At 36.0% G+C, this 72,089-nt stretch overlaps 1 protein-coding gene across 1 annotated transcript; it reads left to right on the forward strand.

Moving 5' to 3' along the window:
* Positions 1 to 22,826: 22,826 nt before the first annotated feature.
* Positions 22,827 to 32,648, forward strand: LOC122319350 (CMP-sialic acid transporter 3-like). Its single transcript, XM_043137379.1, has 16 exons — positions 22,827 to 23,189; positions 24,288 to 24,484; positions 24,789 to 24,905; positions 25,711 to 25,767; positions 26,778 to 26,855; positions 27,074 to 27,118; positions 27,550 to 27,609; positions 27,727 to 27,849; positions 28,663 to 28,740; positions 29,028 to 29,097; positions 29,619 to 29,726; positions 31,245 to 31,378; positions 31,455 to 31,534; positions 31,875 to 31,923; positions 32,045 to 32,096; positions 32,323 to 32,648. Exons 2-15 carry the CDS (start codon positions 24,317 to 24,319, stop codon positions 32,093 to 32,095), a joined length of 1,218 nt encoding a protein of 405 aa, XP_042993313.1. The 5' UTR covers positions 22,827 to 23,189; positions 24,288 to 24,316; the 3' UTR covers position 32,096; positions 32,323 to 32,648.
* Positions 32,649 to 72,089: the final 39,441 nt, after the last annotated feature.

A 72,089-nucleotide genomic window follows, 5' to 3' on the forward strand; every position in this document is an offset into this window, starting at 1 on the left:
TTTACTTAATAATTAAGAGGCCATACATCACTTATGTTGTGAATTTTCTAAGCCTATTTGTGACGCCCCCAAATTTCGTTTGGGATCGGACGGACATTTGAAGCGTCGAGACATGCAACACAAGATTACCTACCCCCGTTCATGACATATAAGATGCAACGTTCATAACATGCATCTAACATTATGCAATATTCACAGTGGATAATTTTTTTCTTTAGCAATACTATACACCAAATTGAAATATCCCAAATGCTTAAAACATATTTCATATATAAAGACCCATTGGATAACTAAGATCACAACACTGGTCCAAAATGGTTATGATCCAAAAAGTACTGGAGATGCAACTCCATCGTACAAGTAGTAATTTACGTTAACTACTATATTGACATTGACGTCGTACCGTCGCTCAATCAACTGTGTCTGGTTGGTCAGCTCCTGATTTTCCTTCAGGTCCTGTAACAAGATCTACCATTTGGGGGGAATGATAGTTGAGACTACCACAGTGAGATTTGATTACAAATCTCAGTAAGTTAACAAAAACTTCCATACAGGCTAATGATGCATAGATGACAGTAAAAGTATGAATGCATAATTAAATTCATAAGTAATTAAAGCATAACTTGACGTACAACATAGCATAATTGACATAATTTAAATTGAAACGTGAACTGAACTTGACTTGACATGAACTTGATCTGAAACTTAACTTAACATGAACTTGTTCTGAAACTTGAGTTAACATGAAAAATACATACTCCACAGTTGTTGTAGCCTCATGTATTCTACGTGTAAATACATACTCCACAGTTGTTGTGGCCCCATGTATTCTACATATCACAATGCAGTTAAATACATGCTCCACAGTTGTTGTGGCCCATATATTCTACGTGTCACAATACAGTTAAATACATACTCCACAGTTGTTGTGGCCTCATGTATTCTACGTGTCACAATTGCTATGACCCCATACTTCGTGTGCCACAGTTGTTGTGGACCCCACGAAACTGAATGTAAATCAAGATGAAACGTGACTGGAATACGAAAGGACTCAAGTTCTGACGTAACATAACGTGACTTGAACATAACTTGAAAAACATGACCAACTTGAGATAGAAATATTTCGTAACATGGTATAACATATAATATACAACATATTTAATATGACATACTTACAACAGTGAATATTACATGACTTGACATACATGTAATAGATGGCATACTTAGCATGACGTACTTGTAATGTACAGCAATACATGACAGAATATATTATGTAACAGATAAAAACTAATGACGGAATAAATTCTGTATAACAGACAATTACGTGATAACATGGCATGGCATGACATATATGATAACACACATACATACACTATAGTTCCTTTACTTAGCACACATACACAGTAGACTACTAGTAAGTTAAAAGCTAACTTACCTCGATCTTCACATTTCTTATAAAACCTCAAGCACGATCATGAGGAACTGTAATTAGTGATTTTAAAAGTTAGCACTAAGTCACTAATAATTTAAAATATGGAAAATACTAACTTAAAGAGTAAAATTTCCATTTTCTACATGTAGGAAAATGACCGTTTTACCCATAACTTATTTTGCATACTAACTCAAAAGTCACCAAAATTTGCATGTCTCATGTAAATTTTATCCTCAACTCAATTATCAATTTAGAAAAATTTAAAACTAATCACAACTATTAAAACTCCATAGGGTCGAAATTCCCATATGCTATTTCCATTGATTTTTGTTTCTAACTTGTTTTGATTAACCTTTTGATCTATGACTTATAAAGATGTGATCTTCAAACCAAACCATCACATGGTTTAAAAAGATATCCTAAAACATATATAAGCTTCTAATTCAAGATCACATGGTTAAAAATTAACCAAAACATAAATTTAGCCAAGAACATCCACACTTTGGCTTATCTGAATATCTCTTTGCATAAAATTTCATATCTTTGAAACTAACATCAAATATCTTCAAAATAATAATATAACATGTATATAAGATGTTTAGGAGCCTCCAATAAAATTATCAAAGTCATTGGAATAGGTTTAGACCACCAAAGAGTTAAACTTTCTCAAAACAGAAACTGTTTTTCCTCTTCCAGTTTCTAAGTTTCTAAATCTAAGAAAATATTTCATCAAAACCTTTAATCATGCAAAAATCCTCAATAAATAATCATATACACATGTTAACAATACTCCATAAAAATTTTGGACCAATATCTATCCATTAGCTTGGTCAAAAACTCCAAACTATAACATATTCTCCAGTTTATCTCTCAGAATGACCTTTTTATAGTTTATACAATATTTTACTGACCAAATGATCTTCAAATGGGACAAATAAGATATCCACGTAAACTAGACTAAAAAAAGAACAACTTATATGAAGGAGACTTTATGATAAAACACCTATAAAAGCTGCAAAATGGGTATGCAAAAGAACACCTAAAAGCTGTCCGAGAGAGAGTGTTTGGTATTCTTTCAATGGAAAGTGTAAATGAAGATAATTTCGTGGGGGGTGGCTGGAGATCTTTATGGACGAGATATGGAAGAGATGAGACTGGAGTGAGAGTTGAGTGTAGGTTTCTCTTACCCGAAGTGAGAGTTAACTGTATGTCTCTTCTACCCGAAGTGAGAGTTAAGTGTAGGACTCTCTTACCCAATAATATTTACAAAAATCAACTCAAGATATTTTTACCCAATAATATCCACGAAATTAGCTTAAAATATTTTTATCCAATAATATCCACAAAATTAGCTTAAGATATTTTTATCCAATAATATCCACAAAAATTAGTTCAAGATATTTTTATCCAATAATATCTACAGTTTTGCACAGATGTTTTGTCTGAAAATATAAAAAAGAGTTATTGCGCCATAAGATCTTAAATAACCCACCGAGTCTAATGGTACAAACCATAATACATTTAAACACTTCTAACTATCTCCAATAATCAAAAACACACTTCTGATACCATAATGAGTAATAATACTAACTATGTAGTTAGACTAAAACCTATATGATTAATGGATTCGTGAAAATTTATAGAGTTTTTACAAGGTTCCTAAAGTCAATAGAAATTCTACAATTAAATTTCTAACGGGCTGTTACACTATTTATAGACTAACGTTCATAAACTCATTTGCACTAAGCTTTTAGAGTTCTTAGATATCTCAAAGGTTTTATAGGCCATGGTATTTTCTTGTTATCAAGATCATCCCTACACTTAAAGGCATATAGTGACTTTGATTAGATTGCTTGCCCTAGACTAGGAGGTTTGTTATAGGTTTTTGCATATTCATTGGAAATTCATTAATAAGCTGGAAATCAAAGAAACAAGTAATAGTTTCTAGGTCTTTAGCTGAGGTAGAGTATAGGGCATTAGCTTCCACAAGTTGTGAAATCATGTGGCTTCTTGGTTTGTTAAAAGAATTGAACATCAACCATGCACAATCTACTCTCTTGTTTTGTTATAACCAAGTAGCCATCCACATCACAAGGAATCCTATCTTCCATGAAAGGACTAAGCATATAGAATTGGACTGCCATTTTGTTTGAGAAAAGGTCTTAGCTGAAGTCATCACTCCTGTCCACATAACCTCAAAGTTCCAATTGGCACACATCTTCACTAAGGCTTTATTAGTTTCTCTTTTTCAATTTCTATTGTCCAAGATGGGAAATCCTAAACATCTATGCCCATTTTGAAGAAGAGTCTCACAAAATAAAATATGATGAGAAGGATTACAAGCAAAAAGGACATGTGGACACTGAACAACAAAACTGTAGTACACAAGAAATACATGCAGTAGCAAAAGTAGATATAAAGCACACTACAGTACACAAGAAATACATGCAACAGCCAAAGTGGATATAAAACACACTGCAACACACAAGGAATAGAAGGCAGTAGCCAAAAGAAGAAAATCATTGGCACAATTCACGTAACCTCATGATTTCGTGCGCATCCGTTATACTAAAAATCATCACCATGACATCACAACAATTCATTTTCCTAAAACTAATAATTTTCTCATAGCATGCATATTTAAAAATCCTAATTTAATTCTAATTTTCCCTCTATAATTGTAACACTACTATTAGGGATGTGTTTCGCACCCTTGCTTTTGGCCTCAATCACCTACACCCAAGAGAGTTTGAGGACTCGGTATATTTGGGGACACCTCCAATGCCTAAGTCAGTGTCTCAAGCTTTATGGATATAAGGTAAATACAATGCTTAGAAAGGTTACCTCGAATCACCAGCTTCAGTTGTTTATATTGGCGATCATTTAGTTGATGAAGATCGTCTAACTGCTGGATCTGCTTCACCGATTTCATGAACATTGAATATTAGGTTTTTGAATGGATGCTAGGGGGTTTGTATATACCCATGGGGTTCATTCCCTAGATGCTAATATCTGTAGCTTTTGTTCACAATCTAGGTACTGAATTGCTTGCTTTGAAGCTCATTATTCTAACCCCATGGGGATGTTTGGTAATGCTTTTCATCTCATCCCATCTGATCTCATCTTATTTCCTTCCTAAATATCACTCAAACACAAACACTTTTAAACTAATCATTACAACCTTTCCATATTAATAATTACAACTTTTCTAAAATTTCAAACAAAATATAAAAAATAATTCAATTTTTTTCACTCAACAGAAGCTTATTGAAGGAGGAAGAGTGTGACAGGTCTGGGTGGCCAAGTCATAAATCATGATGAGGCTGGAGTTTTCTTGGTGCGATGGAGGATGAATATGTAGTGAGTCAATTTTCCATGGAGGTGTTGAACGTGGTTGAGCTTTACTGAGGTAGAAATCAGTCGTTCCTAACATGAGGCTTCAGTCATGATGGAGCTAGTCGATGTTTGAGAGGAGAGACCTATTCTCTGGCATATTCAGTGTTTGTTGGTAGCCTCCTTAGTGCAGCACATGGGCTGATCATGTGATGGTGGCTTGTGTAATTTGGAAGATGTGGAAGCAAAATGCGGCATTGCTATCCTAGTTTACGTGAAGGTGATTTTGGGTTACAATCGAGAAGGTGGAGGTGGGAGATCTTCTCGCATGACAGAGGGGAAACCAGAGTTGGTGTGTAATACCAGAGTCTTACTACGTGGGTCTTTATGTCATTTTATTTTATTTCTTAAGTTAAATATTTTTAAGATAAAGATTTTATTGTTTTATTATTTATTATTTTATTTTAAGATGGGAGTGTTTTTATTTTATGTGGATTATTAAAATAAGTTGAGAGCATGATTTTAATACCCACAATATATTTTCTCTTAGGTCCTGAACTTCAATTATTTATGAATTTGGCCCATTGATTTTACACCATTGGATTGAGGTAGGTGCAATGACTATCTCTTTATGCTTGATCCAAGCTATCCATTATTCACCAAATCAAGATGAGCTTTGACCGAATGCATCATTTCCCTTATGCTTCCATCGGTTATAGGCCAAGAAAGTTATAAGTTTCTTCGCACTTCCTCAAGCCGACGCCTACTTCCAATTCTCTCCTTCTTCCTTCATCTTTCAATTCAAGAGAAAACCAAAGTTTTCTTTCCATCATTCAAGCCGTCTAATCCCCAAAAGAAAGAAAAAAAAAAATTATTTTCCCCCAAACCATACCATACATATCTTTTCCATACCATTTTGAGGTTATTCATAGTTTGAGGTTTCCAAGTTGCTTTTATCTTCCAAGAAGTGAAGAAGTTGAGGGTAAGAGGTTCTTAACTCATTTCTTAGTATGGGTAATATATGGATTTCGAAATTCATAGCCTATCTTGTATATATATATATTCGGTTTTGAGGTATTGTTAAGACCAACCGAACCATGTGTGGTACTTGTGTTCAGTTTTGTTTTTATATCTCTTTATGTTGTGATTTGGTGTATATATATACATATATATATGTATGTGCCCTGTTTTGCTTAGCCAAGTATATATATATGGGGCTGTTTGTATGTTGTAGTTTCGTATATGCATATATATGCTCTGATTTGAGTGATTGAATACATATATGGGGTCGTTTTTATGTTGTAATTTCGTATATACATATATATGCTCTGTTTTGAGTGATTGACACATATAGGGGCTGTGTTATTGTGGTGACTTTCATATATATATATATATATATATATTTATGGACTGTTTGAGTAACAAAATATATAAGAAGATTGTGTCGATATTGTGCTTTTATGTATATTTGAAATAAAAGAAAGTTTTTAACAAATGAATTTATTTAAAATCTTAAATGATTCTTTGATTAAATTTGGTATTAGTATTTGTGTAGAGAGTTTATTTTGAAAGTGGTGTTATGTTTTCTTCCTTAGGTGATTAGAAATGTTAGATTATTTTGGCTATATGTAATCTTATAAACTTTTTTGTTTTAAAAAAGGGTGTTAAATGATTTAATTATAAACTTTGATGTTAAGGATTTGAATTACTTAATGGGCTATTCTAGTTATTTTCCATGTCATACTTAACTAAATAATATGTATTAACTAGGTTAATTATTTTCTTATGTTACTCTTATAAGGATTAGTCGAGAGGATAGTTATTCAAAGTAATGTTAAGGGTAGAAAACGACGTTAGATTTATAATATTTTAGTTTCTCATTAAAAGGAGGCCTAAAGGATGTTGGATGAGTATTAACACGCTTGTTATTTATTGGACTAGGATCTACTAACATTAAAGGGATTTAAGTAAATCGAGGTAAGTAGCTATGACCATGCTCCTACGCCAAGTTATCTTGTGAAAGAACATCTCTCTATCTCTTTTCAAACATTCCTCTAATTAAAGAATAAATGAACTTATATTATATACAAACCTTTTTTTATAGTCCCTATTAAGTACCCTATCGATTATAATTGTTTGTATGTGCATATATGGTAATGCATGCATGTAGATTCTAATTCATGGGATTTTCATACATGCTCCTTTAAATAATTAATGTTCCAATTATATGTAAGCATGACATGAAATGCTATTTTCCAAATAAATGCATATGCATTGGACTAAGAAAGATACTGAAAATGTTTGATTGCAAAGAAAGAAAATAAACGAACGAAAGTTAATGTATGAAAATATGTAATGGCCACATGAATGGAAAGGGTACCAAAGAAATGAGTAAATAGTACTGGTAGTGCACCCAGTGCTGCCCTCTGACGGAAAGGAGTTCCTAACCTGTGGCCACGGGTGGAATCCAAGTTCAAAAAGACTGCTAATCCCAACACACGGAACGTAATAGTGTACCAGCCAAAAGAAAGTAAAAGATGAAATTAAGCATATGCATGAAAGTATGATGTACATGTATGTATGAAATTAAGAAGTAAAGATTATGCATAAGAAAGTATGAAGTAAATATATGCATGATAGTAAGAAGTAAATGTATGCATGAAACTATGAAGAAAATGTATGCATGAAAGCCTGACTAACTTTTAACCTATTTATGCATGAAAGTGTTGTCAGAATTAATAATTGTTTTATGGATGCATGTTTTCAAAAGAAAACACTAGATGCTTATTAAGTTAACAGCATTGTATACTACTTACTGAGTATTATACTTACTTTGTGTTTATGTTTTTAAACATCTAAGTACATATAAAACTGTTGAGGAGCTGGGAAATGCTGAAGAGGGAGGGGCAGACGTTTAGTGGTCCCTGGGTAGTTTGGTTTGTTTTTGGTGATGGCATATGTTTTCTTATGTTGGTGGGGTGATGGAAACCCCTCATACTTTAAGTTTGTTTTCTTTTGTAAAGATTGTAGGGACTGAGTCCCTTTTTGTTTAAAATAGTTACATTAGATGAATGGATAACGGACTCTAAGAGTCCTTTATAAATGAAAATGAATGTAAATATATGTCTATCAGGTGTTTCTTTTAGTTTAGAAATCTAATGTTTATGCGTGATGCGTTCGAGTCCGTCACGTATTAATTTACCTTATAAAAAAAATATGGGCATTTATTAATAATAATATACAATTATAATAGGGAAAAGAACAAGTACGGGATGCAGTCTCGCTCTTGTTAGGGTGGGGTTGTGACATGGTGGTCCTTGTCTCAACAGCTTTGGTGTGCGACTAGTTGTTTGTTGTGAGGATGGCTCCATTTATGAGGCGTTGAAGGGACTAAGTTACACTTACAAAAGGCTGGGCTCATGGTGATGGTTGGCAAGGAAGTTTCACAGCATCATTGTAGTGGTGCTAGGTTATGGGGCGAGCTTAATGTTTCTAGCTAGAACAACCGAGAGGTGAGGAATGGAGGAGGCCCACTACAATGGGTGCAATTTGCCTCCAGTGGCTGGTCTTGATTGCAGGAGAAAGAAACAGGGGCTAGAAGGGAAAGGAAGGAACTTGGACAACCTTAATTGATAGAAGGGGTTGTTATACGTTAATGTATATAAGTATGAATGAAAAATTTTACTTATCATCTCGTACACCATATACTAATATGTAATTTGTTATTTTTATAATTTAATTTAAATAAACATATATGAAGGTGTAAATATGTATGTTTAAATAAAAAGATAAAAATAAAAAATTACATATTAATATATAATGTAGAGATGATAAATAACATTTCTCAAAAATAAAAATATATACAACTACCAAAACAAAAGTCCGTGCCTTCACGCGGAGATGAAAATGTGCATGGTGGCGGCGTATAAATAAGCAGGTACATGTGTTTTGCAGTTAATAAAGGTTATGGCCGCTAGCCAGGTCCTTTAATGGTTTCGATTCTAAGTACGAGGGTTGCCGATAACCTCAAAGGTTAATTATTTAATAAATTCTAATGGGCCTATCTTGAGCCCAAAATAAACTCCAACTCGTCCCATAAATATTTTTAGGAATAATATTTGGGGTCTAATATGGATTAACTGGGGGCTCACTTGGTCCATATATATATATATATATATATATATTAAATGAGCTATAATCTAATTATGGGTTCAATAAAAATCCCATAATCTATCATAATAAATCTTGGGCCCAAGGCTCATTTAAAATTATCCACTAAATCTCAATTAGACTTTTTAAAATATTTTTCAATTACTAACTAATTTAGGCCCAATAAAACCATCCATATTATCGGATAACCATCATTTGGATCCATGTATTCAATTTAACCATCAAAATCGCAAAATAATTCACTCCCTTAAAATATATATCCATATGACACCCAAAGATATCGTTTACCTAAATCACTAAATCCTCATAATCTTTATGTCCAAACATATAAATTCGCCCATGCAACTTGCATCGCCTATGCAAACATGTGATCTTCACCTATAAAATACACATATTAAAAGGGCATAATATCAAAATATGCCCTTAAACCAATATATTTCTCCTTGATTTTAAAAGAATAAAACCATGCAACATGAACCATATATGTTCACCAAAATCTACATCTCTTATGCATGTAACAAGTGACAAGTAGCCGTAACCATCATCACGCAATCTAATTAATTACGTGACACTCTTAGCCAATGTACTTGAACACTCCCTAGCTAACCGTAACTCTTAACTGTAATCATGCTAAAAATTCCAAAACGGCCTTACGCCACACCACATAGCACGATAACAAAACCCTCCATGCATTAGGATGCAATTGTGAGGGGGCCATACCGAAATAATTAAGGACGTCATGAACAGGATGGTAGAAAGTAAGCTACAATTCGTGTGAGAACATATTGACATATAGAGAAACTCTCTCTAAGAATCCCTCTGCATCGACGACCCTCATTAGGCTCTAGAAACATCTAAGACAACAGTGTTAGGGACCCTATAAATGTGATAACTTGCTCTTTCTTTATTTTTCAATTATAACTCTCGTTTTACGTATCGAGTCTAGATGGTATATTTTAAAAGATATTAAACAGATTTTAAAGCAAATCTATTATTTTAAAACTTACGAATATTTTAAATATTTTAGAAATATTTATATGAGATATTTATATTGTTATTGGATTAAACTTGTTTTTAAATAACACAATTATAATATTTTGATGAGCTTTAAAAATAATATAATTGTGAAAAAATATTTAAATTAAAATATTTGAGTTATTTAAAAATATTACGATATTTAACTTTACGTTGAAAACTCTAAATTAATTTAAATGATTTTATTCTCTTTGTGTAATTAATGAGACTTCATCATTTTAATTAATAATGAAAAAATATTATTTTATAAATTTTAGTTTATAAAATAATATTCTATCTTAATTCTTCTCAGTGTTGTATTTTAAATAAAACACTTACGTGTTTTTAAATCAGTATTTAAATTACTGATAGATCGTTTTGTAGATTCCAAAACGGAGGATTTGGATTAAATACCTAAGCCCCTACCTTTTTCTCCCTCATTTTTCCTTCCTCCCTCTCTCTCCTCTCTTCTCCCCAATGTACACGACAAGCTCGACATCCCTCTCTCTTCTCTTCTCCACCGTAGCCTTCATCTCTTCCAGCCGGTGCCACCATCGACCATCCAAATCTCACCTCCACCACTGGCAGCACCCTCTCCCACTAGCGAGTTCAACCACACTAGTGGTGAGATCCACGACAGCTTCCTCCTCCTCCCATGGCAGCTCAATGAAATGCGTTTCAAACCCATTTCTTCCTATCATCACCGTACACGGTCAAAATGGTCACCAACGGCTTCACCACCTCATGGACTTCCTCTCCATAGTCTTCTTTCACCATGACTCTCTCTCTCTCCATTGGGCCACCAAACACGCGCACACATGGGTTCTCCACCGTGCACAGCTACCCACACCGTCTTACCACCACCACCGTGATCCTCAGCCACCCACGACCTCGCCTAACTATTTTTATTTCCAACCGAACTCCCTAGCTCTCTCACTCTCTCCCACTCTCCAAGGCACATATTGCACCATTTATGGCCGATCCGCTGCCATGAGCTACTGTCCAGCCACCACCTCGCCACCACAACTCCACCATACCTCCCTTAAGCTCATTCACGCCCAGCCAAGCTCCTCTAGTTGTCCCTCTCCATTTCCATGCTTTGAGACCCAAAGCTTAAATCTCATCCACGGACCACCGTGCCTCCTTCGTGTGCCACATTGGCACCACCATAAGGCCACCACTCAAGGACCACGAACAAACCCTTCCCCACTCAAATCCACCCCTGTAGCCACTTTCAGTAGCCCAAACAGCCACTCTACAGGGTTTAATCACCATGTACGACGCTTCTGACACCTTTTGTTGTACCAGGCACCGAGCAACGCACTGGTTATGTACAACCTTGTGGTGGGTCCTTTTTAAAATGATTTTGATAAAAATCTACGGGAATTACCGTTTCTTTTAAAATTTCTTTCCCTTTCATGCTAGAATACAAAAGACTCAATGTTTATAATAAAATTCATTTTTCTTAATTAAAAAGCTTACAGCGAAAAATATCAATTTTATAATGAAAGCTTCTCATACAAAATATGTTACCTAGGCCTTCGTGCTCTTTCCCTTTGGTTGTGCCCGTCCTGACTTGTCATGCTCATGTTGTCCCTGGGAGGGCACACATAAAAACTAAAATGAGTCAATGACTCGTAAGCATTACTTTATATAGTTAAAATATAATAACATAGGTTTTCAGTCATGCAGCTATCATTCCATACATACATATCGTACATAGCATGCATCTTCTTTCAGTTCGTTTGAAAACGTTACGAGGTGGGGTTTTTCTTTAAAAACATGTTTTCTTCTTTAAAACAGTTCACCACGCATCGCTACCTTCACTTCTTAAAGAGTCTATTCATGCATACGTATTTTTACATACATTCATGCATACGTACATCCATGCATTCATCTTTTCTTACTTACATACATTCATGCATACAGTCAATTCATACATACATGCATTCTTTCTTAACATGCATCCGTTCTTTCATTCTTTTCACTTTTATTGGTCGTGTAGTACACTATTACGCCCCGTGTGCTAGAGTTAGCAGTCTTTTAGACCTGATTCAGCCCATGGCTACAGGTTGGGAATCCATTCTGTCAGGGTGCAGCACTAGGTGCACTACCAGTATTACTAACCTGACATTACAATTTGCCCAATCCAGTCCATTTGGTAACATTTCTATTTCATTCCATATAGCCGTTACGTATTTTCATACATCATGCATTCAGTTCATTCATTCATTTTCAGTCATTTTCTTTTCTTTATAGTCCTTTCAATCCTTTACAGTCCATCCGTTCATTTTAGTATTTACAGTTCTTACGACTTTTCAGTTAATCAGTTTCGTAAAGTCATTTTAAAAGAAAATGGTTTTCTTTCTTTTCATAAAAGTCGTCATAAAAGAAGTTTCTCTTTTCATAAGAGTCATTTTAAAAAAAGAATTTTTCTTTCTTTTCGTTTAAAAGCATATGTTCTTGCATCTTTTAAAGCTTCACTTCGTTTCCTTTCGTGAATATATATATAATATGTATTGCATATAACATCCATTTACATGTATACATGTACATACTTTGGGTGCGTGAAAAGGGGCTGCCAAGGAGGGCCGCTACATACTTATACTTGAAAACTTACGTCTATGTTGAGAAAAAGTTTCGTTTTCCTTTTAAAGAAAAGATTTCATTTTCTTCTTTGTTTATTTAGGAAAAAACTCTAGAAGAGTTTGAACGGAATACTTACCTGGACTTCATGCCATACTCAATCCATGTAGTCCACTCATGTGCGTGTCAGATGGCAACCTACATGCATACACATAACCTTACATCATCACCTATCTAATGCATAAGCAACTATACTAAAATAGAACTATGCCTCACTTGGAACACTTACCATCCATCCCTGGGCTTTTATGTGCCATTTACTATGCTAAAACCTTCGAGGTCTTATTCCTTAAAGTGAATCTCCCTGATTCATCTTAGGATTAAGACAATAACACCATCGTCTCATTCTTCTATTTCCACATTCCTACATTTGATTCGGACCGATAGAGTCATGCATTCCAACCTTAGATGATATACTCGTCACTACCTTCATGTATCCTAGCCTATACTAAATCTTTATTCCTAACCAGTTAGGCTACATGAATTCAAGCCAACCCTGGGGCTAAAATACCATGTAATTATACTGAGGACAAATTACCCCATTACATATGGTAAAGCTGTCTGGTACACGTGTTTCACCACAGACACTTGTATTTTATCCCCTTTTATCACCTAAGAACAACTTATAATTCTAATGAACACCCGCTTGTATAAACAAGCTCCATACTTCAATACCAACTTGCTCAAACCCAGTTGATAGGACTCTTCCTACTTCTCGGCCATGTACAAGTTCATCCCAACACTTGATAGGAGAGGACTGCACCACAAATGCACCTCTGTTACATCACGCAGCTCGAGACTAATCCCGAGTCACATCACGACGCCCATCATGCTTCCGTTGTACGCTCTGATACTTTTCCACCACTTCCATATACTATTAGCCATAGTCAACCACAAGGTGACACCCGTCACCTCAGACTACAAGCCATATCACTATTGATTCGGGACACTGTTACACAGTTCCTGCCACTTAACAAGAGGACTGTATCCAGAAATGTGCCTTTGTCACATTATGCAGCTCGAGACAAATTCTTGAATAACAACACGATGCCCATCACACTTCCGTTGCCCTCTCTGATACTTTTTCACTACTTCACACATACCTTCAACCACAAGTCAACCTCAAGGCAACACCCATTACCTTGGACTACAGCCACATCACCACTGTTTCGGGATACGGTTACACAGTTTCCCGATGCTACACTATACACTCCATGCTTCTCCGCTATGCCATCTAACCCTTTGTCACACGCCATCCGGTGTATCATGACATAGTACAGAGTACACTCATGTGAACTCTCTTCCATCCACATTACATCTCACATCACTACGATACATGCCTCAAGGTGCATCGGTATGCGACATGGAGTACGCGCCACGCATACTTCCTTCGCTACATCACTTATTATCACTACACGCATCACACGGTGCATCGCCATACAACACGGAGTACGCTCCACATGCACTTCCTTCATTCTTGGCCATACGTCACACGGTGCATCGCTGCAGTACACGGTGCATCGCTGCAGTACACGGAGTACACTCTATGCGTACTCCCTTTGCACTTCACACTGTATCACAACTACGGTGTTCATCTCATGCCCATACTCATAGCACAATCCACAATACTACACAGTCAAGTCCAACACTTCACAACTACGCAGTGAACTCCACAAATACTAACTACGCAGTCTACAGTCCGACCAAGCAACTACTTAAATATAAATAACTAAAGATAGAGGGTTATACTATCGACATGATAACCCATGCATCGCTCGCTGCCTGTCACAATCAAGGCTTCGGAGAAGTCGTACATGGCAGTAACACCGCATACCGTGGCTGTCCACCACGTAAAGTGGCAGTTTGAGCTTGAGAATAGTTTGGCGTGGCCTTGAAAAGGCTCAAGATGGCCTCGTGGTGGTCCAAGGTGGCGGAGCACGGCGGCATCACACTGTGAACAATGAATTTGAAATGGTGGGAGTTTGCTTGAGGTGGATGAAGGTCATAGAACTTCATAGAAAGGTAGGAAAAGGTAGAGGAAGATGTGGTGGAGCTATGCTGGCGAGGTGGTGGCCAGGCGGTGGCTCATGGCAGCAGATCGGCCACTATAAGTTAATTTCGTGCCTTGGAGAGTGAGGGAGAGTGAGAGTTGTACACAGCTCCTTTGGACATGAAATTTGTTGGGGAAGGTCGTGGTGATGAGAGGAACAAGGTGGTGACGATGAAACCCAGTGGTTAGTTGTGTATGGTGGTGCACAGTGGTGCAACTATTTGGCTAGTTTTGGAGACCCATTGGAGAAAAAGAGACTTAGAGGAAAAGAAGGACATGGGGAGGAAGCCCACGATGTGGTGAACCCATTGGTGGTGCTTGATGGCTATTTCAGCCGTGTATGATGGCACGAGGAGGAGAAAATTAGTGTAAAACGCATTTGCTTGGAGGGAGAAAGAGGGAGAGGTGGCTACCAATATAGCTCACCACCGGTGAGGTAGGGGTTGCCGGTGGGGGAGGATTAGGCCGAAGGTGGAGGTAGGGCACAGCAGCTGGAGGTGGCGCCGGTTCGGAGTGCAAACCGAACGGTGGAGAAGAGAAACAACATGAGTATGTCGCGCATGGGAAGAGAGAGAAGGAAGAAAAAGAGAGAAAAAGTGAGGAGGAAAAGAGAGGGGTCTGGGTATTCAATCCCAGTCCTAAGCTTTGGGATCCTCAAAACAATCTAACGATGAGTTTAAATACTGATTTGAAAATGTATAAGTGTTTTATTAAAATAAAACACTTAAATAAAACATTAAGAGGAATTAAGATAAAATATTATTGTATAAACTAAAGTTTATAAAATAATATTTTTTCATCATTATTTAAAATGATAAAGTATCGTTAATTATTCAAAGAGAATAAAATCATTTAAATTAAATTAGATTTTTCAACATAAAGTTAAACCTTTTAATATTTTAAAACAAATAAAATATATAATTTAAATAATTATCCACAATTATAATATTTTTAGAACTCATTAAATTATTTTAATTGTGTTACTTTAAAAACAAACTTATCTAATAATACTGAAAATATGTTACTTTAAAAATAAACTTATCTAATAATACTGAAAATATCTTCTATAGGTATTTCCATAATATTTAAAATATTTGTAAGTTTTAAAATATCTATCTTACTTTGAAATTCGCTGGATAGGTTTCAGAACACGCCATCAAAGTACAGCACGTAGGATAAGGTTCAACACATAGATCGAAACTTGACACGTAAAATGAGGCTCAACACATAGACCGAAGTTTGACACGTAGATCAAGGCTCATAAATAAAGAAGAAGATGAAAGAAGGAGTGGATATTACAATCTCTCCTCCTTAAATAAATTTCGTCCTCGAAATTTGCTTAAGGCCCTAAGGTTTGGCCTAATGTACTACAAATTTGCTTAAGTTTCTAAAATTTTTCTTAACGTCCTAAAATTTTGACTAAAGCACTAAAAATCTTACCTATCCTTATTAGGGACCCATTTAAATAGGCTCTTACGTCGTCCTAGCGTTCTCGTGCATGTTGTGCATCTTGGGCATTGCTAGGAGGAAACTTCTTTCTCATGTCTCGCTGCTCGTCCATCGATAGGTCTGGAGTCGACTCCAAGCACTTGATTGCGTCCATCTGGTAGTGCTCGTGCTATCCAAGCTGAAGTCTATGCACGTCGAGCATGTGCTCTCCTCTCCACCATTCGGTCTAAGCCTTCTAGCCGCCGTGCCCCACCTCCACCTCTAGCCTAATCCTCCCCCACCGGGGAGCACTACTCCACCGGTGGTGAGCTGTATCAGTAGCCACCTCTCCCTCTTTCTCCCTCCAAGCAAATGGGTTTTACACCCATTTCCTCCTCCTTAAGCCACCATACCCGTCGATGGTATAACCCTCTATCTCTAGTTATTTATGTTTAAAGTAGTTGATTAGTTGGATTATAGATTGTGTAGTTAGTATTTTTGGAGTTCCCTGTGTAGTTGTGAAGTGTTGGGCTTGACTATGTAGTGTTGTGGACTGTGCTGTGAGTATGGGCATGAGATGAGCGCCATAGTTGTGATACGGTATGAAGTGTGAAGGGAGTGCGCGTAGAGCATACTCTGTGTTATATGACGATACACTATGTAGTGTGCATCGTGATAATAAGTATTGTAGCGAAGGAAGTACGTGTGATGTGTACTCCATGTTGCATAGCGATGTACCGTGAGGTGTGTATCGTAACAATGTGTGTTGTAGTGTGGATGGAAGAAAGTTCATGTGAGTGCACTCTATGCAAGGTCGTGATACACCAGATGACGTGTCACGAAGGGTTGGATGGCGTAGTAGAGAAGCGTGGAGTATATGGTGTAGCGTCGGCCTTTTAATATGACTTTTATGAAAGAAATGAACTGAAGAACCGTAAGCACTGTAAGGATTGAAATGAAAGAATGGATTATAAAGGAAAGGAAATGACTGAAAATGAATGAACAGACTGAATGTATGAAGTATGAAATTATGTAACAGTCACATGGAATGAAATAGAAATCATACTAATGAATAGACTGGACGAGGCAGATTGCAATGTCGGGTAAGTAGTACTGGTAGTGAACCTAGTGTTGCACCCTGATGGAATGGATTCCCAACCTGTGGCCACGGGCGGAATCAGGTCCAAAAGACCTCTAACCCCAGCATACAGGGCGTAACAATGTGCTATGGCCAATGAAAGTGAAAAGAAAGAACGGATGCATTTTAAGAATGAATGCATGTATGTATGGATGAATGGAATGCATGAATGTACGTAAGTAAGAAAAGATGAACACATGAATGTAAGTATGTATGTTTGAATGTACGTAAAAAGATAAATGCATGAAAACACTCTTTAAGAAATGAAGGCAGCGATGCGTGGTGAACTATTTTAAAGAAGAAAGCATGTTTTAAAGAAAAACCCCACCTCGCATCGTTTTCAAATAAAAAGAAAGACGTATGCATGCTATGTAAGATATGTATGTATGGAATGATAAATGCATAACTAAAAATCTATGTTATTATATTTTAACTGTATGGAGTAATACTTACGAGTCATCGACTCATTTCAGTTTTTATGTGTGCCCTCCTAGGGACAAGATGAACATGACAAGTCAGGAAAGGCACAGCCCAAGGGGAAGAGGACGAACGCTTAGGTAAGATATTTTATATTGGAAACTTTAATTATGAAACTTAATGTTTTCTACTGTAATATTTTAATTAAAAAAATAAATTTTATTTATAACATGGAGTCTTTTGTATCCTGTCATGAATGGAAATTTTTTTTAAAGGAATCGTAATTCTCGTCGATTTTTATCAAAATTGAACTAAAAAGGTCCCACCACAAGGACGGGTGTTACATGGTTGCACGATATTTAAACCTTAGAATTGGTTTAAAGTCATGTGGCATGTATGGATGTGAATGAAGATTGAGTATGAGCTAGGATACATGGAGATAATAATAGGCAAGTTGTCTAGGATTGGGATGTATGACTTAGTTAGTCTGAGTCATGCGTCGACATGTGGTTGATAGAAAAATAAGATGGAAGTCTTAGTGTCTTAACCTTAAGGTGAATTACGGAGGTTGACTTTAAGGAATAAGACTTCGAAGATTTTAATATAGTAAAATATACGTACGAGCGCAACGATGGATGGAGAGTGTTCCAAGTGAAGCGTAGTTCTATTTTTAGAATAGTTACTTATGCATTAGATAAATAATGACGTAAGGTTATGTGTATGATGTAGATTGCCATCTGACATGCACACGAATGGACTGTATAGAATGAGTATGGTATGAAGTCAAGGTAAGTATTGCGTTCATACTCTTCTAGAGTTTTCTTAAATTAATGAAGACGAAAATGAAATGCTTTTCTTTAAAACGAAAATGAAAGGTTTTCTCTACGAAACACGCTTTACGAAAAATAAAACTAAACATAAGTTTTCAAGTATAAGTATGTAACGGTCCTCCTTGGTAGCTCTTTTCATACATTCAAAGTATGTATGTGGATGAATGCCATACGCGGTACGTATTATATGTATGTTCACGAAGGGAAACGAACCAAAGCTTTAAAAGATGCACGAACCCACGTTTTTAAACAATACAAATGAAAGAAAACTACTTTTAGATTTTTACGAAAAGAAAGAAAACTATATTTTTTTTAAATAACTTTTATGAATGAAATGAATTGAAAAACTTAAAGAACTATAACGGACTATAAGAATTGAAGGAATGAAATGATTGTAAAGGACTGAACGAACTGAAAATGAATGAAAATGAATGGATGGACTGAATGCATGATGAATGAAAATACATAATGGTCAAATGAACGGAAAAGGAAAAGGTACCGAAGGAATGGACTAGGCAGATTGTAATGATAAGTAGTACTAGTAATGCACCTAGTGCTGCACCCTGACGGAAAGGATTCCCAACCTGTGGCCACGGGCGGAATCAGATCCAAAAGACCGCTAACCCTAGCACACGGGGCGCAATAGTATGCAACGACTAATGAAAGCGATGAGAAAAAATGTATGCATGTTAAGAAAGAATACATGTATGTATGAAAAGACGTATGCATGAATGTATGTAAGAAAAGATATATGCATGAACATATTCTTTAGGAAATGGAGACAGCGAGGGGTGTGAAACTGTTTTACGAGAAGAAAATATTTTTAAAAGAAAAATCCTACTTCGCAACGTTTTAAAACAAATAGAATGTCTATGCATGCTATGTATATGATATGTATGCAGTGATGAATGCATAACTGAAAACTTATATTATTATATTTTAACTGTATGAATTAATGCTTACGAGTTATCAACTTATTTTAGTTTTTTATGTGTGCCCTCCCAAGATCAAGATGAGCATAATGTGTCAAGATGGGTACAATCCAAAAGGAAGAGCATGAAAGCCTAGAGAATATTTTGTATGAGAGATTTTAATTATGAAAATTAATATTTGTTGTTGTAACCTTTTTAATTAAAAAAAAAATTTTATTTATAAACGTGGAGTTTTTTTGTATTCTGATATGAAAAGAAATTTTTTTAAAAAATAAACTGTAATTTCTGTTTATTTTTATTAAAATTATTTTTTAAAAGATTCATCACAAAGTTGAGCACTATAATAAATGTCCCTTACTTCCCTCGAGCCCACCAACCCAATCGACGAGGACCAACTGTACCAATCAAAGCAAGGAGGACTATGCTGAGAAGAGGTCCTAGCGAGACCCCAAAAGAAGAAAATGGGAGAGTGTTTCGGGGAGGCATCAAATACAAGACAAAGAATAGGCGAGAAGAAACTGGGTAGTTGAAGAGAAAATAACCATAACGAGCAGAGAGGAAAAAATGTGTACAGAAATCAGGAATGGGAACTTAAATAAGGGATGACAACAATTGAATGACTCCCACAAGGAAATTGACGAGTGGCAAAGAAGAAGCATTGCAGGCAAATCCCGAGATCCTTGCGGTACAAAGGTACGTGGGGGTACACATAACGCCAGGCATGAGAATATGTAGTGCAGAGAAGCATTGATGAGAATAAGGACAAAGTGAACGGAACAAAATTCTAACCACACCCGGATAACAAGAATTATTTGGATAACTGGATGGACAATATTCCCCCTCGGGTTGGGCCAATCAAGTCTACAAAAAGGCCCACGAACACCTCTTTATAAGCGTAACAAAGGGTGAGAGAAGATACACAGAGACTTCATGAGGGCTCCAGTAGATTATCTGAAGCCCACCCACATTAATGACATAATAATGGCACGATAAGGATATTCACGAACCTTCCTTAAATGGATAAACGTCCAAGTCCAAGCCACAACACACAAAGATCAAAAGCTCATAACACGAAAATCTCAAGGAAATCGAGAGTGATAGTGAGAGTTGAATAGGAACCAGCCTTATAAGCATAAAGATTTAAGCTATGCTAAGTTCAACCTTTTCCTACTATTTTGGGTATTTGGAAGATGAGCATGTCAATGAGTTATTGAAAGTATTTTCTGGAAATAAACGGTTGATTTGTGAAGTTCATATTGGTTGGAGATCTCGATTAGCATCATTGTTGTTAGTGTTGATGATTTGAGTTTAAGCTTTGCAAATGTTAAGCTTTTATGACTTGCATGCATTATCTACTCTTTTTAGGCTCGTAAAGAAAGTACAATGCTTGATTATGTGATTTATTCTTTAGAATAAAAAATGGTAAAGGTTAGAATGCAACATGGTGCCAAACACATGTCTCGGTTAGACTAAGGTTTTTGTATATGGTTTCCTTCCAAAGTAGTATATCTCGATTTTATGTAATAGTCCTAACACTTTCAAGAAAAAAGTAATGTTAAAAACAGTCATGAGTTGTGCAAACATCATGTATTCTTTTTAGAAAAAAGTGGACTCAATTATTAAAAAATTAATTTTTTTATGTGAGTTTTATATTTACTCATTTTTTTCTTCAAATGAATGCATAACACTTGTATACTTTATAATTATAAATATCATTTCTCTTTTGATAAAAGGAGAGAGAAATTTAATAGTTGGTCATTTTCATTATCTATGGCTCCGTTTCTTCCCCTCCTACCACATGCAACAAGCTTTCCAAGAGGGTAATTTGGCTTGCTACCATCAACCAGACTAAAGAAGAAAATAGGCAACGTAGATGGCATGGTGTTTGTTGAGGTTACTTAACGTCATTCAAAACATCCGACCAACAAAGGAAGTTTGTAGTTTGGTGGGGTGTTATGTTGGTATGTTAAGTATTTAAAGGGTTTGTTTACTGTTTAGGTGCTCATTCCCTTTTTATTTTAACTTTATTTTGTTCCCTAAATTGGTTGACAGCATTTATTTTGGTTTTTATTATAATGATTTATCTTCTTTCTTATTGGTAAACCATTTTCCTAATAAAACCTCATGACATATCCATTATAGTAATTTACTCACAAAAACATAAAGGCATGATGCCTTGAAACTTAAAAGAATAAAGAGATATTCAGGTTGTAAATCCCACGGAGCCCTTGGGAGAAGAGACCACTGGTCCATCCCTTGTTCAATTTACTTTATTTTTTAAAATAAAAGAATTGTTACATATATAATAAAATAAATTCATAAACTATTATAATTTTAAAAAATTCGTTAAATATATTTTATAATAAAAATTATTTTTTAATTTAACATATCATATCAAGTCAGATTAGTTTGTAAGTTTATATTTTTACAATTTATTTATGACTAAAGTATTTTTTTAAAAGAATAATTTAATCAAATTATTTTAATAAATAGTAAATATATTTTAATAATGATATATGAATTTTATATTTTTAAAATAAAAATTTTTAAACAAAATTTTAAAATTGTCACGTGGCAATTTATGATTGGACATATATTTTATTTGAGCAAAAATAAACTAAGTGGAGGATAACGCATGAATAGGGGTGGAAAATGACTTATGCCCGGAAGTCATTTTCCACCCAAGCACAAGATTTTCCTATCAATCTGCTGATCCTTGTTGGTTGATCTTTTATTTTTTGTCCTTTTCAGAAAAAACGAAGAGATGAAAATATTTTTTTCCTATAATGTTTTCACCGGAAACAAACAGAAACTAAATAATATTTTCCTGTTTTGACTGAGGGCATCAGTGATTATATTAACTTAAATTAGTAATTATATCTAAATAATATTTTCCTTCGGGGTGGAGAAGAATGCATGAAATACGGGTGGAAAATGGCCTACATCTTGGAGTGGGGTAAAGTTATTTTCCATCCCAAACATAAGATTTTCCCGTTGACCTACTAATCCTTTTCCCATTCATCTCTCTTTTCTGTCCTTTCCATGAGATAAAAACATTTTTATCAAAAATATTTTCAGCCAAAACAAACACATCCTAAATATTATTTTCCCTTTTAACTGTAATTAGATTAACTTGAAATTAATCCTTGGGCTGACTTAGTTCTGTTAATGGAAATTGAAAGTTAAATAAATTATTATTAAAATATTATAATTATTTTGAAATTAAAAAAAATTAAATTATTTATTATATTTTAAGTAAAAAATTTATAATAATAAAATAAAATAAAATAAAATAAAATATTTTTATTATCCAGAAGAGATAAATATTTAATAGTATTAAATATAATATATAACGTTAAATACTTGATCTATCTATTAAAAACATTAAATATACATGCATGTATCCCTTCGAATTGTAACAACTATTTAAGTGGAAAAAATAAAAGAAATTGCAGTGAATCGTGATTCCTGCCGGAGAGAGAGAGAGAGAGACTGAGAGAGATTGAGAGAGAGAGGTTTCCTGTGGTATTAGAACATAAAACCTCCCCTTCTCCTTTACTATAGATTAAAGAGCCGTAAAGTGTCAGCGACGTTTTACCACCCAACATCTCCCGACTCTTGATGACATTTTGAGAATCTTTTTCCCAGTTCTTTTTGTAAAATTGTTTTGTCTTTTTCGAATCGGATCGACCATACCCATTTCACTTTGCACTGCTTCTGCTTCTCGATTGAGCTCTTGTTGTGTTACACACGCAAGATCTGGTTTGGATTGCGCGCGTTTCTGACTATATCTAACTTGGTGTGTTTTTGTCTCTCTTTTTCCCGTTTGATCTCTCATTCATTTTCTTTTATTATTGTCGATTCGGTTATATGGTTATGTATTTTTAGTCCAGTTATGCTTGTATGCGTGTGCTTTGAATAAATTTCAATAAGCCAGCTCCAAAGTTTGATTGAGTCGATGGAAGTTAATTGACAATTTGTATCTTTTAGGTTCAGGTACCACGGTGAACAGCTTAAATTTAGCCGAAAATTTCATTGTATATGTATGTTGGCTTGCGTTTCTGCTGGCAGATATGAAAATTTTCTTGTTTTGCTTCTATTAACCTTGAACACGTAATGCTTGTCCATGTATAACGCTATTTATTAATGTGGTGCTCAATTTGTGTGTACATGTCCATATATATATATACACACACACATATATATTGGTGCGCATGTAGCAGAAATTTACTGCGCATTTTTTTTGGACATCTTTGGAGTGTATATGTGTGCGTGTAGATAGAAAAATCATTCATATACATGATTGCATTATGTTTATTGGTCAATGATGTTTTTTATATTGCATAAGAACTCGCAAACATGTATATTGCTTAATTCCCTTGTATTACGATATCAGTCTTTCCCTATTTTTGGACATTTATGCTAAATATATGATAATAATGCATGATTACCAGCCGCCCTGATGCAACCTAGTGGTCAAAGGGCTGGCTTGGGATGAGCTATAGACTCAAACATCCTAGATTCGATTCTGCATTATGAGTTATCCTAGGTTACTGATACGTGGTTTTGGTGGGTGGTGTTGTCTATCCAGGATTTAAATGTATATATCCTTATTCATACCCACCAATGTTGACATATATGCATGCATATGATACATGTAAATTGACGATCATGTATAGACATTTATGTAGGCTTGCTGACTCGAATAACCCACATCAAAACACATATGTGCGTGTAAATAACCAGCTCTATAGCCAAATAAAAAGTTTCTATAACTACAAAAAAACCTCAAGCATAAACTCTCTGTTAGGAATGGTGGTTTTGATTGATTTTCTGTTATTTTTTGTTTAATATTTATACTCGGACCTCATTTTAATTTCATCAATTTTGAAAACAGTGTGGAATTCAAGGCTAGCGGGCAAGTGCATGCAGAGCGGGATGGTAGAATGCCATGTTTGCCACTCAAAATTGTTGTCCCCAACTTCCAAAACTGTGTCAAAGGCATATGACAGGCATAGAAGTGACGTTTCCTCAAAATCGCGTGTCCTGAACATCCTTTTGGTTGTTGGTGACTGCCTCTTGGTTGGTCTGCAGGTGATTGGGTCATTCTTGTCTGCTATGTTGATCTAATACATGGATAAGTGATGAATATTGCCTTCCTACATAAATAATTCCCTTTTGATGTTGAATTTTGTCTTGTCAGTTCGCTTTGTGCAACTCAATCATGGGAAGTCATGATCACCGTTATGAATCTCATTGATAAAATTTAGGAACATAGATCATCTCATCTTAAGTACTCAAAAAGTGAAAAACACTGTCTTAAGCTTACATTAGCTGTTTTGAGTTAAATCTTTTTCATAGGCTCTTAAGCTCTTTTTGTTGTTTCCTTTTTGTGCAGCCTATATTAGTTTTTATATCTAAGGTGGATGGGAAATTCATGTTTAGTCCTGTAAGCGTCAACTTTTTGACAGAAGCAGCAAAAGTTGTTTTTGCTATTGCTATGCTTTTGATCCAGGTATATATGTCCCCTTTCACCTTCTGAAGCTTTGGGGAATTCCTTTTTTCTCTTCCCCTAGTTTCTGGTATTTTTCCTTGTAGTTTCTTTGTGGAGTATAATCATGTTGGTTTTCATAGCATGTCTAGTGTATTCCAATTTCATGGAAATTATGAAAGGATTAATAGTTAGTAAAAATATACCTTCAAGCTAATATTCTACATATTTTCCTTTGTATACATCCTATGTACTTGGGCTGTGCCTATTCTTTGTAATAAAATTTCTTATTAATTACAAAAAAAGTTAAAATTCTACATTTCAAAATAATGCAATGTCAAACAATGAAACTTCTTTTCTTGTAACATAACTACAAAGAAACAAGAATACCTACAATTCAAGAATCAGAAAAGGATAATGAAAACTATCAAGGGAAGAGAATAATTGTCTCAAGGTAGTGGGGGTATTTCCAGTTAAGGATTTTTTATTAATGAAATTTGACCTTTTAGGGTCAACTTATATTAAGCAAGATAGGCAAATTATACGAAGAAAGATCACTTCCTAAGATGATGATGGCTCTTGATATCAGTCATCTTCTGTATAATTAAAAAGTGTTATTTTTTGTGTGAGGTTTGCAAAAGCATCCAGCTCTGGCTTCTTGACCCTTTGCTAATGTAAGAAACACTGCTTCAGATGCTTTTATAAAAGAAAAAATATACAGCCAAAAATCTTCTACATTGGATCTTCTATATGTTTGAGTTGCCAAATTGCTTTAATTTATTCATAATTTTGCTTCTTATATGCTCTTTTTGTTTCATTAAATTTTCAGGGCCGGCATAAGAAAGTTGGTGAAAAACCTCTTCTATCTGTTTCTACATTTGTACAGGTATGAGATATGATATATTACCGTTGCAGGTTTATTTTTGTATATCCGGAGACAAAGTTTGGGGCCTTGTGTATATTTAATCAATTGGGATCATGGAACTAATTATGGATTTTGGACTCGAATCCACTCAACTAGTTATTGAAACTTTTTCTTGGACATAATTTTGACTTCCCAAGTAGCATGCTAAATGCTGTGTCTCCCTTACAGCCAATAATAGTTGGTGGAATATGCTTGAAAGAATGTATCATACTATTAGTTAGAACATTGTGAGTTTCAGTTTGGTTATGTAAGGCATTGGGGGGATTTTTGGGATCCAAGATACCTTCTGATGATCAGTATAAAATGAATGTTTACCTAAATTTTCACTGCTTATGAAGATTAATATAAATAGTTTTTTTTTTTTTGGTAGGTAATCAAAAAGTTTTATTCATAAGAGAAGGTGAAGCCCAAGTACCAGGATGTATACATGATAATTTAAATAATTGAGAAAAATCTGGGAGAAAAAGGAATCCAAGGAGGAACCTTACCTATGATTTTTATTTCTGTATAAGATCATTTGTATGGTAAATGATGCTTCATTAGGAGTGCACCAGATCAATAATAATTTTCTTTCTATCATTTTTTAATTGGCTGTGCATGAGCATTGTTGACTGAGCCATATTTCATAGTTCAATGTTGAATGTCTGATATTGTTTTTCTTTTTATTCTTTTTTTAATAGCTCAAGTATTTTCTTTTATTCTCTCTCTGTGCTTTTTTTGGATTTTTTTTTTTTTTTTTCTTCTACTGAAGTGATTCTCAAACCATTTATGCTTATATCACTTTTTTTCTTTAGCATCTACCATCTTTTCACATTGATTTGTAATTCTTTTGTCATTTCCATGTTAGAATACTTCCTGACCTAAGAAAACATGACAACCCAAGTTCATTTTCTGCTGTCACTAGTCAGCTGCTTGGAAATTAAAAGATTAAATAAATATAGATGACATTTTTCTTTTTCTTAACCCTGCAGGCAGCCCGTAACAATGTGCTCCTTGCTGTTCCTGCCCTCCTTTATGCTATTAATAATTATCTAAAGTTCATTATGCAGGTATAAGTTATCATTTTTCTCTTACCGCTGTAATTTTTCATTTTCTTCACAAACTTTGTGTGGATTCCGAACATGATGATTTTCCTTCCTCCACCTCTACAGGAAAGAATTGATTATGTTTTGAAAAGAAGCTGAACGTTAATTATAGAGGCTAGAATCTATTATTAATTAGTTGAGTTTCAAGTATGTTTGCAATAACACTTCTATGTCATGTGCAGCTTTATTTTAATCCTGCAACTGTGAAGATGTTGAGCAATTCGAAGGTATTTTCGTGATTATAAATAGTGATGTCTTTGTCATATGGATGCATTTTTTATTTTGATACTTATTGGTATAGAGCCTATTACTGAACTTTGCATTTATTGTGTACAGTCATGGTTCAATTTCTAATTGTGGGACTGGACTTGTTCAGTAAATGAGTTTAATTGACTTAAGATGATTGATCTGTGGATTGGTTTTGAATCCTCTACGAAATAATACAAAGCCACCATGGCCTATGAAGTTGAATTTTCTCACCCTCTATGAAATCGTACAAAAGCCACCATTGCCTATAGAATTGGGTTTTGTCACCCTCTATGAAATAGTACAAAGCTACCATTCCCTACGGAGTTGAATTTTCTATCCCTTTGCCCCTCATCAATGGAATGATCCCTGAATAATTATCTTCTTGATACCTGGATTCAAACTCGTGCAGGTTTTGGTTATTGCAATTTTGTTGAAAATAGTCATGAGAAGGCGGTTTTCCATCATTCAGGTTTATTTGGAAACTAAAAGTTCTTCAGTCGATTCATATTGCAGACTTTCTGAATGCTCACACCCTAATTCGCATCATTACTTTGAATTTTTATACCCGTTGATTGTTTTGTAACAGTGGGAGGCTCTTGCTCTGTTGTTAATTGGAATAAGTGTCAATCAGCTAAAATCCCTACCTGAGGGTACCACTGCTCTAGGTCTTCCAGTTGCAACAGGCGCATATATATACACCTTGATATTTGTATGTGTACAAAAAATTTCACTCCAGTATGACTAGCTTTTGCAGTTACCGGGTTTTTTTTTTTAACTAAGTGGTGGAATAATCTAAGTCATGAGGGGCTTGTCGAGGTGGTTACTGCTTACTAATGTGTTGAGCTTGTACTTCATTTTGTATTTGTAGCTAGAATGAGGATGAATTTGATGAGCTTGTTGTGAAGAGAATCATAAAAAGAAAGCCAATATCTACAAGCATATAGTAATAAGACTTTTTGCCATTTACTGAAGGCATTAAAAAGAGTTTGAGTTTGTCTAAGACCACACTGCTTCCTCAGAACTACTTGGTTTTATGGCATCAGACTGATATTAATGTGGGGGTTACCAGGATTAGACACTGATTTTATCTATATCGTGTCAAAACACAACTTTCGGTGGATAAACAAAGACAACTTTTGGTGGATAAAAAAAGTTAAAAAAAGAAGTGAAAATGTTCTGTCTCAATAGAAGCCTCCTCCTGCTTTCTATATAAGAATGATGTGTAGAGGTTAAGGTTGGGGGAATTCACAAGGCTGTGACAGGGAAAATAGAATTTATATTAAATTACATTTGAGCTTTTCTTCTCTTGTTGTCATCTAGTTATTAGTTTTGTTTTCTCAAATTTTTTTTTGCTGGTCTAAACATATAGGAGCTGTTTAGATGTACTAAGAAGCATGGCATATTGGGTTAAGAAACTGTTCACTAAAAGTTTTAACAACTAAACATGAATATGTGTGATTTTCTATACCTGTCATATTATAGAACAAGATCTAACGGAAACTGATATTGAACATTAATACAGGTCACTGTTCCATCATTGGCATCTGTCTTCAATGAGTATGCTATGAAGAGTCAATTTGAGACAAGCATTTACCTTCAGGTAAAGTCATATTACTGATTTGGTAATTGGTACATTCTTGCTTCAGGCAAGAGCTTCATTTCACTGTTTTCCATACAGTCTAGAGAGATTATGGAAGACTTAAATGTTGGAATTAGATAGAGCTAGTTGATGTTGAAATATTGACGTTTGATTTCAGTTATATATTATTTTGTTCTTGCCTCCATGTAAACCCTTCACTGAATTTCAGATGGTTTTCAACGAGTTTCCTCCATTACATCCAACTTATATACTCATCCAAAAGTATTTTTTCTTTTAACCTTTTGCAGAACTTGTTTCTATATGGTTATGGTGCCATATTCAACTTCATAGCTATTATTGGAATCGCCATTTTCAAAGGTAAAGACACCAGACATAATTTAAATTATCATGGTTACTGATCCAAAAAATATAAATTATCATGGTTGAGATTACTGAATAACATAAAAAGTACTTCATAAGTTTGAAGCATTGGATAAATGCCAATTGTTTGATGGAGAACATGCTCTCATTTATCAACCTTAATATGTATTTCAATGGGATTCTCTAACTTTGATTTATTTGGTCTAAAGTGAGTATGGAAAGTCTTTACATGTCCTGTGAAAAATCTTTTACGTGTATTTTTATTCTATTACTGAAGGTTCTGGAAGCAATGTTCTTTTTATTTCTGTTTTATAATTATCAATACTATTATGTCCTATTTGCTTATTTTTCTATTTTTCTTTTGCTTGCAATAAGTTATAACCCAATTTCAGACTCGGGTTAATTGATGTGTAGCTCACAGACTGTATGACAATAAAGTGATAATTAAAAAATTTAATTCAAAACTCTATTGCTTAACTCAGAATTGTTGTTTTAACCACTGAATCTTAATATTTAAGGTCCCAGTAGCTTGGATATACTGCAAGGACATTCTAAGGCTACAATGCTATTAATCTGCAACAACGCTGCCCAAGGGATTTTATCATCATTTTTTTTCAAATATGCAGGTGATTACTTCCCTACGATTTTCTTACTTTGTTTTGCAGCTCATGTATCCATTAACTGGCATACCATTTTTTAGCAGCCTGCTTCATTTCTTTTCTCTGATGTTTTAGCATTGTACAGAATGAATAAACATAGACTCTCTCTCTCTCTCTCTCTCTCTCTCGCTCACACACACACACACACACACACACACACACACACACAATGTTGAATTCTAATGTGGCAAGCACCTAGATTGATTAACCAAAACTAAAAATCTCATCTCATCTCATCTCATCATTACAACTATAACAATATTTTATTCGTTACTATTCAAAACATCTCATCTCGTCTCGTCTCGTCTCATCTCGTCTCATCTTATCTCATTTGTGTAACCAAACGGGGAGGTTGTTTTGGATTTTGTTTTAAATTAATACTAAGAAATCAGTGCCTTATAAAACACAACAATCAGCCCAAGTATGCAAGCAGCATGCAAGAGAGAAACTATAATATTTGACAAACCTATCTCTTGTGAAAGTACGATACCTCTAAAATTCATATGTTTAGTTTATCTGGAGAGTTAGCCCAATGATATATATGAACTAAATGCTTTTAACCATGACCAAGCAAGGTTGAATTTAGTGGTCAAGTAGCTGGCAATAAGCAATTTAGATGTACACTTATCTGCCTTTCTCAGTGGGTACTAGCTTTTTGCACTGCTTTTCAATGCTGAACAATAAAGAGTCACTTTGTTGCTATTTAGTTGACCATGCTGCTCTTAGTAGTCTTCATACTCCTATTTCTCATCCCCATCATGTAATTTTATATCAAATTTGAAGCTATTGTGCTTAATGACAGAAGGATTGAAGCTTCTGTGCTCAAATATTAAATGCTTTGTCAGCATATCCCCTTGATTTTATGTGTTATCATGAACAGAGGGACTCTATTGTTTTTTGAATAAGCTTCAAGTTCTTGCTTGAAGGAGAAAGGAATAGGAGTAAAACAAAATACGTAAAATGCCTGACCTGAGCATTACCACATAGAAGATCCAGAATCCGGACCCATTCCCAACTCGACGACATCCCAAAGGAAAATATATGAGTTGGATATTTAAATAATTGGGTCAAGTTTTCTTTTTTTGATAATTAATTGGGTCAAGTGTTCTTAATTTGAAGTTATTTAAAGGGGGAAATTTGATGAAAGGTTGAAGATAAATTAAGGATAAAATGGCTGGGTCTGATTTGCATTGCATCTTAAAAAGCAATTAGACTTTCAAAACCACCTCGAACCAGTTCTAACTTACAACTTGATCCAAGAAAATTAAATTTTGATGTCATGACCAACTGGGATGTTACCGGTGCCTGACAAAATTCCTCTCTCACTAACCAACTAGAAAATCTGATGGTGCAAGGCCATTTCAATGATCTTGGATGGTTACCATAATAATATTGTATTCTTAGTACGTTATTGGCCAACACCTTTCACAAACTGATGTATTTTCTTGTGCTTTTTCTAAAACATATTTTTCTCGATGTTTGCAGATACAATTCTGAAGAAATATTCATCTACTGTCGCCACAATCTTCACAGGAATTGCATCTGCTGCACTGTTTGGTCATACCCTGACTATAAACTTTATATTAGGAATCTCTATTGTGTTCATCTCTATGCATCAGGTAAGAGAGAGAGAGAGAGAGAGAGAGAGTCCATTCCATTTCATGAACTTGGCTTATGTCTACTTTCTCTGTACAGTTCTTTTCACCACTTTCAAAGATTAAGGATGAACCACAGAAGGATCATTTGGAAATGATGGACAATGAGAAAAATCAGAGGTGTGTGTTTGTCCACTTTGGTTTGGTTCTGTTTGTAAGTTGTATAAAAAAGTCTCGCATTCAGGAGGGACCGACTGTTGTATTTTTTTGTCCGTAACAATCAGTCCCACTAGTTTCAAGGATGATGTCCTCCTTAGTGTTTCGCAACAGCTGGCATCCTTAATCATATTTTTTGTAGTTAGAATAACCTGGCATGCTAATGTACTTCCTTCTGTTCTTTTCGAGTGAAAGCAGTTTTTCTATCGTATCTATTTTCATAAAAGGCTCTAGATTACGATCGGTGTAGTTGGTTTCAGCAATGTGATAAATGGTTGTTTTACACTTACACATAATTTTACAGGACAAAGGATACATCAGTCATAAATATAGCAGCTGGGGCAAATGAAGATGTAAGAAACTTCAGCTACTGTTTTTTGTTATATTCGTGAGAATGGCCTTAATTCCATTTTAAAACTATATACTGTATTCATTTGATATTTAAAAGCTTTGTTTTCTCCAATGTGTTCCCAGGCTAACCATCGTGTTGTACATGATGAGAAAGCACCACTTCTTCCTCTCTAAGGTAACATATCTCAAGCTAGCCATTGCTTTTCTTATTTTAGAAGCAGATGAATTGCTTTTACTAGTCAAGGAAAGTGCTTCCTGGCAATTGATCTGAACAGGTTTCTTCTTCAACATGTGAACTTTGATTTGCCTGAACTTTGATATTTAATGTCGATAAACTACATAATCAACTATTTCGAATGTATTTATTATTACATTGATATTTCTATATGATTCCATTTCAGGAACTCGGGGGTTTTTATTCTTGTGGTAGCTTCAACAGACATTTGAGAAGATAACAGTGGTTTTTTTAGTTATCCAGTATAGTAAAAATATCTACATTAAGAAAATTCATCACATCTTTCAGCATCTCCCGTTCTCAATCTTTCTGGGATCCTTCAGTCACCCTGTTGCAGCCTCGGTAACCTGTTCTTAGTGTATCAATGCCTTTGAGCAAGTCAAAAGTTACAATAGAACAAAGTTATAACCGCATACAAAATTGTAGAAAGTTTTGTATTCATACTCTTTCGTCTCATATCGAAAATAATATATTCCTTCTTACTTATAGTCACCCACTTTCTTTTCTCTTTCTGGTCTAAATTGGTTTGCGGTTAGTGTTGAATCATCAGCAAAGTTCTATCAAAACATCTCAATGAAAGGTTACTCATATGGTGCATCTTGTCATGAAAGACATATTGACAGATTGGCTTGTACGGCATCTCTGTTTATGAAACATAAACAAGAGGAACTGATAGTTAATGTGTAATTTGAACTTAAATGGTGTCTGGCAAAGGATCAGGATCATAGGCATTGGTGAGGGGTCAATTGTTTAAATTCCTCACCATGTATCTCTCTCTCTCTCTCTCTCTCTCTCTCTCTCTCTCTCTCTCTCTCTCAAGTTCTCTTAAAAAGTTTCTTGAATTGGTCTTTGATTATCTTGGCTACTCTAGCTTTGGTGGTCACCTGAGAGGGTCGGTCAGTGAAGAGGGTCGTTCATCACTGACCCTACCGAAGCATTTATCGGTGGGGTCTTGGTCGGTGATGAAATCAAGTTGTGCCAATGCCATGAAGGCCGAGTAAATGAGTTCATGTCAGTACTACAGGGCTTGTCATTGCCTGATAGTTGCGGAAAACAAATTTAATTTTAGAGAAATGATAATTGCAATTATGAGTGCTCAAATTTCAAATAATCATTTTGAACAAAAGTAAATAAATACGGAATTTGTATGAAAATAAATTAATTTTTTAATAATAGATTACGATTGCACGGCATTTGTGCATTCTACAATGATATGTAACATTACTCTTTTTTTTGTTTTGAACTATGTCTAATATGAAATCTTTCATAAATATAATACAGTAAACACAATCATTTTAAAAATATCTTTAAATTAGCTTATGCTTCTGTCTCTTCTCCCAAGAACGAGTCCTTTAGCTTCATCTTCCCTTTTTACCAAAGACATTTACGTATTAAAACAAAAATAAATGGAATGCCAAGTAAGCACTAATTCATAATATTGTAACGTACCAAAATATATTTTCAGTCATGCAATTTCGTTGGCAGTTTCACATCCTGTCACATTCTTTTCATTCAGCCTCATTAGTGCATAAAATTCATTTTCTTTTAACCGTCATTGTTACCCCCGTGAGTTAGGGTTAGCCACCTTTATGGTCAATGACTCTTCTCGTGATTAATGGAAAGAACAGCTACAAGAAGAATTTAGCCTCCTTAGAATAGTCATGACTAAGTGCACTGCCAATAAGCCAATCTGGCATTGCAATCTAACCTTCGTCATTTGGTACTATTCTTTTCTGTCATGGCCCCTAATAAAACTTCTAAAATTCCACATGCATTCATTCATTCATTTACAGGCTATTCCTTTCTTTCCATCTTCCCAGACGTTTCCCTTCCCAATCATTCAGTTACTTTATTACATAGCAATATTATATAAACATGTGATAACAGTTAATGAACATCTATCCACTATACTCATACATCACATTTATCATAAAAAGGTGCATTTTAAAATGGGCTATCAATGATTGGCTTATATACATATCTCGTGTAAATAATACTTGTAGTTATGAGTACGTAAATATTGTATAATTATTTTTTTAAAAAAGTGAATAAATACAGGATCCATACAAAAAAAAAAAAAAAAAATTAATTTTTTAATAGTTGATTTCACTCTTTTTCAAAACGATTGTACGGCGTTTACGCATTCCATGACTGTACCTAGCATTACTCTATGTATGTATACATATAACATTTAAGACATTTGATATATAACATAGCTTTCTAAAATGACTTTCATTTTCATTTTCTAACGGGCATTTCTATTTTCATTTACGTAAAACAGTAGAAGGATATGAACATGGGTACTTATCCAAAACTCCATGCAATTACTCACTTGAATGAGTCAAATCACTTTCATGTCAATTGGTACCTGCATATTGCACATCGTACGTTATGTCAATTTCTATATAATTAAATAATTAATATAAACATAGAACTTGCTTAATGAGGTCACCCCTTGGCATGTCAAACCTTCTCTTCCATGTGGTCATAATCATCTATGAATTCTTCATTTGATTTCTACACATGGGTCGATGTCAATATCTTATTAGCCCTCAATACATTTAGAAAATTATAACCCTAACCTCATGGCTGATGGCATCCATTATTTACATCCTCATGGACACCAAAGACTTCACATACTCACACCCATATGCTCTTTTAGACATCCCATTATAGCACTTTCCAAAACACAGCTCATAACCTTGAAACAGAGCTCTTAAGACTAGCGCGCGCACACACACATATCAAATTTAATGATGAACCTTGAGACTCAACTTACATGAGTAGCCCAAAACGTTGCTCTTCACTACTAATTCTCGTCTTCAAGGCCAACAAAGACCATTATGATAACACATTTACATCATTCCATGTTATATGCTTAACTTAATATACTTCTATTCTATTTCTAACTCTCAAAGTGAGTCTCCATGCTTCACTTTAAAATAAAATACATTAATACAAGAACATCACCATTCCATCAAAACCGTCATTTTCAAATCACAAAACCCAATCCATAACTTCATAACAATTCCACCATCAATGCCCAACACTTACTCCATCCACACATGACTTGCTTCTTTCCACATACATGCATCTTCCACCTTATTCTCATGCAACCAAATTGTAACTCAAACTTGTAACATGGAAACTTCAACCAATAAATCATTTTCTCATAATTCACTATATCCAACACATCCATTAACCAATGTAGACATGTCAATTGATAATTAACACAAGTGTGATTTGCACACTTAAATAAATATACCATGCACAATATACATGCAACACCATATCTCTTGACCTCCATTCACATCCAACCAGAGACTAATCAATTGTTTGTAGAATAAAGGAGAGAAGACGAGGGTGTGAGAGTTGTCGAGGGGTTAGCACAAAGTTGATTTTGATGAAGGGGTTGCTTTGACCAAGAACTAGGATCATAAAGAGGATAAGTCCGTGGTTGGTTATTCTAACTCCTTTTCTCCTTTGGGTTAATTTGAATGATGAGGGTGATCCAATACGGGCACCTTGTGTGGAAATGTTAAATTTTGCTTGTGGTTGGTAATATTATAGTGTGATGAGAATGTAGATTGCTCGACTATTTTGGGGTCAGTTAAGCACGAGGAAAAAATATCATGGATACACTTTTAGATACTAACTTGTTTGGAAATGGATATGATTTGAAACAATGTAGCACATGGGAGAATATTGTATTATTGTATCATGGTAAATTTTATGTGACTTGTACCATATAGGGTGAATGAATATATTCATGTCTTCAGAACATTTTACAATGCATGCATAACATCATCCCATCATATTAATCATAGAAATAAATTTCCTGCATTAATATGAAGGAAGGAACTTCCCACATGCGGGCAAACGCAATTGGAAAGAAGGCCGTCAGGAGAATAACATGTAACTGAAAGCATAATAGGGTGAGCAATACATTATGACAAGCAAAGGCAAGGGGTGAGGAGTATGAGCAAGCAAGTTGAACGTCACCTTGGGCAAGCAAATATTAAGGCGGCCAAAGGACACATTCTATATCGGGTGAGAAAAAGGCATGCTAGCAGTATGCAAGGCTTGCAAATGTAAAAGGAAACAAAGACTGTCAGGCGACCAATGTGTAACGTAGAAGTAGTTTGAGGTGAGCAACAAGCAACATGTCACGGAATTGGGAACACAAGAAGATAAATCGGAAGAGCTCAAATGGTAGTAGATGATGTACCAAGGCATGTACTCCAACAATAACATCTCAATAAGAGATTGCGTGGGAAAAGAAGATTACAGACTCGCATGCCATACTTCTGACCATGTAAGTAAGGCTCAACGCCTGGTGGGTAGTTTTCATAAGGGAGACCATGCATCTATTTATGTGGCAAGCTACAAGGACATGGACCCAAGGAAAGCTTCAAGGACGTGCAAGCCTTGTCCCATCAATCACTTGGTCTCTACAATTCTTCAACTCCAGAAGGCAAATGGATGACTGAGATTGAAGATCTTTCATTCAAATAAGAGAAAGGTTAGAAGAATGTCAGGAGTGTAACTGGTAATCCCGCTGTATAAAAAGTATTGGACAAGAGTCAACATCTAGATTTTGAGATCATAAAGTGCTTCTCTTTCTTCTATTTGAAGTTTTTGAGGAAGCAAGGAACTCAAAAGCCTCATGACTAAAAGATCAGTTACAATGCAGCCTTAGGAAATGTTTGGGTAGTGAGTTGATATGAGATGAAATGAAAGTTGAAAGTTAAATAAAATATTGTTAGAATATTATTTTTGTTTATATCTTAAAAAAATATTATTTTCGTTTTGAGATTTGAAAAAGTTTAATTGTTTATTATATTTTGTGTGGAAGCTTGGGAAAATTGTAATGATGATATGAGTTGAGAGGCTCTCTTAATTCAAACAACCCCTTAGTATCAGAAATATTATTTAGGTAGGTTCGCACCTATGACTATATTGGGTATGTGATTGAGCTGAATTTTTGCATTCTTTATCATTGCTTTTAGAACCAATATATCTTAATTTTTTCATTACTTTATCATTGGTTTTATATGAAAAAATGAATAAATCAAAGTTGTGATTTTAATTGATTAAAAGCATGAATTTATGTTCTAATTTTATCAACTGTTGATTAATATGGATTATGGTACATATCGCTCGAGCGGCCAGAAGCCGTCGCTCGAGCGAAATCAGACAGATTCAAACACTTGACTTCCGCTCGACAGTGGGCTCGAGCGAGTTGCGGGAAAAGAGATCCCTCGAGCGGAGGCATTTGGTCGCTCGAGCGAATTTAGGCAGAGTCGAACGCTCGATGTTCGCTCGAGCTAACTTAGGCAGAGTCGAACGCTCGATGTTCGCTCGACACTCCGCTCGAGCGAATATCGTATTTTACAGATTAGGGTTTATTCTGCCGTCAGAGTATATATATGTTTTTTTTACATCTTAGGATGGACCTTTGGTTGGAAAACTCGGTTTTGAGTAGAGAAACACTTAAAATTCATTATTTTCCATTGATTTTCATTCAGATTCGGAGAGGAGGATTCATACAATCGATCATTCACGCAGCTACACAATTTCCACTGGAGCATTCACTCACATTGCAGTAAATTGAAGAACTCCTTGAGGGGTCCAATTGCCACTGCAGCTCAGCCTCCTCCACCACTTCAAATCTTCATCTTCATTCAATTGGCTTGATCTTTTTAATTCCCTACTTGCTATTTCATTTCAATTTTAAGTTTCTGAATTATTTTGGAGATTTTTGATTTAGACATTTGAGTAATTTAATTGTATTTCATTTAGTTCATGTTATTTATTTTTCTCGTTTGGTTAAGCTTTAATTTTAGTAGTGATTACAATTACTGTGGTTTAATTTGAGAATTTGTGATTTGAATACAATGATGAACCCTAGAACATTGATTTTGGGGCTTTTCAATTTTTAGTCCATGTTTTTTCAATTACTTTCTAATTTAGTTTAATTCTTAATTTAGTTTTATTAAATCCTAAGTTTAATCTATTAGTCCTTTACATTCCAATCCGACAATCAAAATCCAAAAATATGAATCTAGTCCAAGACTAGTTTCCTCTCCCATCCATTGCACATACCATCATTTTATTTTCTCTTTGTGAAGTTTTTCACATTTTTTTTTAATGAGTTTGATTTTTAAGTAACTTTCCCTGAGGAGATGATCTAGGAATTTATTCCTAATTATTACACGACATCCTCCTGCACTTGGGATAGCTTTAGTGCTATTCATTTTTGAGTGAGTCAAGTTTTTGGCGCCGTTGCCGGGGAAAGTATTTTAGCTTAAATTTAAACTCTTTATTTTTGTTATGCTCTTTAAACTGATGTTTCATGTCATGGGTGAGGGACAGTTCAAATAGGTTGCTTAGAGTCACATCGAGTGTTGAGAGTAGTATACACAGTTTGGAGATAGATGGCTCTTCTATCTTTTCTATTAGTGAGTCAGGTGAGGAAATTGAAATTGAACCAGAAAACATGGCTGCACCTGCACTACGCACTCTTAAGGATTATTTGCAACCCACTCGCACCACTACACCTTCATGCATTGTTTTACCTGAAAATGCATCTAATTTCTCTATTAAGCATGGCATGATGTCAGTGATACCTCAGTTCCACGGGATGGATTCTGAGAGTCCTTACCAGCACTTGACAGATTTTGAGTTGGTTTGCACTACTTTTATCACTAGGGCTGTTACTGATGAATTCATTAGACTTCGTTTATTTCCTTTCTCTTTAAAGGATAAAGCGAAAATTTGGTTTAATTCTTTGAGGCCTAATTCTATTTTTAGTTGGTCTGATATGCAGCGTGAATTCTTACAAAATTTTTTTCCTTTTCAGAGAACTCAGTTTTTGCAAGAGCAAATCAGCCAGTTCAATCAGAGACCTGATGAGACCTTTCAGGCCAGTTGGGAAAAATTTAAAGATTTGGTGAACATTTGTCCACATCATGGTTTTAAATCTTGGAGGTTGGTGAGCTATTTTTACACTGGTCTCACTCCAGAATGCAAGCAGTTTGTTCAGACAATGTGCAATGAGGAGTTCTTTAGCAAGGAACCTGATGAAGCACTATCATTTTTTGACTACCTTGCTGAGAGCGCACAACAGTGGAACACTCGTACTGATTGAGTTCCATTAGCAGTACAGCCACTGAGGGCTATTTCTAGAGGGGGCAGATATGAGCTTAAAGAAGACACTGATGTTCAAGCTCGAATAGCTGCATTGACTAGAAGACTAGAGGTCATGGAAATGGAAAAAGTGAAGGCTGTGAAAGTAGTAGAGGCATGTTCTATATGTGCTGATTCAAACCATAAGACCCAAGATTGCCCGATTATGCCAGTATTTCAAGAAGGTGGGTCTGAGCAGATGCAATTAGCTAACTGGGTTAATAGAGCACAGAATCAGTCTTTCTCTAACACATATAATCCAGGGTGGAGGAATCACCCAAATTTCTCATGGAGAAATGATCAGCCTGGTCGGTCCCCACCACCTCAGCAGTAGCCATTTAATCAGGGTGCTCCTCAGCACCAGTATCCGCCATATCAGAATCCTCAGAGCTATCCTTATGTAGCTCCTCCTGGATTTCAGCCTCATGTAGCTGCACAGAGTTCTCAGCCTTCATCATCTACAAAGAAGACTCTAGATGACAGTATGACTCAGATGACCAATACACTTCAGCAATTCATGCAGATTCAGGCCACCACAAATAATCAGAACACTCAGGCCATAAATGAGTTGAGAGGCACTATTAATAAGATGAGCACAACCTTGAGCACTCTAGAGAAAGGAAAATTTCCAGCACAACCTCAACCTAATCCTCAAGTATACATGCAGCAACAACAACAAGTGCATAATGTCTCAGGGGATGTTATTGAGACAGCGAAGGCAGTTCTTACTTTGAGAAGTGGGAAGAAAGTTCCCCAACTAGAGATGCCTATAGACACACAGGTAGTTGCTCCTACACCTGAAGATGTAACAGAGACTGATGAAGTTGAGAAAGAATTAGAGGTAGTGAGACCAGAGCTGAATAAGCCTGTGAGTGTAGATGTTGAGACTAGTAAGGGATACCAACCTGTGGTTCCCTATCCTTAGAGATTGGCAGCTGGCCAAAAGAACAAGTATCACACAGAGATTCAAGAGATTTTCAAGCAAGTGAAGATCAATATTCCACTCTTGGATGCCATACAACAAGTGCCTTCATATGCAAAATTTTTGAAGGACTTGTGCACAGTGAATAGGAAGCTGAATGTGAAGAAGAAAGCTTTCTTAACGGAGCAAGTTAGTGCATTGATATTGAGCGAGACTCCTCAGAAGTTTGGAGATCCCGGTTCTCCCAACATTTCTATTATGATTGGTGAATCACGCATTGGGAGAGCTTTACTTGATTTTGGGAGTAGTGTGAACTTGCTACCGTTCTCAGTATATGGGTAGTTGGGATTGGGTGAGCTAAAAGAGACCTCCATCATGCTACAGTTGGCTGACAGATCAGTTAAGGTACCGAGGGATATTGTAGAGGACGTGTTGGTCCAGGTGGATAAATTCTACTACCCAGTAGATTTTGTGGTTCTTGATATGCAGCGGCCGGTCTCCACTATTTACCAAGCTCTTGTCATCCTAGGAAGACCATTTCTAGCTACATCAAATGCATTGATCAATTGCAGAAGTGGAGTTTTGAAGCTTACCTTTGGAAACATGGCACTTGAGTTGAACGTTTTCAACGCTTGCAAGATGCCAGTACATTTTGATGACACAAGTGATTTGAATGCTGTGGAGAGTTTGACACCAACAGATTTTATTTGCTCAACTTCTCTCTTATTTGATGATGATTATATTTTTCAGACACCTGAATTTTTACTTGATGAGAAAATTGATCATATCAATGAAGATGACTTTGATTTTTTTGATTGTTTTGCAGATTCTTCTTTACCACTTGAAGTACAGTTTGCGGGAGCAAGATGGAAACTCCAGTTTGAAGCTCTACCACCACCAGACATGCTTAAATCTTCAGAAGAAGAAGTTCCCCAATTGGAGCTGAAACCACTTCCTCAAGATTTAAAGTATGTGTTTCTTGGTCCTGAAGAAGGCACTTTTCTGGTGATGATTTCCTCAAAGCTAAATCAGAAGGATGAAACCCAGTTGATTGAAGTATTAAGGAAGCATCGAGGCGCAATTGGTTGGACAATAGCCGACATCAAAGGCATTGATGCCTCTGTATGTACCCACAGAATCCATCTTGAAGATGATGCTAGACCAGTTCGTGATACTCAACGTAGGCTCAATCCTACCATGAAGGAAGTTGTGAAAGAAGAAGTGTTTAAGCTACTCGCAGTGGGTATCATTTATCCCATCTCAGACAGTAAGTGGGTAAGTCCAACTCAAGTGGTACCAAAACAATCTGGTTTGACTGTTGTTAAAAATGATAGAAATGAGTTGATTCCAACTAGAATGGTTACTGGCTGGAGAATGTGCATTAATTATAGAAAACTTAATTCAGCCAGTAGGAATGATCATTTTCCTTTACCATTTTTGGATCAAATTTTAGAAAGAGTAGCTGGTAATGCATATTATTGTTTCTTGGATGGCTATTCTATTTATTATCAAATTGCTATAGTGCCTGAGGATCAGGAGAAAAACTACTTTCACCTGTCCGTTTGGCACTTTTGCTTTTACTAGAATGCCTTTTGGTTTGTGTAATGCTCCAGCTACTTTTCAGAGATGCATGATGAGTATTTTTTCTGACATGATTGATGATATTTGTGAAATATTCATGGATGATTTCTCTGTTGTTGGAAAATCCTTTGAGAGTTGTTTGCATAATTTGGCACTTATTCTCCAGAGATGTGAGGAAAAAAATCTTTTACTTAATTGGAAGAAATGCCAATTTATGGTCACTCAGGGCATTGTCTTGGGACATATTGTTTCTTCTGAGGGTATAAAGGTCGGCAAGGTAAAGATTGAATTAATATCTAAACTTCCTATTCTTAGGACGGTTAGGGATATTCTTCTGGGTCATGCTGGCTTTTATAGGCGGTTTATTCAAGGATTTAGTTTTATTGCGAAACCTTTGTGCACTCTTTTACAAAATGATATTGAATTTGTTTGAACTGATGAGTGCCAAAAATCTTTTGATACCCTTAAGAAATCGCTTACCACTGCACCTATTGTGCAACCTCTGCAGTGGGACCTTCCCTTTGATATTATGACAGATGCTAGTGACTATGCCTTAGGAGCTGTTTTGGGGTAGCGGATGGATAATAGGCCATTTGTGATTTATTATGCTAGTAGAACCTTGAATGATGCCCAGAAAAATTATACCACTACTGAAAAAGAATTGCTTGCAGTGGTTTTTGCACTTGATAAATTTTGGACTTATATTCTTGGTTCTCCTGTTACTATTTTCACTGACCACTCTGCTCTTAAGTATTTGTTGGTTAAGAAAGATGTAAAATCACGCTTGATTCGCTGGATTCTATTACTTCAAGAGTTCAACATCAACATTAAGGATAAGAAAGGAGTTGAAAACGTGGTAGCTGACCACCTTTCTAGATTGTCATCATCTCCTTCTTCAAATGTCATCCTTCCTCTTGATGATAGTTTCCCGGATGAGCAGCTGTTTGTGGTTGATAGAGCTCCTTGGTATGCTGACATAGTCAATTATCTGGTGACTGAGCGAATGCCTTATGAATGGTCCACCCAAGATAAGCGTCGGATTCTCTCTGAGCATCGAGCTCTTTGGGCCAGAAAACATGTTAACATGTCACTTGATGAAGCTTTAGGGTTGGGAAAATTGCAGATCAATGAATTGGATGAAGCTCGTCAGAATGCTTATGACAACGCAAAACTTGCAAAGGAACGCATGAAAATTCTGTATGATCAGAAAATTCATCCAAAGCAATTCACACTTGGCTAGGAAGTCCTCCTTTACAATTCTCGCTTGCATATTTTTCCTGAAAAGTTGAAATCCTGATGGAGTGGACCGTACATTGTAAAGACCATTCATCCTCATGGTGCGGTAGATATTGTCAATCCGAAGAATGCTAATAGCTTCACTGTCAACGGACAACGTCTAAAGTCATTTCTGAAGGTCTTTGATCCACATGAAGAGATCTTGCTTATGCAAGACCCCAGGGAAGTGTTTTAAGTTGCTTTTCCTTCTTTACAGTTTTCTTTACTTGCATTTATTTTATTTGTTCTTTTGCTTTAGTTTTATATTTCATGTTGATTGTTTGTTTTGCTTGCTTAGTTCTGTGCACTTTGTTTTCTTTCGTTCGATTCATTGAGGACTATGTCTCTCACTAGTTGGGGGGTAGCATGTGTGCACATTTAGAAAAAAAATTAAAAAAAAATATAAGATTGGTAAAATTTGAGCATCTTGGTGGAGTAGTTGAGCGGGATCATTTGTGAAGATTTATTTTCAAGCTTAAACATAAAGCATGATTTTTTATGCATCATATTTTGTTGATATGTGACTTGAAACACCGGGATGTTATGCTTATTGAGATGAAACTTGATAAAATTTTTGTAGAACGAAAGGTAAATTTTGAAGGACATTTTGCACATGCTTACGCTTGTAGTGTTCCTTATTTACCATTCATTGATTTAACACTGGAGAAGTAAACTGCAGGACTACCGAGTCATGCCAAAAAAGAAAAAAGAAAAAAAAAGAAAAAAAAGGAAAAGGATTTGAAAAGATTAGAATGAAAAGAAAAGAAGAAAAGAAAAAAAAAACAAAAAGAAGAGGAAAAAAAAGAGAGAAAATGAATAAAGGCGACTTAGTGAACTTTCCTAAGTAAAAAGGGCTAGAACAGTTACCCAAGACTTTGGGGGTTGAGTGTCCAACCTTTAAAAATAGAGCTGGCGTGAAAACTGCTAGACCCTTGAGCTTTGAGGTAGTTAGAATCAGCAATGATTAATCTTAAGGTTGAAAAATCCTATGACAAATCATGGCTAGTAATGAGGAACACACAACCAGTTTAGCTCCACACACACATTTGAGTTTTGAGACATTTGCCTTAATTTTATATGAAAGATTGTTGAGATAGTCTTGGTGTGTATAACCCTTGGGAGTTGAGTAGTAACGTGTCACTTTTGTGAGCATTCAGAATTGTGTTTGATTGTTTTTGTTTGAATTTTGATCTTTATGCAATATTCATCTCAATTAATTTTCACTATTTTGCTCAAGGATTAGCAAAATGTTAGTTAGGGGGTGTGATTGAGCTGAATTTTTGCATTCTTAATGCTTTTAGAACCAATATATCTTAATTTTTTCATTACTTTATCATTGGTTTTATATGGAAAAATGAATAAATCAAAGTTGTGATTTTAATTGATTAAAAGCATGAATTTCTGTTCTAATTTTATCAAGTGTTGATTAATATAGATTATGGTACATATCGCTCGAGCGGTCAGAAGCCGTCGCTTGAGTGAAATCAGATAGATTCAAACACTTGACTTCTGCTTGACAGTGGGCTCGAGCGAGTTGCGGGAAAAGAGATCCCTCGAGCGGAGGCATTTGGTTGCTCGAGCGAATTTAGGCAGAGTCGAACGCTCGATGTTCGCTCGACAGGCCGCTCGAGCTAACTTAGGCAGAGTCGAACGCTCGATGTTCACTCGACACTCCGTTCGAGCGAATATCGTATTTTACAGATCAGGGTTTATTCCGCCGTCAGAGTATATATATGTTTTTTTTACATCTTAGGACAGACCTTTGGTTGGAAAACTCGGTTTTGAGTAGAGAAACACTTAGAATTCATTATTTTCCATTGATTTTCATTCAGATTCAGAGAGGAGGATTCATACAATCGATCATTCACGCAGCTACACAATTTCCACTGGAGCATTCACTCACATTGCAGCAAATTGAAGAACTCCTTGAGGGGTCCAATTGCCACTGCAGCTCAGCCTCCTCCACCACTTCGAATCTTCATCTCCATTCAATTGGCTTGATCTTTTTAATTCCCTACTTGCTATTTCATTTCAATTTTAAGTTTCTGAATTATTTTGGAGATTTTTGATTTAGACATTTGAGTAATTTAATTGTATTTCATTTAGTTCATGTTATTTATTTTTCTCGTTTGGTTAAGCTTTAATTTTAGTAGTGATTACAATTACTGTGGTTTAATTTGAGAATTTGTGATTTGAATACAATGATGAACCATAGAACATTGATTTTGGGGCTTTTCAATTTTTAGTGCATGTTTTGTCAATTACTTTCTAATTTAGTTTAATTCTTAATTTAGTTTTATGAAATCCTGAGTTTAATCTATTAGTTCTTTACATTTCAATCCGACAATCAAAATCCAAAAATATGAATCTAGTCCAAGACTAGTTTCCTCTCCCATCCATTGCACATACCATCATTTTATTTTCTTTTTGTGAAGTTTTTCACATTTTTTTTAATGAGTTTGATTTTTAAGTAACTTTCCCTGAGGAGATGATTTAGGAATTTATTCTTAATTTTTACACGACATCCTCCTGCACTTGGGATAGCTTTAGTGCTACTCATTTTTGAGTGAGTCAGTATGCGGGATAAATGCTTGTGGGTATGTTCAAGATTTGCATATTACGTATTTCATCTTATTTTTTTTTTCCTTCTGCATGAAAGTGTATCTCTTTTCCATTATATTGATTGGCTACCTTTATGATGTGATTTTAATACCATGTGATTTTAAAATATGATTTGAGATGATGTGATTTAAAGTGATGAGTTTTCCAAGCATTCTAAATTCATGGGATGGAATTGAGGATTTCCCGTACCATTCCAATGGCACATTGCCGTGAGTTTCATATGGGTAGAGAGATTCCCTGTTATGATCGAGGTGAGACATTTCCGTATGGGCTTAACTTGATATCACAGGTAGAGAGAGTCCCCGTGTTGATCAGGTGGAGTGTCTTTTGTTATGTTACGATGAAGGTGTTCCGTGTATAAACCAAGTAGAGAGATTCCCAATGTTGGATGGGTGGAGTGATTCCTCATTGATTTTTGGTGAATGGGTTCATGAGTTAGTTGGGTAGAGAGATTCCTCATGCCAAACAGGCGGAGTGATTCCCCATGTTGGTAATATTATCATGAAAAATTGTGAACATATGTGTTTTGCTTGAGAGGGTAATTTTTTGCCATGATAATGAATATGTGTGTGTGTGTGTGTGTGTGAGAATTTTTCTTAGAGGGTGATTTCTAGCCATATACAAAATGTGTGTCATTAGCTGTATTTATATGAACTGGTGCATGCATTATCATTGTCATTGTCTCTCATTATTAGTACTGTCATGAGTTTTAACTTACTAAAATTTCATAGAAATCTCGTTATGGTGGTCCTACCTGTGGTTTTGTAAATCACATGGTCTCCGACTAATCCTCTCATAAATTCTGCTGCGATTTATTACAACTCATGTATGCATAGCTTTTGGGCACACACCTTTCTTGTGACAACGAGGAAAATAGCCAATTGGCTAACATCAAGGGCACCACGGTTTCTCGCCAGGGAGCTACAATGGGCTGAGGGTGCCACAAATATATTGTTGCTAAAATAAATGTGTTCGTTGAAGAAGATATCTTGGAAATCTTGAACAACCTGCTAGCTTAGTGTAATGTGAGGACAACTTGATTTGGAGAGGCACTTCCAATGGTCGTTTCACAATCAAGAGTACCTATCATCTACAAAAACTTTAGATACACCACAAAGGGGAGTCTTTAGTTCAAGGAACATATGGCACAGCTTGGAAATGAATTGGATGATGTATACACCCAATGCAATAAAAATTTTCACATTGCAAGCTTGCACAGATGCCTTGCCTACCAAATTGAATTTGTACAGAAGATGATTATGGATCCATTGTGTTCGATTTGTCTAAAAGAAAATGAAACTCTAGGTCATATTGTAACACCCTGCCTAATTACCCATTAGGATTAACCTTTAAATGCCTTTAGTTTAAAATTTTAATTTTGGGCTTTATATATATATATATATATATATATATATAATATTTATAAGAATTCTTATTATATATATATTTTTGGAGATAGTTAGACTTATTTCGACTATGGCACTTAGTGTTATTAATAGTTAAGCTTGAGGGTTAAGACTAAGCAGTTTAGTAAGCAAACCCATTAGTGGTTCACTTAAGACCTTTAGAGCCTTTAGAAAGTTATGGACCAATGCTTAGAAGCTTTATAGGAGTTTAAGTCTTGGTGGGTTAGCATGTGAAAGGATTAGCCCCAGTATGAGGAAGGCATAAGGCCTTTTAGGCCTAACTTAGTGTTAGTTTCCACCCATGGCCTGTTTATCATAAGGTAAGCCTTTCAAGCCCCATCTTTATGGATATTGAGGCCTCTCATAATTCTTAAAAATTTGGAACCAAGGCCTCCTATCAACTCACACCCAAAGCCGATGCAACTCACACTCAAGACCTTTTAAGCCCAACAAGGCCCAAAAACCTTGTCTTGTTTTTTTCACTCTTCTATTTGAAACAATGCATCGTATCATTGGTTTCCTCAAACCATGTTGTACCCTAAAGAATTATTTGGACTCAAAATTTAGTTTTGAATATGGGCTAAGGGCATTGATCAAGCTAGCCATGATTAGTGATCTTTAAACCATGTTTTGAGTTTAATTTTCTTTCTTAATTTTTTTAGCCTTTTTGATATGAGATTTTATTGTTTTATTATTCAAATTCATCATTCTTAGATCATATTATAACCCTATATAAATCTCCATATATGTCATTAAGAGTAATGACATATCAAAACCCTAAAACCACATCAATCGGCACACATGTGTGCCCTTGTGTGCAATAGACTGAATTGCTCTTAGCCCAAACTTTTTATGCCTTTTTCTCAAGGGAATTATGGTCTTTAAGCATGTCATATCATCCTTTTAGAACCAGATTAAGCATTGGATGAAATTGGTTTCAAGAACCAAACCAAAAATCCAAAACCAAATGCACCTAAACACTAGTTGGATGGAAACCGAATGCTTGTATTTTTGGTTTGATTTTCTGCTCTTAAATGACCCACACCCTCATGTCACCTCCATCACCATCCAATCCCCTAGAGACCCTCAAATTCATTATGAAGATTTGACCAAATTTTTCCCACAAAAAAATGCACCAAATTGATAGCATTAAGCCACCACCACTCGGCAACACCATTCCCTTCACCTCTTCCAATTAATAACTTTGAATAAATTTAAAAGAATTAATTTAAAACTTAATAAAAAATATTTTCATTAATAAATTTCCAAAAATTAATTTAAAATTAGAAACATATTAATAGTTATTAATTCATTGAGGAAAAAATTTCAAAAAATTAGTACTAGCTGAAAAAATAACTAACTATTAATTAGGGTACTAGGTGAAAAAAAAAAATTAAAGTTACATTAATAAATTTAGAAAAATAAATTTAAAACCTAAAAACATATGTAGAATAATAAAACCTAGAAACATATATATAATTTAAAATTCATATAAAAAAAGATAATAAAAAAATGTAAAATAATTCACAACTTAATTAATTAATAAGAATATATACTTTAAAAAAATGATGCAAAATTCAAGGAAATCATATACACATTGATTTAAAAATATAATACACATATTTATATATGTTGTTTGATATATTCTCATGTCTTGTATTGTTATTGTGTATTTTTATCGTATCTTATATGTTGCATGTAGATTAACTTTAGACCCATTCAAGAGTTATCAATCCACCAAGAGTTATCAATCCACATCATTTGATTGACAACTCTTGAATTGTCTAAAGTAAACAGTTTGAGATTGTAAGATCGTTGTCACAAACTTACTAATTGTATCTATTCCTGTCCAACATTGTGATTTTGGTAGACTCATCTCGTATTGGTTAGGTTATGTTGCATCGATGTGCTGCTCATCGATGCACTCAACCAAACAAGCATATTTGGAGAAGTATATAGAGATGTTGTTGAAATTTCATTGGATTTGATAGATAATATTTGGTAGGCTAGTTACAATGAGCTTATAATCCCAAATGGAATAGGACCAAATATCTGGTGAAATGAAGAAGAAACATTGTTTTATTTGAATATGGTTGCTTCTTGATGGTTGCGCTATTGTTTGTAATAGGGATTTAGTAATGGATAAGAGTTGAATGTGAGTGAATGATCGATTTGGTAAAGATTACAACATATATGCTGAAGATGTGAAGAGATTCTTGGAGTTCACACATAGTACAGTTTATATGGACGGGTGAGTCAGATGCCCATGTCAAAAATGTAAGAATTTGTGTTCTAATAAGATGGATTTGGTGGGTGAGCATATCTTTGTTAATAACTCACTCAAAAATGAGTAGCACTAATGTTATCCCAGGTGCATGAGGATGTCGTGTAATAATTAGGAATATAATTCCTAGATAGTCTTATCGAGGAAAGTTTTTTAAATCCAAACTCATATAAAATGATGAAAAGTTTCACAAATAAAAGTGGTGGTATGTACAATGAGTGGAAATAAAAAGGGTACTAGTCATAGACTAGATTCATATATTTAGATTTTTTTGAGTGTCGAAATGGAATGTAAAATATGAATAAATTGAAATTAACAATTAAGGACTCAATTACGCTAAATAATTTTAATTAATTTGAAAATTAAATAATAAAATCGATTTTATTTAAGTCCTAATTAACTTTTAATCAATCTAAAATGCAATTATAATGCATATTTAATAGAAGCTTAAAGAAACAAGAAAAATAACTAACATAAAACAAAAAAACAGCAAATTAAATGCCCAAACTTTTAAGTCAAAAATATCAAAAATACACCATAAACTTCAAATTGAAATTAAATAAAAAGTAAGAAATTAAAAGAGCAAGTCAAATGGATGAAGATTGAGAGCAGTAGAGGAGAAAGCTGGAGCGGCAGTTGGACCCCAAAGGAGCTCTTTAAGCAGTGGCGTGAATGAATCCAGAGGAAAATGTGTTTGGTACTGAAATAATTAGACTAAACGAAAAAGCCCTCCAGAAAATAGTATACGGCGTTGAATTAATTGGCTGAACGAAAAGAAAGTCTCCATATATGTTGCTGTGCCAGGTCCAAATCCCAATATGTGTTGCCGTGCCCTTCTTGAAGTCCCATTTCGAAAATTAAAATGAAGTCCTCTCTGTCCGTATACGTGCCTTGTGCTTCCAAGTGAAAATAATGAACTTAAATTTCCTATGGGCCTTGCATACATGTGTCAGGTGTGTAACTGAATGCCCCTTCAATACAATTCATGAGTTATTTTATTTCTTTACTGATTTTCATTTATTGACCTATAAAAAAATAGAAATTAGAAAAGAAATAAAATAAAATAAAAAAAAGAATAGAATATCAAAAATATGTTGTGCATGTGAATGAATATTGTTCCATTAAATCACAAGTTATAAAATTAAGCATAAATCATGTTATTAACCAATTTAAATCACAACTTGGATTTATTTATCTTAACATTTTTTTTATCTAAGACCAATGATAATGTAATAAAATAAATAAAATATATTGGTTCTGAATGTATAAAATATGCAATATTTCAACTCAATCAGTGAATGGTATTGACTATGGGTATACAAATTAGGTCTTACAAAGAGAAACATATCCAACAATTGAGCCTTTACATGGAGTTGTAGAAGACATTGATGAAGATGCACAAATAGAGGATGGTGGTCATGATTTCAACGAGAATATGGAGCAAATGTTAGGTGACATTGGAGCGGGAATGTTTATGGATGAAAGTGCTACGGGCACATCAACTGCAAGTGATGTGGGTCATAAAACGTTTGAACGCCTGTGGAAGGACTCACAACGTGAGTTATATCTAGGATGCAAAAGACATAGTAAGTTGTCTTTTATAGTGAGATTACTTCACATAAAATCCATTGTAAAATATCTGTTAAGGCGATTGATATGTTACTCGAACAATTTAAAGAAGCATTTTCATCGAATAATATTTTGCCTAAAAACTTCTATGAAACTATGCAATTGAAGAAAGGTCTAGGGTTTGACTATAATATAATACATGCATACCAGAATGATTGTGTCCTATTCTGGTGAGATGATGTACATTTGAACGAGTGTCTTGTGTGCCATGAATCAAGATGGACATCAGATAAGTAGAATATGATGCAAAAGGTAGTATGTCACTTTTCATTGAAACCAAGATTGCAACGGTTATTTATGTCACGCGCAACGGTTGTAGACATGTCATGACATTTGTTATCCAGAGTTAGAAATGATAATATTTTGTTACATCCTGGTGATTCTAAATAATTGAAGACTTTGAACACCCATAATTTGCTGAAGAACCTTATAATGTGAGTCTTGGGCTGGCAACAGATGGATTTAATCTGTTTGAAAAAATGAATACTTCACACAGTACCTAGCAAATTGTACTTATACCGTACAATTTACTATCATGAAAGTGTATGAAGGATCCATATTTCTAGATGAGTTTACTCATTCGTGATTTGAGATCATCGAAAAATGATATAGATGTACATTTATGACCATTGATTGCTAAGTTGAAAGATTTATGAGAGAATGGGGTTGACACATTTGATAAATCAACGAGTACTTCGTTCAAGATGCATGCTAGCTACAATCTTATGGACAATTAATGATTTTGCCACGTATGGAAATTTGTTAGGTTGGAGTATTAAGGGGAAAATGGCATGTTTGACATATAACAAACACACACAATTTAAGTGGCATATGTATGGGAGGAAAAACTATGCTTTATAGGTTATTGTCGCTATTTACTTGTTGACCATAGATGGTGTGGAAACTCTAGAATCTTTGATGGGACTGTTGAACGGGGGCACCCTCTGATTGAGTTGAAATATTGCATATTTTAGCTATTTAAAACCAATGTATTTTAAATTCATCATGACATTATTATTCGTCTTAAATGGAAAAATGGTTAAAGTGAATAAATCAAAGTTGTGATTTTAATTGATTAAAAACATGAATTTCTGCTTGAATTCTACCAACTATTGATTACTGTGCATTCTAGTCCATAATTTTTCTTGCTTTCTATTATCATTTGTGTTTGTACCATTGTTCTCCTTGTTCTTCATGTTCATAAGGTTTCTTGAGCTATCTTTCCATCTTCAAAAGATAGAGGCACTTCTTGCCAACCCATAACCATAGGGCATCCTCGGCATTAAATTCTTGGCTACAAATTGTGTCTTATTTCCTTTTATTTTTCTCCCCAAAACAGATCAGATTCATCCAGCACCGTTCCAACTTCCACTAACAAGAACAGTTCAACATGCTCTTGTTTGCCGGTTTCCTCGTATTCAATCTCATTCCAACCTCTTCTATTCGATTTGTTTCCATTAGTTTACTGCATTAAACAATCTAAGAGCTAGTTAATATTTGAAGCTGTCAACGAGTTCATACCCGCCGGTGCCTGCAAGATTTGTGTGCAATATTTGTCTGTTAATCTCTTTTGCATTCGGACAGCACACAACAACCAACTCACACGGACACCGTGCATGGGACCAACTTACACATGCAGACAGCAAATCATTCGGACACAGCACGTTGCAGACAAACACAGCAGCAAAACAAACTCATTCGGACCACATGGATAGCAACCTGAACGTGCAGCAGTAGAGTTATTTTTTTCTTTCTTTTTCGTTCGGTTAGCTGGAGCAGCTGGACGTGCAACAACCTGGACGGGAAGCACATAACCTGGACGTTGCAGACAAACACAGTAGCAAAGACATTCACACACGCTGGACAAACTCACACATACAGCAAAAGAAAGAAGACCCTTCGGACAGCACTCACACATGCATGCACACATGTACACAACAGAAAGCATACAACACGTTACAGCAGACCAGCCTCATTCGGACAGCACACAGCTGGACCCATAGCAGCTCACACATGCAGACCTTTGGACAGCTGAAGCAGAAAACTCACATGTGCAGCAGCTACTACAACAAGAGAAGAAGACTCACACATGTAGAAAAATGCAAAACCAGCAAAGCACTCGGACAGCACTCATGCAGAACACAATGCACATGCAGACCATTCAGACACATGCAGACCAACATGCACACATGCACATATGCAGCACCGAGGGCAGAAACAGCAGAGTTATTTTTTTCCTTTCTTTCTTTTTCATTCGGTTAGCTGGAGCAGCTGGAGATCAGCTATTTATTAGCTGGTAGCAGCAGCAGCAGAAGGAAGTTTTGTTTGGAATTATTTTCTTTTCATTTAGAAGACTAGCGGCAGCAGCAGAACCTAGCTAAGCTTGGAACCATTAGTTTGTTCTTTCATTTTTGCTTTTTTTTTTTTTTTTTTTTTTTTTTTGTTTAAGCTGGAAAACAGCAGAGTGGTGTTCGGCAGTTGCTTTAATTTAAACATAGTGGTGTTTGGCAGTTTTTGTTTTTGCCTATAATGCTTTGTTGTTTTAAGAATTTTTATTAAGTATTAAGAATTGTTTTAGAATTTTATCTCATTAATTGTAATACCTTAATTTCTTTCAAGTGTGCTAGTTGGTTTCATGCAACAAGAGAATTGTTTTAGAAGTTTTTAATTAAGTATGCTAGTTTAATTTATTGCAAGAAGTGTTTGGTAGAGAACTTTTGTTTTTTTGTTTTAGTTGGGTAATTTATTTGTTGTTTACTTATTTCATGTTATTTATTTTTATTGTTTCATTAAGTTTTCATTTTAATAGTGATTACAATTGCTATGGTTTAATTTGAGAATTTGTGATGAACCCTAGATTATTGATTTTGAGGCTTTTCAATTTTTAGTACATGTTTTGTCAATTACTTTCTAATTTAGTTTAATTTTTAATTTAGTTTAATTAAATTTCTGAGTTTAATCTATTAGTCCTTTACATTCCAATCCGACAATCAAAATCTAAAAACATGAATCTAGTCCATGGCTAGTAACCTCTTCCATCCATTGCACATATCATCCTCTTGTTTTCTCTTTGTGAAATTTTTCACATTTTTCAACGAGTTTAATTTTAAGTAACTTTCCCTGAGGAGACGATCTAGGAATTTATTCCTAATTATTACACGACATCCTCCTGCACTTGGGATAGTATTAGTGCTACTCATTTTTGAGTGAGTCAAATTTTTGGCGCCGTTGCCGGGGAGAAGTTGTCTGACTTAAATTTAAACTTGTTATTTTATTTTTCTCTACCATATTGTCTCTGGTTACTCATCTCATCTGCATCAACCACTCATTTCTACCATATTAGATTGATGTTTCATGTCATGGGTGAGAGACAGTTCAAATAGGTTGCTTAGAGTCACATCGAGTGTTGAGAGTAGTATACACAGCTTGGAGATAGATAGCTCGTCTGTCTTTTCTTCGAGTGAGCTAGGTGACGAAATTGAAATCGAATCAGAAAACATGGCTGCACCTGCACCACGCACTCTTAAGGACTATTTGCAACCCACTCGTACCACTACACCTTCATGCATTGTTTTACCAGAAAATGCACCTAATTTCTCTATCAAGCATGGCATGATGTCAGTGATACCTCAGTTCCACGAGATGGATTCTGAGAGTCCTTACCAACACTTGACAGATTTTGAGTTGGCTTGTGCTACTTTTATCACTAGGGCTGTTACTGATGAATTCATTAGACTTCGTTTATTTCCTTTCTCTTTAAAGGATAAAGCGAAGATTTGGTTTAACTCTTTGAGACTTAATTCCATTTCTAGTTGGTCTGACATGTAGCGTGAATTCTTACAAAATTTTTTTCCTTTTCAGAGAACTCAGTTTTTGCAAGAGCAAATCAGCCAGTTCAATTAGAGACCTGATGAGACCTTTCAGGCTAGTTGGGAAAAATTTAAGAATTTGGTGAACATTTGTCCACATCATGGTTTTGAATCTTGGAGGCTGGTGAGCTATTTTTACACTGGTCTCACTCTGGAATGTAAGCAATTTGTTCAGACAATGTGCAATGGGGAGTTCTTCAGCAAGGAACCTGATGAAGCATTATCATTTTTTGACTACCTTGCTGAGAGTGCACAACAGTGGAACACTTGTACTAATCGAGTTCCATTAGCAGAACAGCCACTGAGGGCTATTTCTGGAGGGGGCAGATATGAGCTTAAAGAAGATACTGATGTTCAAGCCCGAATAGCTGCATTGACTAGAAGATTAGAGATCATGGAAATAGAAAAAGTGAAGGCTGCAAAAGTAGTAGAGGCGTGTTCTATATGTGCTGATTCAAACCATAAGACCCAAGACTGCCCGATTATGCCAGTATTTCAAGAAGGTGGGTCTGAGACAATGCAATCAGCTAACTGGGTTAATAGAGCACAAAATCAGCCTTTCTCCAACACATATAATCCGGGGTGGAGGAATCACCCAAATTTCTCATGGAGAAATGATCAGCCTGGTCGGTCCCCACCACCTCAGCAGCAACCATTTAATCAGGGTGCTCCTCAGCACCAGTATCCGCCATATCAGAATCCTCAGAGCTATCCTTATGTAGCTCCTCCTGGATTTCAGCCTCATGTAGCTGCACAAAGTTCTTAGCCTTCATCATCTACAAAGAAAACTCTAGATGACAGTATGGCTCAAATGGCCAATACACTTAAGCAATTTATGCAGATTCAGGCCACCACAAATAATCAGAACACTCAGGCCAAAAATGAGTTGCGTGGCACTATTAATAAGATGAGCACAACCTTGAGCACCCTAGAGAAAGGGAAATTTCCAGCACAGCCTGCCTAATCCTCAAGTATACAGACAACAACAACATCAAGTGCATAATGTCTCAGGAGACGTTATTGAGACAGCAAAAGCTGTTCTTACCTTGAGAAGTGGGAAGGAAGTTCCCCGACCTGAGATGACCATAGACACAGTGGTAGTTGCTCCAACGCCTAAAGATGCAGCAGAGATGGATGAAGTTGAAAAAGAACCAGAGGTAGTGAGACCAGAACTGAAAAAGCCTGTGAGCGCAGATGTTGAGACTAGTAAGGGATACCAACCTGTGGTTCCCTATCCTTAGAGATTGGCAGCTGGCCAAAAGAACAAGTATCACATGGAGATTCAAGATATTTTCAAGCAAGTGAAGATCAATATTCCACTCTTGGATGCCATACAACAAGTGCCTTCATATGCAAAGTTTTTGAAGGACTTGTGCACGGTGAAGAGGAAGCTGAATGTGAAGAAGAAAGCTTTCCTAACGGAGCAAGTTAGTGCATTGATATTGAGCGAGACTCCTCAGAAGTTTGGAGATCCCGGCTCTCCCAACATTTCCATTATGATTGGTGAATTACGCATTGGGAGAGCTTTACTTGATTTGGGTAGTAGTGTGAACTTGCTACCGTTCTCAGTATATGAGCAGTTGGGATTGGGTGAGCAAAAAAAGACCTCCATCATGCTACAGTTGGCTAACAGATCAGTTAAGGTACCAAGGGGTATTGTAGAGGACGTGTTGGTCCAGGTGGACAAATTCTACAACCCAGTGGATTTTGTGGTTCTTGACATGCAGCAGCCGGTCTCCACTATTTACCAAGCTCCTGTCATCTTAGAAGACCATTTCTAGCTACATCAAATGCATTGATTAATTACAGAAGTGGAGTTTTGAAGCTTACCTTTGGGAACATGGCACTGGAGTTGAACGTTTTCAACGCTTGCAAGATGCCAGCACATTTTGATGACACAAGCGATTTGAATGCTGTGGAGAGTTTGACACCAACAGATTTTATTTGCTCAACTTCTCCCTTCTCTGATGATGACTATATTTTTCAGACACCTGAATTTTTACTTGACGAGAAAATTGATCATATCAATGAAGATGACTTTGATTTTTTTGATTGTTTTGCAGATTCTTCATTACCACTTGAAGTACAGTTTGCGGGAGCAAGATGGAAACCCCAGTTTGAAGCTCTACCACCACCAGACATGCTTAAATCTTCAGAGGAAGAACTTCCCCAGTTGGAGCTGAAACCACTTCCTCAAGATTTAAAGTATGTGTTCCTTGGTCCTGAAGAAGGCACTTTTCCGGTGGTGATTTCCTCAAAGCTAAATCAGAAGGATGAAGCCCAGTTGATTGAAGTATTAAGGAAGCATCGAGGCGCAATTGGTTGGACAATAGCTGACATCAAAGGCATTGATGCCGCTGTATGTACCCACAGAATCCATCTTGAAGACGATGCTAGACCGGTTCGTGATGCTCAACGTAGGCTCAATCCTACCATGAAGGAAGTTGTGAAAGAGGAGGTGCTTAAGATACTCGCAGTGGGTATCATTTATCCCATCTCAGATAGTAAGTGGGTAAGTCCAACTCAAGTGGTACCAAAGAAATCTGGTTTGACTGTCACAAAAAATGATAAAAATGAGTTGATTCCAACTAGAATGGTTACTGGCTGGAGAATGTGCATTGACTATAGAAAACTTAACTCAGCCAGTAGGAAGGATCATTTTCCTTTACCATTCTTGGATCAAATTTTGAAAAGAGTAGCTGGTAATGCATATTATTGTTTCTTGGATGGCTATTCTGGTTATTATCAAATTGCTGTAGCACCTGAGGATCAGGAGAAAACCACTTTCACCTGTCCTTTTGGCACTTTTGCTTTTACTAGAATGGCTTTTGGTTTGTGTAATGCTCCAGCTACTTTTCAGAGATGCATGATGAGTATTTTTTCTGATATGATTGATGACATTTGTGAAATATTCATGGATGATTTCTCTGTTTTTGAAAAATCCTTTAAGAGTTGTTTGCATAATTTGGCACGTATTCTCCAGAGATGTGAGGAAAAAAATCTTTTACTTAATTGGGAGAAATGCCAATTTATGGTTACTCAGGGCATTGTATTGGGGCATATTGTTTCTTCTGAGGGTATAAAGGTTGACAAGGCAAAGATTGAATTAATAACTAAACTTCCTATCTCTAGGACAGTTAGGGATATTCGTTCTTTTCTTGGTCATGCTGGCTTTTATAGGCGGTTTATTCAAGGGTTTAGTTCTATTGCAAAACCTTTGTGCACTCTTTTACAAAATGATATTGAATTTGTTTGGACTGATGAGTGCCAAAAAGCTTTTGATACCTTGAAAAAGTCGCTTACCACTGCGCCTATTGTGCAACCCCCGCAGTGGGACCTTCCCTTTGAGATTATGACAGATGCTAGTGACTATGCCTTAGGAGCTGTTTTGGGGCAGCGAATGGATAACAGACCTTTTGTGATTTATTATGCCAGTAGAACCTTGAATGATGCCCAGAAAAATTATACCACTACTGAAAAAGAATTGCTTGCAGTAGTTTTTGCACTTGATAAATTTCGGGCTTATATTCTTGGTTCTCCTGTTACTATTTTCACTGACCACTCTGCTCTAAAGTATTTGTTGGCTAAGAAAGATGCAAAACCATGCTTGATTCGCTGGATTCTATTACTTCAAGAGTTCAACATCAACATTAAGGATAAGAAAGGAGTTGAAAATGTGGTAGCTGACCACCTCTCTAGATTGTCATCATCTCCTTCTTCAAATGTCAGTCTTCCTCTTGATGATAGTTTCCCGGATGAGCAACTGTTTGTGGTTGATAGAGCTCCCTGGTATGCTGACATAGTCAATTATCTGGTGACTGAGTGAATGCCTTCTGAATGGTCAACCCAAGATAAGCGTCGGTTTCTATCTGAGGTAAAACATTTCTACTTTGATGACCCTTATCTTTTCAAATATTGTTCGGACCAATTGATTCGGAGATGCATTCCTGATGATGAGTTTTCTTCAGTATTGAGATTTTGTCATATGGGTGCATGTGGTGGTTATTTTTCAGCAAATAAAACAGTGGCAAAAATTTTGCAAAGCGGTTTTTATTGGCCTTCCATGTTTAAGGACGCTTACAATTTTTGTAAAGCATGTGAGTCTTGTCAAAAGTTGGGAGCCATTAGCAAAAGAAACATGATGCCCCTTTCCCCCATTCTTACTTTAGAAATCTTTGATTGTTGGGGAATAGACTTCATGGGACCTTTTCCGGTTTCCTTTGGAAACACATATATTTTATTGGCTGTGGACTATGTTTCAAAGTGGGTTGAGGCCATCGCTTGCAAAACCAATGACCATCATGTTGTACTAAAATTTTTACAATCTTTGTTTGCTCGATTTGGCATGCCCAAGGTTATCATTAGTGACGGGGGTTCTCATTTTTGCAATAAATCATTTTCTACACTTATGAAGAAATATGGTATCACACACAGAGTTTCTACCCCTTATCACCCTCAAACAAATGGGCAAGCTGAATTGGCAAACAGAGAGATAAAAATCATTCTGGAGAAAATAGTAAATCCTAATAGGAAAGATTAGTCGATCAAGCTTATTGATGCTTTGTGGGCTTATAGGACAGCTTTTAAAACAAATCTAGGGATGTCTCCCTATCGATTAGTTTATGGTAAAGCTTGTCATTTACCTGTTGACATTCAGCATCGAGCTCTTTGGGCCATAAAACATGTTAACATGTCACTTGATGAAGCTTCAGGGTTGAGAAAATTGCAGATCAATGAATTGGATGAAGCTCGTCGGAATGCTTATGACAACGCGCAACTGGCAAAGGAATGCATTAAAATTCTGCATGATCAGAAAATTCATCCAAAGCATTTCACACTTGGCCAGGAAGTTCTTCTTTACAACTCTCGCTTGCATATTTTTCCTGGAAAGTTGAAATCCCGATGGAGTGGGCCGTACATTGTAAAGACCGTTCATCCTCATGGCGCGGTAGACATTGTCAATCCGGAGAATGGTAATAGCTTCACTGTCAACGGACAACGTCTAAAGTCATTTATGAAGGTCTTTGATCCACATGAAGAGATCTTGCTTGTGCAAGACCTCAGGGAAGTGCTTTAAGTTGTTTTTCCTTCTTTACAGTTTTCTTTACTTGCTTTGTTTTTATTTGTTCTTTTGCTTTGATTTTATATTTCATGTTGATTGTTTGTTTTGCTTGCTTAGTTCTGTGCACTTTGTTTTCTTTCGTTCGATTCATTGAGGACTATGTATCTCACTAGTTGGGGGGTAGCATGTGTGCACATATATATTAAAAACAAAAAAAAAAAACAAAAAAAACAAAAATTTTGAAATTTAAGATTTGTGAAATTTGAGCATCTTGGTGGAGTAGTTGAGCAGGATCATTTGTGAAAATTTATTTTCAAGCTTAAACATAGAGCATGATTTTTGATGCATCATGTTTTGTTGATATGTGGCTTGAAACACCGGGATGTTATGCTTATTGAGATGAAACTTGATAAAATTTTTGTAGAACGAAAGGCAAATTTTGAAGGACATTTTGCACATGCTTACGCTTGTAGTGTTCCTTATTTACCATTCATTGATTTAACACTGGAGAAGTAAACTGCAGGACTACCGAGCCATGCCAAAAAAAAAAAAAAACGAAAAGATTAGAATGAAAAGAAAAGAAAAAAAAAAAGAGAAAAGGAATAAAGGCAACTTAGTGAACTTTTCTAAGTAAAAAGGGCTAGAAACAGTTACCCAAGACTTTAGGGGTTGAGTGTCCAACCTTTAAAAAACAGAGCTGGCGTGAAAACTGCTAGTCCCTTGGGCTTTGAGGTAGTTAGAATCAACAACGATTAATCTTAAGGTTGAAAAATCCTATGACAAATCATGGCTAGTAATAAGGAACGCACAGCCAGTTTAGCTCCACACACACATTTGAGTTATGAGAAATTTGCCTCAATTCTACGTGAAAGATTGTTGAGATAGTCTTGATGGGTATAGCTCCTGGTGGTTTAGTGGTAACATGTCACTTTTGTGAGAATTCAGAATTATGTTTGATTGCTTTTGTTTGAATTTCGAGTTTTATACAATGTTCATCTCAATTAATTTTCACTATTTTGCTCAAGGATTAGCAAAATGCTAGTTGGGGGGTGTGATTGAGCTGAAATATTGCATATTTTAGCTATTTAAAACCAATGTATTTTAAATTCATCATGACATTATTATTGGTTTTAAATGAAAAAATGGTTAAAGTGAATAAATCAAAGTTGTGATTTTAATTGATTAAAAGCATGAATTTCTGCTTGAATTCTACCAACTATTGATTACTGTGCATTCTAGTCCATAATTTTTCTTGCTTTCTATTATCATTTGTATTTGTACCATTGTTCTCCTTGTTCTTCATGTCCATAAGATTTCTTGAGCTATCTTTCCATTTTCAAAAGATAGAGGCACTTCTTGCCAACCCATAACCATAGGGCATCCTCGGCATTAAATTCTTGGCTACAAATTGTGTCTTATTTCTTTTTATTTTTCTCCCCAAAACAGATCAGATTCATCCAGCATCGTTCCAACTTCCACCAACAAGAACAGTTCAACATGCTCTTGTTTTCCGGTTTCCTCGTATTCAATCTCATTCCAACCTCTTCTATTCGATTTGTTTCCATTAGTTTACTGCATTAAAGAATCTAAGAGCCAGTTAATATTTGAAGCTGTCAACGAGTTCATACCAGCCGGTGCCTGCAAGATTTGTGTGCAATATTTGTCTGTTAATCTCTTTTGCATTCGGACAGCACACAGCAACCAACTCACACGGACACCGTGCATGGGACCAACTTACACATGCAGCCAGCAAATCATTCAGACACAGCACGTTGCAGACAAAAACAGCAGCAAAACAGACTCATTCGGACCACATGGACAGCAACCTGAACGTGCAGCAGCAGAGTTATTTTTTTCTTTCTTTTTCATTCGGTTAGCTGGAGTAACTGGACGTGCAGCAACCTGGACGGGAAGCACATAACCTGGACGTTGCAGACAAACACAGTAGCAAAGACATTCACACACGCTGGACAAACTCACACATACAGCAAAAGAAAGAAGACCCTTCGGACAACACTCACACATGCATGCACACATGTACACAACAGAAAGCATACAACACGTTACAGCAGACCAGCCTCATTCGGACAGCACACAGCTGGACCCACAGCAGCTCACACATGCGGACCTTTGGACAGCTGAAGCAGAAAACTCACATGTGCAGCAGCTACTATAGCAAGAGAAGAAGACTCACACATGTAGAAAAATGCAAAACCAGCAAAGCACTCGAACAGCACTCATGCAAAACACAATGCACATGCAGACCATTCGGACACATGCAGACCAACATGCACACATGCACATATGCAGCACCGAGGGCAGAAACAGCAGAGTTATTTTTTTCCTTTCTTTCCTTTTCATTCGGTTAGCAGGAGCAGCTGGAGATCAGCTATTTATTAGCTGGTAGCAGCAGCAGCAGAAGGAAGTTTTGTTTGGAATTATTTTCTTTTCATTTAGAAGACTAGCGGCAGCAGCAGAACCTAGCTAAGCTTGGAACCATTAGTTTGTTCTTTCATTTTTGCTTTTTTTTTTTTTTTTTGTTTAAGCTGGAAAACAGCAGAGTGGTGTTCGACAGTTGCTTTAATTTAAACATAGTAGTGTTTGGCAGTTCCTTTAATTTAAACATAGTGGTGTTCGGCAGTTTTTGTTTTTGCCTATAATGCTTTGTTGTTTTAAGAATTTTTATTAAGTATTAAGAATTGTTTTAGAATTTTATCTCAATAATTGTAATACCTTAATTTCTTTCAAGTGTGCTAGTTGGTTTCATGCAACAAGAGAATTGTTTTAGAAGTTTTTAATCAAGTATGCTAGTTTAATTTATTGCAAGAAGGGTTTGGTAGAGAACTTTTGTTTTTTTGTTTTAGTTGGGTAATTTATTTGTTGTTTACTTATTTCGTGTTATTTATTTTTATTGTTTCATTAAGTTTTCATTTTAATAGTGATTACAATTGCTATGGTTTAATTTGAGAATTTGTGATGAACCCTAGATTATTGATTTTGAGGCTTTTCAATTTTCAGTACATGTTTTGTCAATTACTTTCTAATTTAGTTTAATTTTTAATTTAGTTTAATTAAATTTCTGAGTTTAATCTATTAGTCCTTTACATTCCAATCCGACAATCAAAATCTAAAAACATGAATCTAGTCCATGGCTAGTAACCTCTTCCATCCATTGCACATATCATCCTCTTATTTTCTCTTTGTGAAGTTTTTCACATTTTTCAACGAGTTTAATTTTAAGTAACTTTTCCTGAGGAGACGATCTAGGAATTTATTCCTAATTATTACACGACATCCTCCTGCACTTGGGATAGCATTAGTGCTACTCATTTTTGAGTGAGTCACCCTCTACCATATATGTTGGGCAAGATGTACTTAATTAGTGCATGTTGCTAGTAATGAATTTGGTAAAAAACAATGGAAGCGAAGGCAAATTGAGAATGAGTTGAATTAGACAAAGAAGAACATATTTTTTAAACTCCCATATTGGTCGATATTAAAATTGCAGTATAATCTCGATATTATGCATATTGAAAAAAATATATGTGAGTTCATGTTGGGAACATTGATGTCAATTGAAGGCAAGACAAAAGATACATTAAACTCAATGAAAGATATTAAACGGTTGGGAATCAAACAAGAAATGCATTTGCAATAAAATAGTTTGTCTGTCTACATGCCAATTGGTTGGTATACATTGTCAAAGAATGAAAGGGTTAGCTTTTGTAATTGGTTAATGAAAATTAATTTATCATAAAGTTATGCCTTGAATCTAACAAGGTGTGTGTAGACAAATGATTAGAAAGTTACTGAATTAGAAAGTTATGCTTGTTACGTATTTTTACAACATATATTGCCAGTTGGTATCCATGGGTACTTGACGAGAGATGTACACATGGCTTTAACTGAGCTAGGTACATTTTTTTAAAGATTTATGTGCTAGAACATAGAATATAGAAGGATCGAAACATATGGAATGAGAAATTTCTATAATATTGTGTAAGTTGGAGAGTATTTACCCACCGTTGTTCTTCAATATTATGGTTCACTTAGCCATTCATTTTCCATGTGAGGCTTGACTTGTAGAACTAGTCCATTATAGATGGATCTATCATATTAAAAGATTCATTGGAAAGTTAAAATGCACAGTGGGTAACAAGGCTCTCCTAGAAGGGTCAATGATAGAAACATATATTGACGATGAGTGGCATACATTTTGTTCAAAGTACTTCCATGGAATTGACATGAGGTTTGATCGGCCAGAACAAAACTTTGATGTCAACCAAGCAAGTACAAAAATATCAAGACAAAAAAAATCTTATTTTTGTATTTTTCCAACACGTATGTTCACTTGGTGCATAGCATGGTTATGATTTGTTTGGATGAGAGTTTGAAAAAATTTAGTGGTGCATGCTAAACAATTGTCCTAAGATAAAGAGCCACTTAAAGTAAGTTATCATTATTTAATAATTGATATTGGAATCTGCTTAAAAATCCATGTGAGTTATAAATTATTTACTATATTTCTATTTCAGTGATTATATTAACTTACTTAAAGAACAACGAGCAATTGATATAGACAAGAAACATGAAGAAGAGTTCTCTAAATGGTTTGAACAACGAGTAATGACTTATATTATAAATGTTTTTAGTTAACTTTTTTATCTAGTGATTGTTTAGTTATATATATGTTTATACTCTATTCACTATTAGGTTGTACAAATGTATAGTAGATGTGATGACCCGCTTTCGCTTGTATTTTCGCTGAAGGGTTGTTTTTATTTTAATTAATATATTAGTTTATTTATTTTAATTTATTGCGCTTTAAAATTTGTTTTTAATTTATTTGATGTTGTGTTTTATTTATTTTAGTCGTTTTACGGTTTTTAATCTCTTTCTCGGCGGTTTTGTTTTGTTTTCCCGGAGTGAGGGTTGGGCCTCATCTTTTTCCTACATCTCTTTTTCCCTTTTCCCTTTTTCCTTTTTCTCTTTTCTTTTTCTTCTTTCTTTTTCTTTTTCTCTTTTTTCTTTCTTTTCTTTTTCTTCTTCCTTCTCCCCGCGTCGACCTTGTCTCTCTCTCTCTCTCTCTCCTCTCCCACGCTGTAAGCCACCCAACCCCTCGACCCGCCGCCGTCCGGCCGCCGTGCTGCACACCGCCCCCACCAGTCGAAGCCCCTCCCTCCGGCGCAACCCCCCACCAAATCCCAGCCCCATCCGGCCAGCCGTTTGGCTGGAAAACGCCCTTGAAGCCCCCACGGTTTTTGCTCCGATCCGCCGCCGTCGCTCCACCTCCGGCCACCATTTCTTCACCACTTCATCACCGGTCCCTTGCCGTCCTAACCCACCCATTTTCGGCCTCCAATAGTCACCGGAACAGCTCCCACGAGCTAGCTTTCCATTTTGAGAAATCCAGCCATCAACCTCCATTTTCGCCGCCACCCACGGCCAACCACCACTTCCAATAGCTTCATAATCATCCGTAGACCATTCCCTATCAATCCCAAGCCCTGGTTTGTCCCCGTTCAAAAGTGGGTATTTTACAACCCACGGCTACAGTGAATTTTCACTGTTACGTTGCTTTTTCTCCGCCGTTTGCAACTCCGCAAGCTTTCTAAAAATACCATATAGCGCTGTAAGTAATTTCCAAACCCTATTTTCAGATTTAAATATATATTGCTCGTTCAATAATTTTATCTGTTGGTTGGCTGATTCAGGACTGAGTCCGAGGAGTTCGGGGGTCGGATGGATGGAGGACGGAGTTGCTTGTTTTATTGAATTATGTTGGTTGATTATTTTTGTGCATTGATATGGCATTTACATGGTGCATGCACGCGTGTTTTTGTTTAATTGGGAAAAGCCTGTTTATTGGCGTAAGTGGACTTACGGGTGCGTGTGTATCACGACCCAAAGCCGGGATGGGGTATTATCTCGGTGGAGCTCCTCTGGTCACTCGGGAGCGGAATAAACTGAGTGATGTCCCTGGGTTGTCGCTGGGCGACAACGGGAGCGGGGGCTAGGGGATGCTTGGCTACGAACGCCTCGGGCGCGGAACCGGGCATCGCCCTACGCACCGACTCCGTGGCCCTTCGCTGGTGAGGGCTAGAGGATGCTTGGCTACGAACGCGCGGGGCACAGAACTGTGCATCGCTCGTTAGGTGTCACATGCGTGGTGGTACTTTGCGGTGTGGCACTGGAGCCAGGGTGTGCGGATGACCCCTAGGGGAGGTCATGGTGCATACGGATAAAATGGATAATGGTTTGAGTTGAATAAAGGCCAAATGTGACTTTTGGCGTGATATTTGGAAATGTTTGTTTTTGGGCCAAATGAGTTTTTTTGGTGTGTGTGGAAAATTATGTTTTATGGGTTTTGCGCATTGGCATCACTTCATGCATGTTGTTTGAGTTCTATGTGTTTTTATCTGGTGGTGTTTGGGTTTTACTTACCTGCGGTACCTTTTTTGGATTCCGTAGATTTTGGTGCAGGATTCGAGATGAGGAGGAGGAGGCTGAGCCCGAGGATGCGGCTCTGCCGGGTTGCTGATGTTATGCTTTATAGTTTGGTTTAAAACTATATTCGTGTTTTGTAATATTTTATTTATGTATGTTTTAAACAGCTTGTAATACGTTAATAAAAAATTCTGGTACTTAGTTATATGACTTTCGTTATCTCCTGCTTGTTTCTTCGTGCACATATGTTGCTTTTGCACACACTTGGCACTCGTCGATAGGGTGGTGACCCGGGTTGTCATCATCCGGACGTCTCGATTTCCCCGTGTCCGTGCGTGGGGATTTGGGGGTGTCACAGTAGAAATCCTAATGAAATCTTGGATGAACTGTATTCATTGGCTCGTGAACCATCGAGACACACAATTCAATATTCTGCATATATTTTTCGTAGAAGTAGGTATCACACAATGGATCGAGAGTGTTATAGAAAAACTCAAAATATGGTGTACTAGTCGAAGGAAGTCATAAAGGAGAGAACATAGATATTTTTGGGGTTATTGTGGATATAATTGGCTTGAAATATTTGGGGGAGTTTGTGGTATATCTGTTTAGTGATTGGTGGGGTTTAAGCAACCCTCAAAGGAGAGTTTGTGATGATGAATATTTCTTGAGTATTGATACATAGAAAAAATGGTATGAAAATGATCTTTTTAGTTTTGCTTCTTAAGCATCTCAAGTATTCTACTTAGATGATCTTGAGTTAGGAAATCAATGGTGAGTAGTACAAAAGTTTTCTTCAAGAAATATATATGATGTTATCCCTAAAGCGGAGGACAAAATGAAGAGAGAGAGATAATCCCTCTACTCAAGAGGCATACCAAGAGAGTCAACTTGTCTTCAGCTTATTTGTGGATTTGAGTCAGTATGAAATGATTCCTTTACATAAGGGAGATATTGAGACTGAAATTGTTAATGCGACAATTGAAAAAAATGTGGATTCATTTGAAATATCTATAGATGAGGAGGGCGAATGGTCCACTGAAACTGATATGGGTGATTGATGTGTTTTGTGTTCATATGACACTTTTATAACGAATCTTTTATGTAATGCATGTGTCAATATTTTGAAATCACGCCCCCAAGAAGAAGGTAGTTCCCATCCATCTCCACCGATGTCTAATTCTCTGACTGACTTACCACTAGAGATTAACTCTCTAGACCAATGTAAAAATTTAGTATAATATTGTTGCAATTAAAATAAATCACACATAAGCATACCAAATTCTAACTATCATTTCTGATGCCGAACAGAATAGCGATTATCCTGTAGGCTGGTTCCAACATATGATTCACAGGAGAAAAATCGCCCAAAACCAAAGAGAAAAGTCTCTAGGGTTTAACTGAATATTATCAAATCAAAAGGCATGACCATCCACTCATACAACCCTTGTGGCGTCTTAAATGCCATCTTCCACTCCAAGCCTTATTCTAATCTGGTGGTATCCGCTTTTAAGGTCAATTTTTTAGAAGACCTTAGAACTAGATAGCTGATCCAACATATCATCCAGACGGGGAATTGGAAACCTGTACTTCACTGTAATTCTGTTGATCGCTCGGCTGTCAACACACATACGCCAAGAACCATCTTTCTTTGGCACTAGCAGGGTAGGGATTGCACATGGGCTCATACTCTCTCGGATATAGCCCTTCTCTAACAACTTTACCACCTGTCATTGCAACTCTTCAGCCTCCTTGGGACTGAGGCAATATGCTGGTCAATTTGGCAAATTTGACCCAGGAACAAGGTCAATTTGATGCTGAATATCCCTTATAGGCGGTAGCCCAGGAGGAAGATCCTTTGGCATCAAGTCAAAAAATTCTGCTAGCAGTCGCTGCACCTCTACAGATAAATTTGTATCCACGTCTACTGCACTATTCTCGCAAGGTAGTAAAGCATAGACCACGCCTCCATGCTCAATCTCATCTAAAAGCCTGGACATAGAAAGTAGGTTAGTATTATTGGCTACTGGGGTAGGAGTGAGTCCCTCCCGCCGGGGCGCCAACACAATCTTTTTTTCCCTTGATGTTAAGGGAATACGTATTCTTCCGTCCATCATGAATGATACTGCGATCATACTGCCAAGGTCGACCCAACAATACATGATATGCATCCATAGACACAACATTACACCAGACATTATCGAAATATTTTCTACCAATTGAAAAAGACATGAGGCATCACCTATCAACTGTTACCTCACTTCCTTTATTTAGCCATGACAACTTGTATGGCTTAGGATGACGGTTCATCTTCAACTGCAATTTCTGGACAACCTCCTCGGACACGACATTCTCACAACTGCTGCTGTCAATGATCATTTTGCAGACTTTATCTGCAACTGTGCAGGTCGTGTGAAAAATATTGGTTCTCAACCAATCGTCCCCTGAATCGCCCTTGGGAGTCAGTAGACTCTTGCGAACGACCAAAGTCTCATGACCATCTCCATACAGCACATCATCAGTCTCATCATCATCATACATGGGCTCGCCAATCTCCTTAGTCTCGTCTACCACGTTATCCTCAATCAACAAATTTTTGCCCTTTTGATTAGCAGGCTTCCTGCAATCAGTCTCCTTGCCTCAACGCATGAAGTCGCTGAAACAAGGTTTGCGTGTAGCCGAAGGGAAGAAAGTGACCCTTCATCTTCTTCTTCATCTTCTCCCAATCAGTGATCTTGGCCTTGCTCTGCCTGTCTCGTGAACGTCACAACTCCTCCCACCACGCAGATGCTCTACCCTTGAGTTTGATGGCAATTAGTTTAACTTTCACACGATCGGGGACTTCCTTATAATAAAAGATACGCTCCACTTCGTTAATCCAATCCACGAATCCCTCGGCCTGTAACGTACCAGAAAACTCAGGCAAATCAACTCGAAAATCGAGGTCTTCATGACGCTCCTCCCGACCATGGTGCTCCCGGAATAGAGCACGATTGTGATATGGGTTTTTGAAAGTGGAATTAGAATCGTGATCAGAGGCCTCACGATCCTCAAAATCCTGCGCCGCCAGGCGCTGGGTTAATTCTACGAGTTGCCTCTGCAAATCCTCAATCATCGCATCCTGAACGCTACGATCACGGTGTTGGGCTTCCTCATTCGGAACCTGCCCACGACGACCACGACCACGACCACGACCACTAGCCATTGAAACTGGTGAAATTTCCCAAGAAGATGTTGAAGCTCTGATGCCAACTGATGCCGAACAGAATAGTGATTATCCTGCAGGCTAGTTCCAACAGATGATTCACAGGAGAAAAATTGCCCAAAACCAAAGAGAAAAGTCTCTAGAGTTTAACTGAATATTATCAAATCAAGCAATCTTGAAAATCAGTCCACAAGCCGGACTGTTATAGCCAAAAATTGTGTTTATCCGAATTTTGCCAAAAATAGCAAAATCTTGAAAATCACTCTAAATTGAAATTCGAAATAGAATAAGCAATCTGCAAGAAATCCGGCCCAAATTGGGTTTAAAATGACTTCCTAACTGACAAGCGAAATATTACGATAACTAGAAAAAAATAACTAAAACTAGTGATTCGGAGGAGAAAACAGCAGAATTTGAGGTCGAAAAAAAGGCACATGGAGCCACTTGTAGCCAAAGTTATGTGCGATTCCGACACCTGTAGCCAAAGTTATGGCCAAAAGACTGAAATGCACTCAAAACAGCCCAAATGAGGAACATATCACAATCAATTCCTGCCTTTACGCTGATCTGCCAACTCATGGTATCTCAACGCCATCAAGGTGCAATCTGACAGCTTAGCATCATCTGTCTCGGATTCCCTTGCATCAATTTCTTTCATGTGTACATTGCCAAATGATTTTTTTAGAGCTAAGAGTACAATCTCATCAAGGCCGAGGTATTACTAGGGGCGTGATGTTAGAAAAATATCATAAAGTTGGTAAGATAAAGATATTAACATTTCTGACCATCATACCGGAGGTGAAGGAGAACCAGCGGCCTAGCTTGCTTCTCATGTAGGTGTTCTTACACGGACTTATGCACCTTTAGCTACGAGTTCATGGCATAAAGTTCTCCAAGATGTCAAAGAGCTTATTAAGAAGCATTGTTTGGTAATTATTTAATTCATTTTATATCAAATTATTTAATGTCTATGAAAAATATAGAATATACAATTAATTTGTTTGTGAGTCTTATATTTTAAAGGATGACTTCAAACTAAATTTTGGTTAGAGGGAGGAGTGCAAAACTATTGACAAGCTTATGTGTAATCCATTCCAGAAATATAAGGCCTGATGACATGAGCATTACAATAAGTTTGAGAATAATGACAATGCACACCAAAATCCTTTTTAGGATGTTCGACTTTCAAATTATGAGAAATTTCGTGATATGTTTGAGAGTCCTACATTTAAGGTAAATAAATAACTTGTTTTAAATGTCCTACAGGAGCGAAGTTCTATAAACAAAACAATAGATCGAATTTAAAGATTCATCATCATACAGGCTTAAATTCTTTCCATCTCCTCTTTAAGAAGTTGGTAAGTTTGTTTTTAACTTAAGTTTATTTATTTTTTGAATTCTAATGACTTTATATCTATAAGATATTTATCACGTAGCAAGACTTAGATAGCAATTACAATCTCAAAAAAATTATATACTACGTCACATACTAATCGTAATTGATAGTGGAATCATCACAATGCCCGTGAAAAGTTTACAAGTATTATTATCTGTTTTAATTAAAATTATTTATATATGTGACAATATTAATTATTTTTTTTTATGTATATGAAAAAATGATTGTCTTGTGTGTTGAATCTGTAACTAATCAAAATTTCACAACAAGTGATGCAAAATTTTTTGAGAAGGTTCTGGGTCCATGTTCAAGCTATTTGAGGGGTTTAGGTCGTTGCGTCAAGCCTTTTAGCACGTCCTCATCGTCCTGTAATGCTAACACTTCTAGAGCATTAGAGGAAGTGAGGTCAGAGATTGAGAAATTGAGAACAAACCAAGATGAGTTAGTGGCTCAACAAGTTGACTTGGAGATATGAATGAAACAAAAAGAAGAGAAACAAGCAAAGTTCAAGAGAGATATGCAACTCCAAATACAGATCCTTATGCAACAAATCAAGCCTCCAAGCAACTAATTTAATTTATAAATTAGATTTTCAACTATCAGCTTTTGTATTATGAAAATTGCTATTTTATTTATTTTGTTTACATTTATGAGACTGCTTTTTTATTTGCTAAACATGTGTACTAATATATTTTAAGATGTTATTTATGTGTATTCATTTTTCTATTAATGGTTTGAAAAAAATATTATGTTGTTCAAATGCAAAAAAAACCGTTTGAACAACAAATAAGTGCCAACCATTCGAATGGTATAATCAAGACATTCTAACATAATGTGTGTAAACTATGTTCGAATCAAGACATTCTAACATAATGTGTGTAAACTACGTTCGAACAACCATCAAACAAATCAAATGTTATATAACTGTTCGAAAAATACACTAAGCGTTCAAATGAATTTGAATAGAAAATTGTTTGAAAGATGTTCAAACTGTCAACTGCATACATTTGAACATTCAACTATAAACATTCAAAAAATATATGATGT

Source organism: Carya illinoinensis, chromosome 8 (genome assembly GCF_018687715.1).
Source record: "Carya illinoinensis cultivar Pawnee chromosome 8, C.illinoinensisPawnee_v1, whole genome shotgun sequence".
Lineage (NCBI taxonomy): Eukaryota > Viridiplantae > Streptophyta > Magnoliopsida > Fagales > Juglandaceae > Carya > Carya illinoinensis.

What these genes read in the sequence shown, in the direction of transcription:
- LOC122319350 (XM_043137379.1), top strand. Translation starts at nt 24,317, where the DNA reads ATGCAGAGCGGGATGGTAGAATGCCATGTTTGCCACTCAAAATTGTTG. An exon ending in TTGCTATGCTTTTGATCCAG is followed by an intron (nt 24,906 to 25,710) that starts GTATATATGTCC and finishes TTAAATTTTCAG; the next exon opens with GGCCGGCATAAGAAAGTTGG. An exon ending in AGACAAGCATTTACCTTCAG is followed by an intron (nt 28,741 to 29,027) that starts GTAAAGTCATAT and finishes AACCTTTTGCAG; the next exon opens with AACTTGTTTCTATATGGTTA.